The sequence below is a fragment of the Symsagittifera roscoffensis genome, chromosome 6 (assembly GCF_963678635.1).
Source record: "Symsagittifera roscoffensis chromosome 6, txSymRosc1.1, whole genome shotgun sequence".
Lineage (NCBI taxonomy): Eukaryota > Metazoa > Xenacoelomorpha > Acoela > Convolutidae > Symsagittifera > Symsagittifera roscoffensis.
In genome coordinates, this window is record NC_087067.1 from 37,539,984 (window position 1) to 37,602,989 (window position 63,006).

The window sequence follows — 63,006 nt, forward strand, 5'->3', positions numbered from 1 at the left end:
CCTCTGTTCCGCCTCTCTTGTCATTCGCGACAAGTTCCTCGTCATATGTTCGTCCGTTCTTTCTTTCAAGCGTTTTTCGCTTCTGCCAACTTCTTGTCTGTTGCGGTTTATTTCTTCCCGCAGACTTTCTCTTTCAATGTGAACTGCTCTTTCTAGTTCACTCATCCTTATCGACATCTGTTCATTTTGTTCTCCTAAACTGCCCACTATGTTGTTTAAGGCTTCCTCTAGTGCTGCCCCGTTATCCACGAGTGGCGTCACTAGTGGTGGTGTAACCCTGTCGGTCCCAGGTAACTTCGTGCTTGTCGAGATCCGGGCCTTGACTCTCTGCTTCAACGTCTTTTCATTATTCATTTCAGGATCCATTAACGCATTGCCGAGCCCTCTGGTTCTACTCTCTTCAGGTTGTGGCTCCGAACTTGTCCTAATCGCGAAGTCCTTTGACTGGCCCGGTGTGTTTGCCTCCTTGCTTATCGTTGTCACTACACCAAATTTGTCCATGGTTCCAGTCTCTCTTTCGACGTGTGCCTCACTCTCCTGGATCGAACTATTGAGGCTGACTTGAGATCCAAAGTCCCCTTGCTCTTCTTCATCTTCCCCATCCTCCTGGGACTCACCATCGTTTCCTGCTCCTCCTCCCATGCTGAATGGAAAGAAGTTTCCTAAGGTGTTCTTCATTCTTTCTGAGAACGATGACGACGTTGTTTGTCTCCCAGTTCCGCTTGCCATCATAGTGTTGTCTGTCGGAGATCTTCTAGTTGTCGCTACTTCAGTTGAGGTGTCGGACAGTTCCGACATCTCTTCCCGATCCAATGTCCCGGTGGAAGTGGCAAAATCGTGGCCTTGTTCTACCGGAGTAGATTCACTCGCCAGCCTTCTGCCTCTCCCTTCCTGTCCATTTACTCCCTGGTTGTCTTTCATGGTATGGTCCGTATTGACCTCCACTTCTAACAGTTCTCTTCGCTCTTCTGAGGTCTTCTGACTTCTCGTTTCAACCATTCTGCCTGAAACCGTCTCCTCTTTATCGGACCGGGATCGCTTGATCCAATCCACAAAAGGATCGGTCATCGTTTTTCTTTGCTTTTCAGGTATGAATTTCCTAGAGCTATTACCTCGTTTTGGTATCCTTGACTTGTCTAGACTCATTTTCTATTTGTCACTTTTTAATACCTATACTTAACTCGATTGCTAGAGACTTTATAGTTTTATTAACAATAATAATGACACAACACAATAAATTCCACAAGATTCTATTAAATAGTGACCAAGAACCCCTGTATGTTGTCAGAGTACAGTTTGTATAAAATTTATTCACACTAACCGATTATCGGTCCAAAGATTTTGAAATTAGCTCAATGTGATGTTATCAGTCAATTTAAAAGATAGTGTATTCACTACCCAATCAAGCACAGTTTACGTTGATTTAAAATCAAAAACAAAAATATATATTGACACAATATGAATGTATATATAAAAAAACGTATGTGTCTTGTACTCTTAGTCAGTCGCAGTACAATAGTCGAACCTGTCTTTTAAAGAAAAAGCTTTCCCTGCTTGGTGCTGCACCAAACAGACAAAACTTTGAAGGCAGTAATTTTCTCAAGTGGGCGTCTATTGCACCCACCGAGTACTGTGTTACCTATCTGCCTTCGGACTGCCCGAGCTAGACCTACTAAAATCCTCAGGGCAGTCACTTTTCCCAAAAACGTATTATGTTTCAATCCACACCAATGAGTCACGCTCTTTTTAATTTAGACTTAGTGTCGCGAATATCCGAGTTCGGACCTGTTTTGTATTAGTCTGGTTCTTTTTGAAAGGCAAGTTACCAGTGCAGTCACTGATACCTAGCCTGTGTATTAATAACCTAATACCTCTCGCTTTTTAGTCTTTCTTTCGTTTACCTAAGTCCTTAATAAAATAATACCCCTCCGGATTGGCACAAATAGGACCCTTCCGGACTGTCAGAATATAGACCCCTCCGGATTGGGACCCCTCCGAATTAGCAACTATAAGACCCCTCCGGATTCGGACCCCTCCGAATTAGCAACTATAAGACCCCTCCGGATTCGGACTCCTCCGGTTTTGTGGAAAGTAGACCCCTCCGGATTGGGAGCCCTTAGCTCTGTCAAAGTAGCTTTTCGTAGTTTTCTTAATTTCAGCTTATACCCCTTCGGATACGTTCTGCGTTGCTTTTATGCTGGTTGAATTAACTGGGAAGGGTATAGGGTCCTTTCCTAGACCCCTCCGGATTGAAGTTAAGGCACTTATTTGACAATTCACACTAACGGTGAAGGGTCTTATCACTTGCCTAATTTCGACTCTATTATGGTTGTCTTGTGCCTTCAGCCCTCCCTTTTTGTCTAGAACTGTCCTAAGTTACTTAGTTCAATCGCTATCAACTTTTGGTAGGGGTATAAGGGTTTTTCAGAAAAATTTATAAAACGTGAAGGGTGTACCCCTCCGGATTTGTGTAATTTGCTAAAAACAATCTCAAAAATTTTCTCACTCGTTTTTCCGGGAAATTTCCCGATCCTGTCAGTAAGCTCAGCTAATCTCTGATCTATTGGTACCAAGATCAACTCGATATAACCTGTAGTTCCAAAGTTATTAACCAAAACGTCTTTTTTGTAAACTCAAAAAATTTCTCACTTATAGGTTCCACCTAACTTTTTCCGCAATTCTGTTCCTTTCGACCTAAAAATTATTGATCCGAGCTCAGAAGGCCTATACTCTTCTAGTTCAATGCAAAAGACCCGATATAAAACGCTTTTGTAGAAAAAATTTGCGAAAAACTATGCCACCTGGACCCCTCCGGATTGATGAATCCACCAAATCAAACACGTTATGTTCGATTTCTCTGCAACCCGGAAGGCTTTCGGGTAGCGGATTTTAAAACTCGTAGATTCACTAGTGGACGTTGTCCGAACAACTATTTTTACTGTCCTAACTCAAAGATTTCAAAAAATTTTCTGATTTTATAGTGTTTCTTACTATCAAAAAATGGGAAAATTTGGTTTTTGGTACCAAACTAGTTCCAACCACTTCCAAACTAAAGTTAACCGGTTCTACTTATTACAGTAGTGCAGTTACTATGTAACACACTAACTTAGCGCTTTTTTCCGTTTCAAAAAATATCGATATCTCAAAAATCGCGACTTGTGGGGGGATCAAAATATCGCTATTTTGACCCTAAAAACCGGTCTGTTTTCGTTGTTTTTCACTGAAAAACGATATAAGACTATTAATATAGGCTATATAAGTAATAATATTAGTAATACTATACCCCTCCGGGTTTGTTTATTATCCGAATTAAGGTGCTTAACTCGGATATTCGCAGTTCGGTGAAGGGTCACTACAGTGCAGCACTGTCGAGCCCCCCACAGATTACTATCTTACTTTTTGCACCAAAAGGGATACAAAACTTGTTAACGATACCCAACAGTCGATTGTTGTTTTCGTTGAGCCCCTTCTTGTTGCTCCTTGTACTGCTTGCCGGATCGGTCTTCACCCAGGACCCTTCCGAATTGAGCGCAATTTATCATTAACGTGCTTAAATGCTCAAATAACCCTACAGTACAAGCCTCACAAACGGGCCACAAAATTGATCGTAACGATCCTGACTGATATAAATGCCTGTAACAACAATATATCTATCAACAACAAACGGGGGGGTTGAATCACATCTTGTCTGGGGGGATGATTTCTACTGATTTTTTACTTTTTTACTGTTTTTGGTTTTTTCGGTTATTTTTTTATGTTTTTTGTTTTTCTTGGGTACTATACTATTTTTTGTTTGGTTTTACTTATATCTTTAAGTGTTTTTGGTCACCAACCACTCAGGGGACGAGGAGACGGCCGATCCCCCCACCCTTCCTGGTTCGTGAATTTTCGGTCTTAACTAGGTTAAAAAACTAATCACGGCAATCCGGAAGGCCTCCGCGTTCCGAACTACCCTTCCGCCCCGGCGGTTTAGGCCTATTAAGGGCGTTAATGTGAGCATCCGCTCGGCGCGGAGTGCTCGTTAACGGTTCCGCCGGTCATGATGTTATAAAAGAATAACACCCAGGAGCGCCATAAAAACATACATGTAACATTCGCCCGGAAGATACATATCGACGGATAACAAAACTAAGTCTTAAGACGACTGGCCAGCGTCTAAACAGAGCTTTGCATGTTTTTCACCGTCTCTACCAAGCCAGTACTTTTTGGTGGTCTTTTCTAACATCGGGTCGACAAAAACGTTACTGTTCTCCGGCTTCGACCAGAACGCTCAAATTAACTGAATTACATGCAAAAATAGTGAGCTCATGGCTGGGTCTCAGTATCCCCAGACCACGAGGTCACTCCTAAAAATAGGGCTACTACTTATTATATTACTATTGTTTTTGTTCAGTAGATAAAAATCATCATCTCCATCGAACATGGATCAACCCTTTCCCCCCAACTCTTAGCACCTCATCCTTGTCAAAACTAATCCAAATATCAATTAAATTCAAGTCAGGACATGACAGGATGCTAAAAGTTCACACGAGTCAATAAAAGTTTTCCGTCCCGAGATCCTTCCGGATTCTTGAATCCGCTGAATCAAGCCCGTTGATCTCGATTTCTTCCCAATCCGGAAGGCTGGTTTCTTACCCTTCACCGATGTTCGCAACGGCCTTGCAACTATTGTAGCAGCACAATAGTTGCAACTCGGAACGTTCTCTGCAATCTGCTGCTGTTTTTCAATCACGATTGTCGTTGTTATCGTCAGCGCAATTAATGTTGTTGTGTTTTCTCTCTCGTTTTTTGTTAAAAATGGCCGTTTCAGCATTTCTCAGAAATGTTACGTCATCACTTCGAAAATTTAAAATTTTAAAATACGGGAATATCCTGACCTTCACCGTTCTGCTAATCATCCGAATAACGTCGTTAATCCTTCAAAATCATTAACTCGGAAGGTTCACTGCTAAAATTTCGAAGTCTGCAGAGATTGCATTTTGGCCATTCTGGTCGAATGTCACAAAGCTTGTATCATTGGTCGAGGATTGAGTTTACATTACTTTTGGGTAATTTTCGAATGTGCATGACCAATAATACTTTGACGTGTAATTCATCAAGCTTGATGGAAACTAGTATGATGCTTGCGGAGTATTCACTGTGCTTGCATGTTTCCACTGTGCTTGAGGTTTACTTTAAATTTTAGGTGTATTTTGAATATGCATGCCCATAAATACTGCGAGGTATCATTCATGAAATTTGAGTAAAATTGGTTATGATGCTTGCTGAGGTGTTCTTACTGTACTTGAGATTTATCTACAAAACATTTGGGTATGTTTTGATTGTGCATGACCATTATTTCTTCGACGTATCATTCATTGGGAAGGATGTTTGAGGTTGCTTGTAAATTTTGACTGTGCTTCAGATGATCTTTTTTGTGTAAGTTTTGAATGTGATTGACTTGTCTTACTTCGACATATCATTCATCAAATTTCACTGAAACTTGTATCATTGCTAGTGGATTATGTTTACATTACTTTTGGGTATATTTTGAATTTGCATGACCATCAATACTTCGACGTGTAATTCATCAAGTTTGACTGGAACTAGTATGATGCTTGAGGAGTATTCACTGTGCTTGTATGTTTCGACAGTGCTTGCGATTTTTTTACAATCAGTTTTGATTGCGATTGGGAATGATGATTGAGGTTGCTTGTATGTTTCGATTTTGCTTGAGATTTTTACGTGTATGTTTTGAATGTGAATGACTCATCTTGCTTCGATGTATCATTCATCAAATTGACTGAAACTTGTATCATTGCTAGGAGATTAAGTTTACATTATTTTTGAGTATCTTTCGAGTTTGCATGAGCAAAAATACTTCGACATGTATATAATCAACTTTGACGGAAACTAGTATGATGCTTGAGGAGTATTCACTGTGCTTGCATGTTTCCACTGTGCTTGAGGTTTACTTTAAATTTTTGGTGTGTTTTGAATATGGATACCCATAATTACTCCGACGTATCATTCATGAAATTTGATTAAAATTGGTTATGATGCTGAGGTGTTCTTACTGTGCTTGTATGTTTCGACTTTGCTTGAGATTTACTTACTTTAATTTAGGGTTTGTTTCGAATGTGAATGATCATAATTTCTCAGACGAATCATTCATCAATTTTGACTGCGATTGGAAATGATGTTTGAGGTTGCTTTTTTGTTTCGACTTTGCTTGATATTTTAATTATGTATGTTTTGAATGTGAATGACTTATCTTACTCCGACGTATCATTAATCAAATTTGACTGAAACTTGTATCATTGCTCGAGGATTAAGCTTACATTTTTTTGGGTATCTTTCGAATGTGCATGACAAAAATTTTTCGGCGTGTAATTCATCAAGTTTAACTGAACCTATTTTGATGCTTGAGGACTCTTCACTGTGTCCACTGTGCTTGAGGCTTTTTTAGAGTTTTTTTGGGTTTTGTTCTGATTGTGCATGACCAACGTTAACTCCCCAAGTTTAACTGAATGACCCCAAGTTTAACTGAAATTGGGTAAGATGCTTGGTGTGTATTTACTGTGCTTGTAATTTTTGGCTGTGAATGAGATTTATATACAAAATTTTTGGGTATGTTTCAAATGGGCTTGAACATTTTTACTTCGACGTTTCATTTCTCAAGTTTGACTGAAATTGGGTAAGATGCTTGAAGTGTTTTTACTGTTCTTGTTAGTTTTGACCAGGCTTGAGCTCTGTTTCCATTACTTTTTTGTATGTTTTGAAAACGCATGGCCAATCTTACTTTTAATTTCCAATTCTCAAGTTTGACTGAAATTGGATCTGACGCTTGTGGTGTTCTTTCTGTGCTTGTCTGTTTCGACTGTGCTCGATTTTTATTCACTTTAATTTGGGGTTCGTTTCGAATGTGAATGACCATAATTTCTCCGACGTATCATTCATAAGTTTTGACTGCGGTTGGGAATGATGTTTGAGGTTGCTTGTATGTTTCGATTTTGCTTGAGATTTTTGTTGTGTATGTTTTGAATGTGACTGACTTATCTTACTTCGACGTATTATTCGTCAAATTGGACTGAAAATTGTATCATTGCTCGAGGATTAAACTTACATAACTTTTGGGTACCTTTTGAATGTACCAATAATGCCTTGACGTGTAATTCATCAATTTTGACTGAAATTAGCATGTTGCTTAAGGGGTATTAATTGTACTTGCATTTTTCCAGTGTGCTTGAGGCTTACTTTATTTTTTGGTGTATTTCGAATGTGCATGCCCATAATTATCCGACGGATCATTCACTAAACTTGACTAAACTTGGGTATGATGCTTGAGGTGTTCTTACTGTGCTTGTCTGTTTCGACTGTGCTTGAGATTTATTTACTTTAATTTAGGGTTTGTTTCGAATGTGACTGACCAATATTTCTTCGATGTTTCATTCCTCAAGTTTGACTGAATCTGGGTAAAACTCTTGAGGTGTATTTACTGTTCTTGTATATTTCGGTGGTGATTGAGAGTTATTTACAAACATTTGGGTATGTATCAAATGTGCATGACCAATATTACTTCGACGTATCATTCATCAAGTTTGATTGAAACTATTATGATGCTTGAGGAGTATTCATTGTGCCTGTATGTTTCGACTGTGCTCCAGATTTACTTATATTATTTTAGGTGTGTTTCGTATGTGAATGATTAATGTTTCTTCGACGTATCATTTCTCAAAATTGGTTGCTATTGGCTAAATTTTTTGGGGGGTGAGTTTACTGATCTTGTATGTTTCAATTATGCTTGAGATTTTTTTCATTACCTTCGTGGTAAATTTCATATGAGCTTGACCAATTTTACTTCGACGTATCATTCATTAAATTCGATTGAACTTAGGTATGATGCTTGAGGTGTATACGCTGTGCTTGTGTGTTTCGACTGTGCTTGAAATTTATTTACATTATTTTGGGTATGTTTCAAATGTGAATGACCAATAATACTTCGACGTTTCATTCCTCAAGTTGGACTACAATTGGGTAAGATGCTTCAGATGTATTTACTGTTCTTGTATGTTTCGACTGTGCTTCAAATCTATCTACATTATTTTGGGTATGTTTCGAATGTGAATGGCCAATATTAATTCGACGTTTCATTTCTCAAGCTTGACTGAATTTGGGTGAGATGCTTGATGTTTAATTACTGTTCTTGTATATTTCGACTGTGCTTAAGATTTATTTACATTTTTTTGGGTATGTTTCAAATGTGAATGACCAATATTACTTCGACGTTTTTTTTTCTCAAGTTTTACTACAATTGGTTGGGTAAGATGCTTCACTTTTATTTACTTTTTATGAGCATGTTTCGATTGTACATGACCAATAAAGGTTCAACATATCGTTCATCAAGTTTGACTGAAATTGTGTATGATGCTTGAGATTTATTTACTGTACTTGTATGTTTCGACTGTGCGTAAGATTTATTTACCTTATTTTTGTATGTTTCAAATGTGAATGGCGAATTTTACTTCAACGTTTAATTTCAAGTTTGACTGACACTGGGTAAGATGCTTGAGTTGTAATTACTGTTGTTGTTGTTTTCGACTGTGCCTAAATTTTATTCACTTTTTTGCGTATGTTTCGATTTTACATGATCAATAAAATTCAGACGTTTCATTCATCAAATTTGACTGAAAGTGGTTATGGTGCTTGAAGCTTATTTGGTTTGCTTGTATGCTTCGAGGCGCTTGACATTTATTTACATTATTTTTGGGTATGTTTCGAATGTTCATGACCAATATTTTTTCGACGTTTTTTTTCTCAAGTTTTACTACAATTGGTTGGGTAAGATGCTTCACTTTTATTTACTTTTTATGAGCATGTTTCGATTGTACATGACCAATAAATGTTCAACGTATCGTTCATCAAGTTTGACTGAAATTGGGTATGATTCTTGAGATTTATTTACTGTACTTGTATGTTTCGTCTGTGCTTAAGATTTATTTACATTATTTTGGGTATAATTCAAATGTGAATGACGAATATTACTTCGACGTTTAATTTCAAGTTTAACTGACACTGGGTAAGATGCTTGAGGTGTAATTACTGTTCTTGTAGTTTTCGACTGTGCCTCAAATTTATTCACTTTTTTGCGTATGTTTCGATTTTACATGATCAATAAAATTCAGACGTTTCATTCATCAAATTTGACTGAAAGTGGTTATGGTGCTTGAGGCTTATTTAGTTTGCTTGTATGCTTCGAGGCGCTTGACAATTATTTACATTGTTTTTGGGTATGTTTCGAATGTTCATGACCAATATTTTTTCGACGTATTGTTCATCAAGTTTAGCTATATTTGGGCATGATGCTTTGAGGTGTATTTGCTGTTCTTGTACGTTTCGACTGTTGCACAGATATATTTACTTTTTTGATTATGTTTCGATTCTACATGACTAATAAAACTTCGACGTATCATTCATCAATTTGGACTGAAACTGAATATGATGCTTGAGGTGTGTTTACTGTGCTTGTAAATTTCGACTGTGCTTGAGATTTTTTCCCTTTACTTTTTGGTATGTTTCCATTGTGAATGACCATTATTACTTCGACGTTTCATTTCTCAAGTTTGACTGTTATTGGGTATGATGCTGGAGGTGTATTTACCTTCCTTGTTTGTTTCGACCAGGCTTCAGATCTGCTTACATTACTTTTGGGTATGCTTCAAATGTGAATGACCAATATTACTTCGGTGTTTCTTTTCTCAAGTTTGACTACAATTGGTTGGGTAAGATGCTTCATTTTTATTTGCTTTTTATGAGCATGTTCCGATTGTACACGATCAATAAATGTTCAACGTAGCGTTCATCAAGTTTGACTAAAATTGGGTATTATACTTGAGATTTATTTACTGTACTTGTATGTTTCGACTGTGCTTAAGATTTATTTACATTATTTTGGGTATGTTTCAAATGTGAATGACCAATATTACTTCAACGTTTCTTTTCTCAAGTTTGACTACAATTAGTTGGGTAAGATGCTTCGGGTGTATTTACTGTTCTTGTATGTTTCGACTGTGCTTCAGATCTATTTACATTGTTTTGGGTATGTTTCGAGTGTGAATGACCAATAAAATTTTGAGGTTTCATTTATCAAGTCTGACTGAAATTGGTTATGATGCTTGAGGTTTATTTAGTGTACCTGTATGTTTCGATTGTGCTTGAATTTTTTTACATCACTTTTAGTTTTGTTTCGATTTTGCATGACCAGAGATGTATTTACTGTGCTTGTAAGTTTTGACTGTGATTGAGATTTAGTTACAAAATTTTTGGGTTTGTTTTGAATGTGCATGACCAATAATACTTCGACCTATCATTCATCAGTTTGGCTGAAACTGGGTATGATGCTTGAGGTGTGTTTAATGTCATTGTATGTTTCGACTGTGCCTGAAACTTTTTTTACCTTGGTTTTGATTATGTTTCGCATTTGCATGACCAATAATACTACGACGTCACAATCATCAAGTTTGACTAAAATAAGTATGTTGCTTGAGGAGTATTCATTGTGCTTGTATGTTTCGACTGTGCTTGACATTTTTATACGTTACCTTTGGGTATATTTCAAATCTGCTTGACAAACATTACTTCGACGTGTCATTCATTAATTTTGACTGAAATTATGTATGATGCTTGAAGTGTATTTTTTGTGCGAAGGGTTTCAACTGTAGTTCAAATTATTTTAAATTAATTTTGCGTTTGTTGCAAATGTGAATCACCAAATTTACTTCGACTTGTAAATCATCAAGTTTGACTGAAACTAGTATGATGCTTGAGGAGTATTCACTATGATTGTATGTTTCGACTGTGCTTGAGATTTACTTACATTACTTTTGGGTTTGTTTTGATTGTGGATGACCATTATTTCTTCGATGTATCATTCATCAATTTTGACTGCGATTGGGAATGATGTTTGAGGTTGCTTGGATGTTTTGACTTTGCCTCAGATTTTTTTCGTGTCTGTTTTGAAGGTGAATGACTTATCTTACTTCGACGTAGCATTCATCAAATTTGACTGAAACTTGTATCATTTCTCGAGGATTAATTTTACTTTACTTTTGGGTATCTTTCGAATGTGCATGATCAATAATACTTTGACGTGTAATTCATCAAGTTTGACTGAAAGAAGTATGTTGCTTGAAGAGTATTCATTGTGCTTGTATGTTTCGACTGTGCTTGACCTTTTTATACGTTACCTTTGGGTATATTTCAAATGTGCATGACAAACATTACTTCAAAGCATCATTCAATAAATTTCACTCAAATTGGGTATGATACTTGAGGTGTTTTTACTGTGCTTGTATGTTTCGACAGTGCGTCAGATTTTTTTAATAGTTTTATGGGTATATTTTGATTGTACATGACTAAAGAAACTTCGACGTATCATTCATCAATTTTGACTGAAATTGGGTATTATGCTTGAAATGTATTTACTGTGCTTGTATGTTTCGACTTTGCTCATATTTGTTTATTTCTTATGGGTATAATTAGATTGTACATGACCAATAAAACTTAGAGGTATCTTTCCTCAAGTTTGACTGAAATTGGGTATGATGCTTGAGATTTATTTACTGTACTTGTATGTTTCGACTGTGCGTAAGATTTATTTACCTTATTTTGGGTATGTTTCAAATGTGAATGACGAATATTACTTCAACGTTTAATTTCAAGTTTGACTGACACTGGGTAAGATGCTTGAGGTGTAATTACTGTTGTTGTTGTTTTCGACTGTGCCTAAATTTTATTCACTTTTTTGCGTATGTTTCGATTTTACATGATCAATAAAATTCAGACGTTTCATTCATCAAATTTGACTGAAAGTGGTTATGGTGCTTGAAGCTTATTTGGTTTGCTTGTATGCTTCGAGGCGCTTGACATTTATTAACATTATTTTTGGGTATGTTTCGAATGTTCATGACCAATATTTTTTCGACGTTTTTTTTCTCAAGTTTTACTACAATTGGTTGGGTAAGATGCTTCACTTTTATTTACTTTTTATGAGCATGTTTCAATTGTACATGACCAATAAATGTTCAACGTATCGTTCATCAAGTTTGACTGAAATTGGGTATGATTCTTAGGATTTATTTACTGTACTTGTATGTTTCGACTGTGCTTAAGATTTATTTACATTATTTTGGGTATAATTCAAATGTGAATGACGAATATTACTTCGACGTTTAATTTCAAGTTTAACTGACACTGGGTAAGATGCTTGAGGTTTAATTACTGTTCTTGTAGTTTTCGACTGTGCCTCAAATTTATTCACTTTTTTGCGTATGTTTCGATTTTACATGATCAATAAAATTCAGACATTTCATTCATCAAATTTGACTGAAAGTGGTTATGGTGCTTGAAGCTTATTTGGTTTGCTTGTATGCTTCGAGGCGCTTGACATTTATTTACATTATTTTTGGGTATGTTTCGAATGTTCATGACCAATATTTTTTCGACGTTTTTTTTCTCAAGTTTTACTACAATTGGTTGGGTAAGATGCTTCACTTTTATTTACTTTTTATGAGCATGTTTCGATTGTACATGACCAATAAATGTTCAACGTATCGTTCATCAAGTTTGACTGAAATTGGGTATGATTCTTAGGATTTATTTACTGTACTTGTATGTTTCGACTGTGCTTAAGATTTATTTACATTATTTTGGGTATAATTCAAATGTGAATGACGAATATTACTTCGACGTTTAATTTCAAGTTTAACTGACACTGGGTAAGATGCTTGAGGTGTAATTACTGTTCTTGTAGTTTTCGACTGTGCCTCAAATTTATTCACTTTTTTGCGTATGTTTCGATTTTACATGATCAATAAAATTCAGACGTTTCATTCATCAAATTTGACTGAAAGTGGTTATTGTGCTTGAGGCTTATTTAGTTTGCTTGTATGCTTCGAGGCGCTTGACATTTATTTACATTGTTTTTGGTTATGTTTCGAATGTTCATGACTAATATTTTTTCGACGTATTGTTCATCAAGTTTGGCTATATTTGGGCATGATGCTTTGAGGTGTATTTGCTGTTCTTGTACGTTTCGACTGTTGCACAGATATATTTACTTTTTTGGTTATGTTTCGATTCTACATGACCAATAAAACTTCGACGTATCATTCATCAAGTTGGACTGAAACTGAATATGATGCTTGAGGTGTGTTTACTGTGCTTGTAAGTTTCGACTGTGCTTGAGATTTTTTCCTTTTACTTTTTGGTATGTTTCCATTGTGAATGACCATTATTACTTCGCGTTTCATTTCTCAAGTTTGACTGTTATTGGGTATGATGCTGGAGGTGTATTTACCTTCCTTGTTTGATTCGACCAGGCTTCAGATCTGCTTACATTACTTTTGGGTATGCTTCAAATGTGAATGGCCAATATTACTTCGGTGTTTCTTTTCCCAAGTTCGACTACAATTGGTTGGGTAAGATGCTTCATTTTTATTTGCTTTTTATGAGCATGTTCCGATTGTACACGATCAATAAATGTTCAACGTAGCGTTCATCAAGTTTGACTAAAATTGGGTATTATACTTGAGATTTTTTTACTGTACTTGTATGTTTCGACTGTGCTTAAGATTTATTTACCTTATTTTGGGTATGTTTCAAATGTGAATGACCAATTTTACTTCAACGTTTCTTTTCTCAAGTTTGACTACAATTAGTTGGGTAAGATGCTTCGGGTGTATTTACTGTTCTTGTATGTTTCGACTGTGCTTCAGATCTATTTACATTGTTTTGGGTATGTTTCGAGTGTGAATGACCAATAAAATTTTGAGGTTTCATTTATCAAGTCTGACTGAAATTGGGTATGATACTTGAAGTTTATTTAGTGTACCTGTATGTTTCGATTGTGCTTGAATTTTTTTACATCACTTTTAGATTTGTTTCGATTTTGCATGACCAGAAATGTATTTACTGTGCTTGTAAGTTTTGACTGTGCTTGAGATTTAGTTACAAAATTTTTGGGTATGTTTTGAATGTGCATGACCAATAATACTTCGACCTATCATTCATCAGTTTGGCTGAAACTGGGTATGATGCTTGAGGTGTGTTTAATGTCATTGTATGTTTCGACTGTGCCTGAAATTTTCTAACCTTGGTTTTGATTATGTTTCGCATTTGCATGACCAATAATACTTCGACGTCACAATCATCAAGTTTGACTAAAATAAGTATGTTGCTTGAGGAGTATTCATTGTACTTGTATGTTTCGACTGTGCTTGACATTTTTATACGTTACCTTTGGGTATATTTCAAATCTGCTTGACAAACATTACTTCGACGTGTCATTCATTAATTTTGACTGAAATTATGTATGATGCTTGAAGTGTATTTTTTGTGCTGGTAGGTTTCGACTGTAGTTCAAATTATTTTAAATTAATTTTGCGTTTGTTGCAAAGGTGAATCACCAAAATTACTTCGACTTGTAAATCATCAAGTTTGACTGAAACTAGTATGATGCTTGAGGAGTATTCACTGTGATTGTATGTTTCGACTGTGCTTGAGATTTATTTACATTACTTTTGGGTTTGTTTTGATTGTGGATGACCATTATTTCTTCGACGTATCATTCATCAATTTTGACTGCGATTGGGAATGATGTTTGAGGTTGCTTGGATGTTTTGGTTTTGCCTCAGATTTTTTTCGTGTCTGTTTTGAAGGTGAATGACTTATCTTATTTCGACGTATCATTCATCAAATTTGACTGAAACTTGTATCATTTCTCGAGGATTAATTTTACCTTACTTTTGGGTATCTTTCGAATGTGCATGATCAATAATACTTTGACGTGTAATTCATCAAGTTTGACTGAAAGAAGTATGTTGCTTGAAGAGTATTCATTGTGCTTGTATGTTTCGACTGTGCTTGACCTTTTTATACCTTACCTTTGGGTATATTTCAAATGTGCATGACAAACATTACTTCAAAGCATCATTCAATAAATTTCACTCAAATTGGGTATGATACTTGAGGTGTTTTTACTGTGCTTGTATGTTTCGACAGTGCGTCAGATTTTTTTTATAGTTTTATGGGTATGTTTTGATTGTACATGACTAAAGAAACTTCGACGTATCATTCATCAATTTTGACTGAAATTGGGTATTATGCTTGAAATGTATTTACTGTGCTTGTATGTTTCGACTTTGCTCATATTTGTTTGTTTCTTATGGGTATAATTAGATTGTACATGACCAATAAAACTTAGAGGTATCTTTCCTCAAGTTTGACTGAAATTGGGTATGATGCTTGAGGTGATTTTACTGTGCTTGTATGTTTTGACTTTGCTTCAGATTTTTTATATTGTTATTGGTTTGTTTTGATTGTAAATGACCAAAGAAACTTCGAGGTATCATTCATCAATTTTGATTGAAATTGGTTATGATGCTTGAGGTGTATTTACTGTGCTTGTTTGTTTCGACTGTGCTTGATTTTATTTCAAATTAATTTTGGTATATTTTGAATGTGCATGACCAATTTTATTTCGACATATCATACATCAGGTTTGACTAAATTTTGGTATGATGCTTGAGATGTGTTTACTGCTCCTGTATCATCTATCCAGAGAAATGGAGAAAAAAATATCTTTGTGTATTCAGGTCTGCATTAAGCATACAAAAAATTAAACCTGCTTGCAAATTTTTTTAATATTCGTTTTAATACAAAACTTAGTTTGCCGCTCAAAACAAATAGATGATTAGCAATTTTTTTGACACAATTTTTTTTGTTTTGTACGATAAACTGACTTTAAGGCCAAAATTTAAAAAAAAAGTATTTTGAAAAATCGGTGACTTCTTTTTAGCAAAATGTATGAAAATTGTAGGACTAGTATTTTTTCATAGACTTAGTTGATGGAATTGTTTGATTGACTTTTTTGTTCTATGGAGGTCAACACGGGAAAGAAGAAAAAAATACTAGCAAAAAGACATCAGTAGTTTATGCGTTCTTTTCTGAGCAATTTATTTTAAACAGAGGAGTAGCAAAGAAATTTTCATTTTTTTTACTATTAAAATTGAGTTTAATGTCCACCTATAAGGCTGCTATACTGGTTATTAGACATTGGTTGAGCTTCAAGTTAGCAGCAAAATTTGTTAAACATAGGATAGTGTTTGACGGTGCCTAGTTAATGAGCTATCAACTTGAAAATTACAATAAGGTATGAATTGATACAGGGGTGATCTAGGATTGGCTGTAACCATGGTCGGAACCTTAACCCGGCTTTGTCAGCCTCATGACTGTTAAACGTTTCTGAAAAAAATCAAGCACAGAAAACAGTTTACTTTAACCGAGTGACTATTACTTGTTTTTATTATCGTTTTCTTGCAGAAAATGATCGAATTTTCTTAAATGATTATCAGAATAATTTGGTTTCAATCAGTTAGAGAAATATACAAAGCTACACATAAAATACACTACTTAGAAGATACTCGTTGGTGCTTCAGGTCCTTTTTCAGGATTTTATAAAATCAAAAATCGACTTGATTTAGAAGGAGCTCAGAACAAAAATGCAGGACACTGTCAAGACCTTCAGATTTTCCAAAACTTGCATCAGAGCTCTGAGCGAGCACTCTATATTCAACCGATCCTAGATATGCCATTTTGACGTGTAACGTTCAATACAGGATTACAGAATACACTAACACTAATCTATTTAAGTTTATCTTGATCAAACACCACACATTTGAAACAATGAAGCTTGCTTCGTTTTACATTTTTGTTCTTTTCGTAGCAACTCATTTTGCTACAGCCGACAAAATTCACAAAAAAGAATACCGAAAGTCATACCGAGAAGCACTGAAGCCATATCTTCTTAACAGATGGGATGACTCTAACTTCTTGGAAAACTTTTGGGGTAAACTGGAAACTGTGATCAAAGATGACGCTGTACTTGATGTTCTGCGTCAAATGGGATCGTTTTTTGAGAAGTTTGTCCGAACAACAAAGCAAAGTTCAGATCTTGCCGAAGTGAAATTCACGACGATTCCGGTCCTAACTGGTTTTCACGAAGGTTTGCAATTTTCCTAAAACTCTAGATGGTACTGTTCGTTATAACTGGTCAATATCTCTAAAACGATTGCACAGGCAGAAGTTTTCCTTTTAGCGGTGTCCCAATAAACTACAACAGAAAAATTAAAGAAGACCAGGGAAGAAATTCAAAAACATAAAAAAACCTAAAAATCTTTCAAAAACAAAAAATCTAATGACTTGAAAACTTAAAAAATCCTGCCGACCCAAAGGGTCCCCCTTTGTACTGTTTTGAGATATCCATTTTTGGTGACGGACCCTAAATTTTTTCTAAAGGCGCCTTGGGCGCCAATATACACTAATTTTGAGGGGGAGCGCGTGCCTGAAAAACGCGATTTTTTGGTCAACATTTTCTTTTTTTGGGCTGTTTTTTCAAAACTTTTCCTGCGTCGCAGAAATTTTGGCCGAAACAGGGTCTTTGTAGTGCTTTGGAAGAGCTCAAAACTTCAATTTGGTCGATCTATAAAAAAAGGTCGACAAAATGTTCGCACTTTTTTTGAAAATCCGCCCCCCTTCGAGAAAATCCAAGATCCGCCCCTGATTCTAACCGATTCTAAGTTTAAAAAATTTCATATAATACACAAACGGAAGAGTATAACGGAAGAGTGTCTTAAGGCACTCCAAATGCTGGAAAAGAGAGAAAGCAGCCACTGGAAGGGTTGAAGAAGGAGACTGGCAATGGGAGTGGTAGTGTCCCGGTGGTGTTGTGGCATGGCATGGGCGACTGTTGCTGCAACCCTCTGAGCATGGGATCCATCAAGAGGCAGATTGAGAGACAAGTGCCTGGCATTTATGTCCACTCTTTGATGGTAAATAGTAAAAAAAGATTTTGAATGAATTTTCTGAAAATAGAAAAAAAACAGGTTTTTTAAAACTATTTTTGACAAATTGCCATTTTTTGTTTTTCATCCTTCAAACTTATGTAAAAAGTATATCAGACGCAAAAAATTGCGTCTTTTTTTAATTTCGCATCATTTTCAAAGAAAGTTTTTGATTAGCTTGACTTTAAGAGTTCCAATAGCAGTGTAATTGATTAAAAACTCAAAAAAGTCCTCGTTTCTTTGTAGATTCTTGTAAGACTTGGCCAGCAAAAGTAAACAAAAGACTATATATTTTCAGATTGGCAATAACATAATCGAGGATACTTTGAATGGTTTCATTATGAACGTCAACGACCAAGTGACACAAGTGTGTGAAAAGATAAAGAACGACTCTAACTTGGCCAACGGGTACCATGCCATGGGGTTCAGTCAGGGGGGCCAGTTCCTGAGAGCAGTGGCCCAGAGGTGTCCCGATCCCCCCATCAAGAATCTGATCACCTTTGGCGGACAGCATCAAGGCGTTTTTGGGTAAATTGGGGCACTTCAGAACCAATTTATTATTAAACTCATTTAATTCGTTTAATATCCTGTCTTCCAATATATATTTATGGTACAAACATATCTGTTTTAGAAGGCTGTTTATTAAGACAAACTGCGCTCGTCATTAAGTACTGCCACTCACCGACAGACTTAGGGGAGGGGGTGGCTTTGGGGGATCGGATGCCCCTTCTACCAAGGATTCGACCACCTGCCGAACCAAAGGGTCCCCCTTTGTACTATTTTGACATATCCTTTTTTGGTTGACGGACCCCAAAATTTTCCAAAGGCGCCTTTGGTGCCTATATTTAATAATTTCAAGTGGGAAGCGCGCGCCAAAAAAAAAACGATTTTTTTGGTCAAAATTTTCCAAAAGTGCCTAAAAACGCATTCTTTTGGCCTGTTTTTTTTTCAAAATTTTGTCTGCGGCGGAGAAAAATTGGCCAAAACAGGTTCTTTTTAGTGCTTTGGGATCGCTCGGAAAATCGTCGACAACGTTTTTAAACATTTTTTAAAAATCCGACCACAATCCCCCCTTAAAATCCTAGTTCCTTGCCTCGTTTTCCAAGAAGTTCATTTTCCGAGTTTTTTAAAATTCAATTCAGATATCTGAACGGAGTTTTTACGTGATGCACAATTTGGCCAGGGTTATAGAAAAATCCGAAAAACTTGAAACCATACCCACACCCAAACTAGAGCCGTCGGAGCAATAATAATTTTGAGTTATAATTTAGGTCTGTTTTAATTTACTGACATTATCATTTTTCTTTTAAAATGATAATTCGGAAAACTCCAATTTAAGGATTAACATTAATTTTTGAAAAATCGAGCAAAATTACAAACTACTTTTAATAGCTAAAAGTTGCACAATGTCAGAGATTTTGAACAAAAGCAGTGAGAAAAAAACTTTAAATAGTTTGAATTTTACGAATAAAAAGACGAACATACGAAAATAACAATCGCAAGTTCAACTTAATCTTAAACAAGAAATATTTTCCTGGAAAGATTTTGAAACCCAAATGATTTATTTGTATTTTGAGATGTATTTACTGTGCTTGTATGTTTCGACTTTGCTCATATTTGTTTATTTCTTATGGGTATAATTAGATTGTACATGACCAATAAAACTTAGAGGTATCTTTCCTCAAGTTTGACTGAAATTGGGTATGATGCTTGAGGTGTTTTTACTGTGCTTGTATGTTTTGACTTTGCTTCAGATTTTTTATACTGTTATTGGTTTGTTTTGATTGTAAATGACCAAAGAAACTTCGAGGTATCATTCATCAATTTTGACTGAAATTGGTTATGATGCTTGAGGTGTATTTACTGTGCTTGTTTGTTTCGACTGTGCTTGATTTTATTTCACATTACTTTTGGTATATTTTGAATGTGCATGACCAATTTTATTTCGACATATCATACATCAGGTTTGACTAAATTTGGGTATGATGCTTGAGATGTGTTTACTGCTCCTGTATCATCTATCCAGAGAAATGGAGAAAAAAATATCTTTGTGTATTCAGGTCTGCATTAAGCATACAAAAAATTAAACCTGCTTGCGAATTTTTTTAATATTCGTTTTAATACAAAACTTAGTTTGCCGCTCAAAACAAATAGATGATTAGCAATTTTTTTGACACAATTTTTTTTGTTTTGTACGATAAACTGACTTTAAGGCCAAAATTTAAAAAAAAAGTATTTTGAAAAATCGGTGACTTCTTTTTAGCAAAATGTATGAAAATTGTAGGACTAGTATTTTTTCATAGACTTAGTTGATGGAATTGTTTGATTGACTTTTTTGTTCTATGGAGGTCAACACGGGAAAGAAGAAAAAAATACTAGCAAAAAGACATCAGTAGTTTATGCGTTCTTTTCTGAGCAATTTATTTTAAACAGAGGAGTAGCAAAGAAATTTTCATTTTTTTTACTATTCAAATTGAGTTTAATGTCCACCTATAAGGCTGCTATACTGGTTATTAGACATTGGTTGAGCTTCAAATTAGCAGCAAAATTTGTTAAACATAGGATAGTGTTTGACGGTGCCTAGTTAATGAGCTATCAACTTGAAAATTACAATAAGGTATGAATTGATACAGGGGCGATCTAGGATTGGCTGTAACCATGGTCGGAACCTTAACCCGGCTTTGTCAGCCTCATGACTGTTAAACGTTTCTGAAAAAAATCAAGCACGGAAAACAGTTTACTTTAACCGAGTGACTATTACTTGTTTTTATTATCGTTTTCTTGCAGAAAATGATCGAATTTTCTTAAATGATTATCAGAATAATTTGGTTTCAATCAGTTAGAGAAATATACAAAGCTACACATAAAATACACTACTTAGAAGATACTCGTTGGTGCTTCAGGTCCTTTTTCAGGATTTTATAAAATCAAAAATCGACTTGATTTAGAAGGAGCTCAGAACAAAAATGCAGGACACTGTCAAGACCTTCAGATTTTCCAAAACTTGCATCAGAGCTCTGAGCGAGCACTCTATATTCAACCGATCCTAGATATGCCATTTTGACGTGTAACGTTCAATACAGGATTACAGAATACACTAACACTAATCTATTTAAGTTTATCTTGATCAAACACCACACATTTGAAACAATGAAGCTTGCTTCGTTTTACATTTTTGTTCTTTTCGTAGCAACTCATTTTGCTACAGCCGACAAAATTCACAAAAAAGAATACCGAAAGTCATACCGAGAAGCACTGAAGCCATATCTTCTTAACAGATGGGATGACTCTAACTTCTTGGAAAACTTTTGGGGTAAACTGGAAACTGTGATCAAAGATGACGCTGTACTTGATGTTCTGCGTCAAATGGGATCGTTTTTTGAGAAGTTTGTCCGAACAACAAAGCAAAGTTCAGATCTTGCCGAAGTGAAATTCACGACGATTCCGGTCCTAACTGGTTTTCACGAAGGTTTGCAATTTTCCTAAAACTCTAGATGGTACTGTTCGTTATAACTGGTCAATATCTCTAAAACGATTGCACAGGCAAAAATTAAAGAAGACCAGGGAAGAAATTCAAAAACATAAAAAACCTAAAAATCTTTCAAAAACAAAAAATCTAATGACTTGAAAACTTAAAAAATCCTGCCGACCCAAAGGGTCCCCCTTTGTACTGTTTTGAGATATCCATTTTTGGTGACGGACCCTAAATTTTTTCTAAAGGCGCCTTGGGCGCCAATATACACTAATTTTGAGGGGGAGCGCGTGCCTGAAAAACGCGATTTTTTGGTCAACATTTTCTTTTTTTGGGCTGTTTTTTCAAAACTTTTCCTGCGTCGCAGAAATTTTGGCCGAAACAGGGTCTTTGTAGTGCTTTGGAAGAGCTCAAAACTTCAATTTGGTCGATCTATAAAAAAAGGTCGACAAAATGTTCGCACTTTTTTTGAAAATCCGCCCCCCTTCGAGAAAATCCAAGATCCGCCCCTGATTCTAACCGATTCTAAGTTTAAAAAATTTCATATAATACACAAACGGAAGAGTATAACGGAAGAGTGTCTTAAGGCACTCCAAATGCTGGAAAAGAGAGAAAGCAGCCACTGGAAGGGTTGAAGAAGGAGACTGGCAATGGGAGTGGTAGTGTCCCGGTGGTGTTGTGGCATGGCATGGGCGACTGTTGCTGCAACCCTCTGAGCATGGGATCCATCAAGAGGCAGATTGAGAGACAAGTGCCTGGCATTTATGTCCACTCTTTGATGGTAAATAGTAAAAAAAGATTTTGAATGAATTTTTTGAAAATAGAAAAAAAAAACAGGTTTTTAAAACTGTTTTTGACAAATTGCCATTTTTTGTTTTTCATCCTTCAAACTTATGTAAAAAGTATATCAGACGCAAAAAATTGCGTCTTTTTTTTGATTTCGCATCATTTTCAAAGAAAGTTTTTGATTAGCTTGACTTTAAGAGTTCCAATAGCAGTGTAATTGATTAAAAACTCAAAAAAGTCCCTCGTTTCTTTGTAGATTCTTGTAAGACCTTGGCCAGCAAAAGTAAACAAAAGACTATATATTTTCAGATTGGCAATAACATAATCGAGGATACTTTGAATGGTTTCATTATGAACGTCAACGACCAAGTGACACAAGTGTGTGAAAAGATAAAGAACGACTCTAACTTGGCCAACGGGTACCATGCATGGGGTTTAGTCAGGGGGGCCAGTTCCTGAGAGCAGTGGCCCAGAGGTGTCCCGATCCCCCCATCAAGAATCTGATCACCTTTGGCGGACAGCATCAAGGCGTTTTTTGGGTAAATTGGGCACTTCAGAACCAAATTATTATTAAACTCATTTAATTCGTTTAATATCTTCCAATATATATTTATGGTACAACCATATCTGTTTTAGAAGGCTGTTTATTAAGACAAACTGCGCTCGTCATTAAGTACTGCCACTCACCGACAAACTTAGGGGAGGGGGTGGCTTTGGGGGATCGGATGCCCCTTCTACCAAGGATTCGACCACCTGCCGAACCAAAGGGTCCCCCTTTGTACTATTTTGAGATATCCTTTTTTGGTTGACGGACCCCAAAATTTTCCAAAGGCGCCTTTGGTGCCTATATTTAATAATTTTAAGTGGGAAGCGCGCGCCAAAAAAAAACGATTTTTTTTGGTCAAAATTTTCCAAAAGTGCCTAAAAACGCATTCTTTTGGCCTGTTTTTTTTTTCAAAGTTTTGTCTGCGGCGCAGAAAAATTGGCCAAAACAGGTTCTTTTTAGTGCTTTGGGATCGCTCGGAAAATCGTCGACAAAATTTTTAAACATTTTTTAAGAATCCGCCCACAACCCCCCCTTAAAATCCTAGATCCGCCTCTGCTGCCACTAATCAAATTCTATGACAAATCAATAATGACAAATCAATACTGTAAAATCACAGTTATGGGTTTGGTGAAAGAGCTGATACATTAGTGGATGGTATAGAAAACAAAGATTAACCAATTTTTGACAAAATCAAACAGCAAAATGTTCAGTGTCTGAAGTTTCTAAATTGTTTCCTTATTTCCTCATTCTAGAAATATCTTAGAACGTTTTGTTACTCATGAAAGAAGAGCTTAATAGCCATAAATTAGATCTAGTATACATACTTTACAAGTTTAATATGATTTCGATATTTTTCCAGCCTCCCCAACTGTGACCCGGACAAGGAGGTGTGTGACATCCTGCGGGATGAAGTGACGGGACTCCTCTACTCCTCTCCAGTGCAGGACCACATTGTCCAGGCAGAGTACTGGCACGACCCCAGAAACCCACGACAGTAAGCAAGGGTTTCATACATTTCAAAACGGATAGAGCGACTAAACAGTGGCGAGCGCATGATTTTTTTTTTGAGTGGGGAGGCGGTTTCGATTTCATACAAAGAAAACAGTTCCATATTGCCTCGTTGTCCAAGAAGTTCATTTTCCGAGTTTTTTAAAATTCAAATCAGAAATCTGAACGGAGTTTTTACGTGATGCACAATTTGGCCATGGTTATAGAAAAATCCGAAAAACTTAAAACCATGCCCACACCCAAACTAGAGCCGTCGGAGCAAAAATAATTTTGAGTTGTAATTTACGTCTGTTTTAATTTACTGACATTATCTTTTTTCTTTTAAAATGATAGTCCGGAAAACTCCAATTTAAGGATTAACTTTCATTTTTGAAAAATCGAGCAAAATTACAAACTACTCTTAATAACTAAAAGTTGCACAATGTCCGAGATTTTGAACAAAAGCAGTGATAACAAAACTTTAAATAGTTTGAATTTTACGAATAAAAAGACGAACATACGAAAATAACAATCGCAAGTTCAACTTAATCTTAAACAAGAAATATTTCCTAGAAAAACATTGAAACCCAAATGATTTATTTGTATTTTGAGAGCAAAAATTAGGGGAAATGTTTTGGTTCTTTTTTTTCTCTCTTTTATTACAGCTACCAGAATGCGAGTGTGTTCATTGCGGAAATCAACAATGAGAACAGGGTGAATTCAGAGTATAAGAAGAACCTTCTGCAAGTGTCCAACTTCGTGATGGTGCAATTTACAGAAGACACTGAAGTAGTGCCACGGGAGAGCGAGTGGTTCGGCTTCTACCAGGATGGTAAGAAATAAACTTTCAGACCTTTTCAGACTTTTCTCTAAATCAATGAAGCTGAATTACCGAGGTCCGTACAAGCTATAATAAACTTCAAAAAAAAAACTATAAATTACCGCTTTATTGTTGAAAAAATTGTGTCGAAGGCTAGTTATGGGAAAAAAAGTGCCAAAATTTCAGTTTTCAAGCAGTGTTTTGGAGAAAAATTGGCAAACATTTTAGTTAGAGTTTATTACTAATTATTTATTAGCGTTTATTAGAGCCACGGGTTTAGCCAGGTAAAACAGATCGTGAAATAGCACCAACTGGGGTCATTGCGTTCCCTAGTATCGACACGCTTATGAGAACGACGTTGTCGCGCTTTTCTTTCTGCGTGGAAAGAAAACACAACTGAATCAAATTTTTCTTCACACGAGTTGGGCTGAGACATCGTTTTTTTCAATTGAATAATAATGTTTTTTACTTACAGTTAAAAATATCATTTTGTTATTGAAAAAGATAGATGAAAGGCAAAGTTCATGCCCAATAGGTTACCTTAAAAATTAGAAACAGTCGCGCTCCCATAGTAAAATGTTTATCTCAAAAGTTGTTAAGTTGATAGAAAAATTATCTTTGAAAGTTCTTTTTTTTGCCAATTATAGTATTGAGGGGTAAAATCAATGAAGCTGTAATCACTCTACTGTTCTGATCATAAATAACATGTTGATTATGTAACCTTTATATTCGACAGGTCAGACGAAGACAGTGGTTGCCCTTGAGAACACAACTCTGTACTCTGAAGACAGACTGGGACTGAAACAGATGGACGAAGAGGGCAGACTGATCAGGTACCCGATCAAGGGCAACCACCTCCAGATAGACAGAGAAGACCTAGATGACATCATTGACAAGTACATCAAATGAAGGAGTAGAGAGAACGGTCCATTTTCATAGATTAAATTTATGTACGCGGGATTCTCAATTGAAAAAATCTGTTTTTTCATTATTAACCTATTATAAAGAATAGTCTTAAATGTTATTTAGAAGGAATAAAATACTAAACTTTGTCAGTTTTGTTGTTCTCAGAATGTTATTTAGATGAGCGTGGGATAAAAAATGAATGTACGATCAAACTCATAACTATTTACCGGTAACGTTATTTCTTATTAGAAGTGAACTTTTACGAATGTGATTTTTCAACATCCTATCATATTCAGAATCCTATTAATTTGGCTTTTTTATCTGCAAGCAATGCTGCGAAGGAGTTTCGAAAAATTTTGGCTACATAAGAGCCGCCTTCCAGTAGTGGATCCGACGCGCTGCGCAAACACACAAACAGCACAAATCGCTCCCTAAACAACACGAATGCTCGGTCTGGGTTTTTAGTTACGAGCTTCCAAAGCCGGCGGGGTTGCTCCGTTAGATAATCCTAACACTTCTCCCTCGCCCGGCTGAAACCGCAACCCCGGACATGACGCTGCTAAGAGTGTAATATCAAAAACCTCCATTCCCAAGCAAGCGTGCGGTACCATGTTTGTGGATAGACTCATTTTAATTGCAGTGACGTAACAACACTGAAACAACACCACAAAAACTTTTACTGTGCACAACAAGCTCTACTTTGCCACTTCCAGTAGCTGAGAGAATAGTTTCTGCAACTATTCCCCGACCAACCTCTATCCCTTCTTCAAATATAAGCCCATCAGCAACTATCCTTCCTTGATTTTCAACTCCGATACAGTTTAAACACCTGCGGCAACCCCCCCCCCCCCCCAAGTTAGCAAAAAAATCTACTCTCCTCGTCAACTAGTCGCTGAATATTCTGCAGTTAATATCTCTGGGAAAGCAACGGAAATGCCAATTTTGCTGTGCGAGTACCACATCCACATTAAGATTTGTACATGAAACCAAATTGTACTACAAAAACACACTCCTTTGATAGGGACAAAATACACATTACTTGGAAACGACCGACCGCGAGAAGAAGGGACATTCTTACTTCAACTCATTTTTTTTTCTTCTCTATGAAGAACAGGAAATAGTGGATGACAAAAAAGCGCTGAGCCAAAGACCAACAATCATTATCACAAATTACTACATCCTTCTCCACAGTAGTTGAACAAAAGACAGGAAATATTAGTTTTTACTATTCTCCTTCTAAAATTACAAACACTTACAAAACAATTTTCCATTAAAAAAAACTAACTTTCCATTAAGCAGGCAAATGCAGACGCAACTCTATGAAAACACTTGGAATCAAGACACCGATGTCTCCCTCTTTAAGCAATCTTGTTCCAAATAATCGTTTCCAAATGAGAGTTCGGTTACAGTTTGGTTAAATGAGAGAAGTCAAAGGTGGCACCCCTCCAAAAACTTTAAGCACACACCTCCACAAAGCCAAACATCAGTTTGGTTTTTACCCGAAGCACCCAGCCACTTCGGCACGTCCTCAAATTTGGTTATTTACGATGAAAGCCACCCACTAGGATCAATTTGGCCACGATAGAATTATTTTGAGTTTTCGACATGGTCTGCTGTTGGGCACTTTTGGTTCTTTCCATGGCACACCAAGCCGGGTAGCTTAACCAGATGGTTATCAAGTTATCTGATTGGTAGCCATTCGAGAAAATTTCAGAGATACTCTTTCAAAATAATACGCACGGGTCGCCAGTCGAGAACATTTTTAGAGATGCTCTCTCAAAATCTAGAAAAACAAACTTCTCAAATGAGTGTCAGTTATAGCCACTTTTTGAACACCCATCTAAGCAGCATCCTTGCTGTATTTCCCTGATTGTTGAGATAAAAGATTTGAAAAATTTGCAAAGAAAGGAAAACTTTGTTGTAATAAATTTATGGAGCAGTTATTGTTCCGACCATTTGAAAATGGGGAGAAGTTTTGTATTCGGGTGTATTTAATTTTTTTTTTTTGATTTCCACGCAAAATCAGCAAAATCAGAAGTTTTGTATTCGGGTGTATTTAATTTTTTTTCTTTTTGTTTTCCACGCAAAATGCAGAAACCCCCCCCCCCCCCCCCAAGTTAGCAAAAAAATCTACTCTCCTCGTCAACTAGTCGCTGAATATTCTGCAGTTAATATCTCTGGGAAAGCAACGGAAATGCCAATTTTGCTGTGCGAGTACCACATCCACATTAAGATTTGTACATGAAACCAAATTGTACTACAAAAACACACTCCTTTGATAGGGACAAAATACACATTACTTGGAAACGACCGACCGCGAGAAGAAGGGACATTCTTACTTCAACTCATTTTTTTTTCTTCTCTATGAAGAACAGGAAATAGTGGATGACAAAAAAGCGCTGAGCCAAAGACCAACAATCATTATCACAAATTACTACATCCTTCTCCACAGTAGTTGAACAAAAGACAGGAAATATTAGTTTTTACTATTCTCCTTCTAAAATTACAAACACTTACAAAACAATTTTCCATTAAAAAAAACTAACTTTCCATTAAGCAGGCAAATGCAGACGCAACTCTATGAAAACACTTGGAATCAAGACACCGATGTCTCCCTCTTTAAGCAATCTTGTTCCAAATAATCGTTTCCAAATGAGAGTTCGGTTACAGTTTGGTTAAATGAGAGAAGTCAAAGGTGGCACCCCTCCAAAAACTTTAAGCACACACCTCCACAAAGCCAAACATCAGTTTGGTTTTTACCCGAAGCACCCAGCCACTTCGGCACGTCCTCAAATTTGGTTATTTACGATGAAAGCCACCCACTAGGATCAATTTGGCCACGATAGAATTATTTTGAGTTTTCAACATGGTCTGCTGTTGGGCACTTTTGGTTCTTTCCATGGCACACCAAGCCGGGTAGCTTAACCAGATGGTTATCAAGTTATCTGATTGGTAGCCATTCGAGAAAATTTCAGAGATGCTCTTTCAAAATAATACGCACAGGTCGCCAGTCGAGAACATTTTTAGAGATGCTCTCTCAAAATCTAGAAAAACAAACTTCTCAAATGAGTGTCAGTTATAGCCACTTTTTGAACACCATCTAAGCAGCATCCTTGCTGTATTTCCCTGATTGTTGAGATAAAATATTTGAAAAATTTGCAAAGAAAGGAAAACTTTGTTGTAATAAATTTATGGAGCAGTTATTGTTCCGACCATTTGAAAATGAGGAGAAGTTTTGTATTCGGGTGTATTTAATTTTTTTTTTTGATTTCCACGCAAAATCAGCAAAATCAGAAGTTTTGTATTCGGTTGTATTTAATTTTTTTTTCTTTTTGTTTTCCACGCAAAATGCAGAAACCCCCCCCCCCCCCCCAAAGTTAGCAAAAAAATCTACTCTCCTCGTCAACTAGTCGCTGAATATTCTGCAGTTAATATCTCTGGGAAAGCAACGGAAATGCCAATTTTGCTGTGCGAGTACCACATCCACATTAAGATTTGTACATGAAACCAAATTGTACTACAAAAACACACTACTTTGATAGGGACAAAATACACATTACTTGGAAACGACCGACCGCGAGAAGAAGGGACATTCTTACTTCAACTCATTTTTTTTTCTTCTCTATGAAGAACAGGAAATAGTGGATGACAAAAAAGCGCTGAGCCAAAGACCAACAATCATTATCACAAATTACTACATCCTTCTCCACAGTAGTTGAACAAAAGACAGGAAATATTAGTTTTTACTATTCTCTTTTTAAAATTACAAACACTTACAAAACAAATTTCCATTAAAAAACTCTAACTTTCCGTTAAGCAGGCAAATTCAGATGCAACTCTATGAAAACACTTGGAATCAAGACACCGATGTCTCCCTCTTTAAGCAATCTTGTTCCAAATAATCGTTTCCAAATGAGAGTTCAATTACAGTTCGGTTACATGAGAGAAGTCAAAGGTGGCACTCCTCCAAAAACTTTAAGCACACACCTCCATAAAGCCAAACATCAATTTGGTTTTTGCCCGAAGCACCCAGCCACTTCGGCACGTCCTCAAATTTGGTTATTTACGATGAAAGCCACCCACTAGGATCGCTTTGGCCACGATAGGATTATTTTGAGTTTTCGACATGGTCTGCTGTTGGGCACTTTTGGTTCTTTCCATGGCACATCAAGCCGGGTAGCTTAACCAGATGGTTATCAAGTTATCTGATTGGTAGCCAATCGAGAAAATTTCAGAGATGCTCTTTCAAAATAATACGCACAGGTCGCCAGTCGAGAACATTTTTAGAGATGCTCTCTCAAAATCTAGAAAAACAAACTTCTCAAATGAGTGTCAGTTATAGCCACTTTTTGAACACCCATCTAAGCAGCATCCTTGCTGTATTTCCCTGATTGTTGAGATAAAAGATTTGAAAAATTTGCAAAAAAAAAAAGAAAAATTTTGTTGTAATAAATTTATGGAGTAGTTATTGTTCCGACCATTTGAAAATGGGGAGAAGTTTTGTATTCGGGTGTATTTAATTTTTTTTCTTTTTGTTTTTCACGCATAATCAGGTTAGAATTAAATATCGGATTGGCTTGAGTGATTTATCATTTTGAAGCCCTTTCAATTGTATTTTTAACGACTTTCGAAAACTCCAATTTTTGTTTTTCACAATGTCGAGAAAAACCGGTTTGAAATTTTTGATTTTTGGTATTTTTTCGAACAGATGTGTTGTGAGCGTTTAAGACTTACAATAGATTATTTAACCCTATTTTAAGCCGTAAAAACTTAGTTGCACTCAAACAAAAATGGTTTTTGGAGGTTTCCAGCGTCACTATGAAAACAAATGTTAAAATACTAAACTTTTCTGCAGAAAAGTTCGAAAGAAGGCTTAAAAGTTTTTAAAAATTGTTTCACAATTTTTTTTAGTTTTTCAAGTCAGTTTTCTTCCATAACTGTTTTCTGAATGGCTTTTTCACTATGACTAAAAAACAAGCCAAAGTGGTTTTTGAATTTTGGATATTTTTATCACACCAGGTGAAAAAAAAACGACATTCTTTTTTTTTTTTTCTAAGACTGTGGTCGGAACATTTTGTGTTACTTGCTCAGTAACCGGCTTTCCTTGTTGAAAACTGAAAAATTTTGGATTCCTTATTCTTCTTCGAAACCTGTGTGTGTTTGCAAGCTCAAGTTTGCAATCAATATCTTAAACACTCGAAAGCCTAAATGAGACTATAGAATCTACCAACGAAAAGTATCAGAGATACTCGTCCTAAAAATGTTGAGAAGTTTGAAAAGTCACAATCAATTTTTTTTTCAAACTTTAAATTAATCAACGATTGCAAGATTTCAAAGAATTTGTATTAAAATATATCATGGAAGCAACAGAGATAGCGACGAGGAAAAACTTTATGGAAAAATTTCAGAAAAAAAAAATGGAATTGAATATAATAGGCAAAAAATTTGCGGTTTATTGGAATAAAAAATGCAAAAAAACTATAATAAAGCTGAAAAAATGGAAGCGCTGTTGAACAGCGGATGTCGCAATTACGCATAGGTTACCCGTGAAAACTCAAAAGCACATTCAAGGAATGTGCGTTCTAGTAGGCAAGTATCTGAAGTAGTGTGTCTTGGAAAAAAAATTTTTTTGATTCGATCTCAATTGATATGCTCAGTCGCAATCTTTGAAGAAATTTTCAACCTAATGATAAAAACAGTACCTTCAAAACAACTTTGACATAAGAAGTTTTTTTCTGAATTTTCACAGAATCAAAAATTAACGTTCAATGGACCGTGATTGAAGACTGTATAAAGAAGGAATGAGTCTGCAATGCAAAATCAATCTGAATTTGAATGTAAGACACCCTGATGAAGCAGTTGTCAATACCCTTGAGTAACCACCTGAGATTGTTTGCCTTGCAAAACTTGGTTTCATGAATCTGACGACGACCGAAACTATACTTCAAAAAAAATATCATGATAATATTAGTAAGTCAAGAACAAGTCTCAAGAACGAGCCTCATTTTGGCATGAGTTTACAATCAACTACCGATGGTGAAAAGGAAATTGTTCTTTTTGCGCTACAAAACGAAATATTTTCTGGAATAGATGGAATGAGCAATCTAATCGCCAAAGCTAGTTCATACGGAATTGCTTCCTTTTTGAAAAAAAAATTGAAATAACCTCAAAATTAGCATATTTTGCAACCGCTCTGACGCAAGTGGTAGTAAAATCTCTATGTAAAGCCGCATCAAAATTGGATGTCAGTAACTATTGACCAATATCGTTTCATGTAACCTGGAGTAAGGTGTTTGAAAAAGCAATATTCATCCGATTGTACAATTTCCTTGAAAGAAACTCAATCATATATGTCAATTTTTTGTATTTCGCGCAAAACCATTTGCAGTTAAAAATCAGAAGTGATAGAAAATTTTACTTACTTTTGAATTCTGGTTCGACGTGCTAAAGAAAAATTCCAACAATTTTTCATTCAGTCTCAAAAAAAACTATTTCTAATTTTTTGGCGTTTCTTTTTGGTGCTCGGACAATTCTGTGTAATTTAACCAGCCATCGGCTAATCGAAGTAAAACTTATCCATGACATGGATAGCGTTTTTTCCAACCAAATTTCAGGCACATCAGAGATTGCTTGTTTGTAGAAATTCAATTATGGTAAAAAAGACTGCAAACCTATCAATCGTGATTCCAATTTCGAAAGTAGAAATAAAACAACGTCTCAACATTTTTGACTGTCCAGACTCAAATTTAGCCAAGCGCAGAATATTTTCTTATGAATTATAGTTTGAACTATTCATTTTTGTATGGCTTAATTTTAAGGAAATACATGACAATAATAAATCCTCATTTTGCGATAACGTTTTGATTTAATTTAGAGCCAGTTCTCCCAAAACTCGAAATTGTTTTTTGGATCAAAAAACGATTTTTTTTCAGCAAAAATTAGTATTATGAAAACCAGCAAAATTTAGCATTCATTTGCGTTTGAAGCCGCATCGTAGAAATTTTGTAGCAAAATAATTGGAGCAGTATGTTGAAAATTCATTTGGAGAGAACGCTGCGAGGAAATGAAAAAGACTTTTTGAACATAATTTTGTAGTTGTTTTATGTTTTTCCGGTAGCTTTTTACAGCTAACTTTTTTTTCAAAAAATCGAAAAGCTAAAACAGTGCTCAATTTAGGGGAAATCGTGAAAAGTTTGAGGGCAAATGGAGGAAAAATTCTGACATCTTAGGGAATTCGCCCTGCAATTTGCAGTTTTTTGTTGGATTTTTCAACTGATGTTTTCAAAAAAACATGAGATGCAAATTTTCACTTTGTCTGTGTCTTAAAAAATCATCATAATGACAATATAATAAAAACAATTTAATCAATTTCCTGCCTATTTATAGTAAATTTAATTGTTGATTTGATTTATGGATTGAATCAGGAAATGAAATCAAATGAAAGACAGGTGATTGAAGTAATAAAATGTTGAAATTGATGCGCAGTTTAAGCCCATAGTAGAAACTTAAAGAGCCTTAGAAAATTATTGAGCCAATGAAGCGTGATCAGATTCAGCTAATGAAACTTTAGAAGACTTAGAAGATTGGGTAAGATCAAATAAAGTTGAAAAGAATGGACTAAAATTCGCTAAACATCTGTTTGAAAATGACTATGAAAGAGCATCTATCAACTATTTTAAGACTAAACTCAAAGTAAAGGTAAGCTCAAAATAAAGTAATCACAAAAAACTCATTTTAACCTTTAACAAGAAAAAGACAAGTCTTCAAAAGGACACTTCCCCTCATCGCATTAAATTTTGGGAACCATCATGCTACCACGTGATACGGTTGACATACGTTATACAAATAACGCACCCATCCACGTTTCGGCTTTTAAAACACAGTAAAAGTGTTAGGGCAGATTTAAAGCCCCCTCAGGTAATCAACCTCAAGCCCCTTAAAGTATATCTCCCCGAGTTGGCGCCAATACAAGAAACAAACTTATCATCTAATTTCAAATATAGGGTCTATGGAAAAAATTGCTTAAGAAACAGTTTTCATAGAAGAAAATTGTAGGATAAACATTTTTTCAATCGGAAGATTTTTTCGGAAATAATTGTATCTCAAATTGGTTAAGAACAGAAACAATAAAAATAAGAGACAGTTTTGGTTACATGAGAGCAAATTTGGCATTAAAAAAATTTGAACAAAAAATGTTCGTCATACAATTTTACATATGAAGAAAAAAATTTTACCGAAGAAAAAAATTAAGTTTGAGCTCAAAAACTTTTTTGATATCTTTTTTGAAGCTAAAGCCGCTTTTATGCTCAAATAAACATATTGCGAGAAAAATTGCACGCAAAATTTTTTTATTTTGCGGTGATTTTCCCAACCACCGAAATTTTCAAAGTAAACATTGTCTAGCCTTATGCAAAAAGTTACGTTAATAATAAATAACTCTGAGTAAAAATGTCACATAATGTCACACCTAGCTAAAATCACCAAATGATGTTTCTCTGCGAGGTAACTGCCACTTACACTTTGGGTTTTCTATAATAAAAAACCTTTTTTTTGTGTTTTTCTTTATAACTCAAATTTTTGAAACACTTTTTTTCGCATTTTCGTCATAGAAAAATTGCTTGTCTTACAATTTCGTAGAGTATGGAAAAAATGATTATCATACAATTTCATAAAATAAAAAATTGCTTTTGCGGTTTTCACACAGTTTTTTTAATCAAATTATGGCAGAGGAACTTGTTTTTCAGCTCCAGTTGGCGGCAAAAAATGCTTGTTTCATTGCATGGAACAAAGCTTATTATGCAATTTTCATTCATTTTCTCTTGGTCTATGAAATTGTTTGACAAGCTGTTTTTTCATGAAATTCTATAAAAATCCTTTTTTGTCAACCCGGGTCCCATGAAACTATTTTAGGACATCAATTTTTGCCCGTGTTACCGTCAAAATAAAATTAGGGAATAATTGTTCGATTAGTCTAGTCGACAGTTTAGTTGACGTTTAATTTTTGTTCGATAAATAAATATATCTGATTAGCATGTGATATAATATTCTCTTTGAAATTATCTTTTGAAAAACTTGTATTTCCTCCCCACCGTTTTATAATTAAATCACGCATCCACGTTTCGGCTATTCAAACACAGTAAAAGTGTTCAGGCTGATTTAAAGCCCCCTCAGGTAATCAACCCTAATCCCCTTAAATCCTTAGCGGGGAAATTGTACGGATGATCCAAAAACTTTCCTCGATTATTTTTTTCAGAGTAGTTTTTATTATAGTTTTATTAGCTTATGTATATTTGTCAAGAATGTATTTTCGAAAGGTAAATTATCGCTGCTTTTACTCATGAATAGGAAAAAGCACACTACTTGTTCTGAAATTTTTTGTCCGTCAACCGGAGAAAAACAAAATTTTGCGAGGTCGTAGAATCGTATGCGCTCGCATTTAACTATCGTTCGACGTGCTTTAATATTGATGAAAGCTCCTTGCAGCTCAAAAAATGATATTTTGGTAAGCTGCTTACTTCTTACAGTTTTCAGAGCATCGTTGTTTTTGACCAAGCAATGATGAAAGGTAATAGCTGACTTTATGATTTTTCTTCAACTTTTCCCGCACTGAAATTCAATTATTTGCAGTTGTTAGTTAAAAGTGTGTTCAATTCAAAGCTCCTGTTTTTTCCTTTGCACATGAGTTTCAAGTTTTTTTGAGGTGTTGAAACCTTGCGCAGAAAAATAAAAATTGATTTGAAGTACAAAGTTTACTTTTATTCAAAGTTATTTTGTTTTTGAGAGCCATCTAGAAAAAAGATCGTTTTAATCACACTAATGCTTGATTCCTACAAATAATTTAAATTAGTGAGTAATATGTTTTTGAACAAATTTTGGGTAGCAAAAAAATCAAACTGAAATAGTTTTATCGAAAAATCAAAAACTTACAGACACATGGCTCCGTTCGAGGTAAACGAAAAAATAGAAAAGATAATGTTACGCTGCAAAAAGTTGAACTTACGCTGCCATTCCTGTTAGAAAATTTGTCTTACACTTGTTGATAAATTCAAACACAAACCTAGATTTTCATTGAAAACTGAAATGCCAGTTATTGACGACTGTTTCAGACAAAATTTACTAATAGAAAACAAAGCTTTTATATCGACCGAGAACAAATGAAGCAACCCGCCCTCTATGATTTTATCAAACCTTAGAATGCCATGGAATTATTAGTTTTCATTGTCTGAGAACGCCATTTCCTACCACCCTTTGTGCGTCAACACTGTGTGACAATTTTCTCGTTTGAGAGAAGAAAAATAGGCTACTTAAACGATGTGAAAGACTATCGCCGGGAATGAGTTTGTTAAATCTGTCATTATGTACCGTCGGAAAAACTTACTACTGATGGTAAAAATTGGACTTTTTTGACACGCCAGTCCTTTGTTTAGTCATTGAAATCGATAAATATGACGCTTTTATAGAGTTTTTGTGATCAATTGCTCTCGGTTGTTTTAAGCATTTTACTTTAGACTCAAGTAAACTGTTTTCGAAGTAGGACATGTGATCGAAGGGGGGAGTAGAGAGATCAAATCTACGTTAAATCCTACTAGAAAGGTTACGACTGCACTAAAATTAATCAGCCTTAGTGCAGTCATAACTGATGCCCTATTAACCTCCTATGGTACCAAGCTGTTAGCCTACTATTCCTAAGTATTTAGTAGGTTTTTTGAGTACCAATCAGGTACATATCGTTACAACACTCGAACGTGTATATGAATAGTTTCTCACTATCGTTTGGTTTACCAAACCAAACGGTTTTTTTTATAAATTTGTTTAGATTTTCTATATAATATATTCTATATGGTTCCTTGGTTTAGATATTCTATATGGTTCCTTGATTTTGTGCAGTTTTAACTTTTTGAGTTTACCGCCGCAATCAATCAATCATCAGCGCATATGACTTCTCATTCGCACAGTCTGCCCCCAACTTTTGGGTATCCAAAAATTAAGAAGGAAATGGCGTTTGTGTCGTATTGCATCAATTAAGTGTTATCTTTGTGTCGTGTCCTCAATCATTTCATCTTGTGTTTGTTGTCATTTTCCGAACGCAAGAGCTGCTCTGGTTGTATATATTTTGTATCTATTTGTATTTGTTTTTCGTAAATGCAATCAGATCTTATTCTTTTTCAGCTTGTTGCCTTCAACCTCACCAACCTGTACCACCGTACAAAAATCTTAACAATACCAAGTCATCCAATCGAAACCATTTTTTTGTTTCCAAATCATTTTTCCAAGTTTACAGAATCAACTTGTTCAAAGAACCCTTCTAATGTTAAATAAAATTTCAAATATTGAAACCAAAAAATAAAATGTTTCCAAGGTAGTACTTGTTTTGAGGGGAAGTAGAGAGCTCAACTTTAAGTTAAATCAAACTAGAAAGGTTATGAGGATACTAAAATTGAACATTTTTATTGCAAGCATAAGCAACGCCCTATTAGCCTCCTATGACGACCAGTTATTTGCCCATTTTTTCTAATTAATTTTATAATTTTTTTGAGTACACATCAGGTATTTTGCGTCTCAATACTCGAACGTGTATCAATAGGTTCTCATTTTCTTTGCACTAACCGAACGGATCTCGTCCATGAGTCTGTTCAGATTTTCTATATTTTTCAATCAAATGTATAAAGGCAAGAAGTTGAGCAATTGCATATCACTGAAATACAAAATTTAACCGTTGCATGGTTTTCTGCAGTTGTGCTTACTGCCGCAACCAGTCAATCATCAGCACGTTTGATTTCTAATCTGCACAAGTCGCACCCCATTTGGAAATAGCCAAAACTTAAGAAGAAAATGTCGGTTCTGTCGTATTGTCATCGTCGTATTGCATTCATCAAGTGTTAATTTTGTGTGGCTTCCGTAATCGTTGCATCTTGTGTTTGTAGTTATTTTCCGAGCGCTGCTGCTGAACTGGATGTATCTGTTTTGTCTCTGTTTGTAATTGATTGCTGTACATGCAATCAGATGCTCTCGCTCCTTGTTGGGCTTGTAGTCTTCTAACCCACTAACCTATACCACCCTACAACCATTTGTAACCATATCCAATTCTCCAAAGTAAATTTTTCTTTGTGTTCAAGTGATCTTATCAAGTTTACAGAATCAATTTTTTCAAACTACCCCTCTAATATTGAGTAAATTTTCAAATTTTTAGTTGGCAAAATTGAAACAAGATCTCTGTTATCAATGTTTTAACCAAAACTTCTGATTGCATTGATTATCTGTGGTGTGCGCTGTCCGATAGTCGTTATTTTGTCTGAAGCTACCAGTTGAGCCCAATAATTACAATTTTTATACCGTTGTATCCCAAAACGATTGTAGTTCCTGTCATAAGTACCATTTTATTATCATAATTTGCAGATCGTTATGTAAAACTTTAATGTGACCCTTCATCGCTCAACTTTACCACTTTGGGATTTCTCCAAACTGTTGAAATCTCTGATATATTTTACCATGATTGCCAATGTATTGTTGCGTTGCATTTTAATTTTAAGAGTTTTTCCTACCTGTACCGTTGTTCCTCCCCGCATGATTGAACCAATGGTTGCTGGTTTTGTAACTTTGCTCCACAGTCAGATTTTTAATGGTTTCAATTTGATGATATCGTCTTCCTTAGCTTTTAACCTATGCTAATTATTCTCTTGCTTTTTTAAATCAAACAATCAGGTACATTGCATTGCGTATGAAAGTTCAAACGGGTATCAATAGTTTCTCATTTTCTATGAGTTTACTGAACGGGTTTCTTCAATGGGTTTGTTCAGATTTTCTATCTTTTTCGATCAAGAGTAAAAAAGTTTCGAACAATTGCATATCACTTAATTAAAAAATAAATGGTTGGTTGGTTTTCTGCAGTTTTGACTTTTGAGTTTACCGCTGCAACAATCAATCAATTATCGGGACATATGACTTCTCATCTGCTCAGTCCGCTCCCAACTTTGGGTTTTCAGAAATTAGGGAAAAAATGTCGTTTCTAACCTAATGTGATCATCGTATTCCATTAATCAACTAACCTGTCCTCAATCGTTCCATCTTGGGTTTTTAATGTTCTTCCAAACACAAGACCTGTTCTGGTTGTATCTGTTTTGTATCTATTCGTATTTGCGTTTTGTATCTGCAATCAATCTCGCTCTTTTTCAGATGTTTGCCCTCTGTCCCACCAACCGGTACCGCCCTTAAATTAAGTTAAACCATAACAAGCCACCCAAATCAAACCATCTTTTTTTCAAATCAATTTTCCAGTTTTACAGAAGAAGTTTGTTCAAAGAACCCCTCTAATGTTAACTAAATTTTATAGTTGCCAAAAACCATACACCAACCTTAAGCAAACTTTCCAACTGCCTTATTTATGCTGTCCGATAGCCGCTATCTTGTCTGAAGTTACCCGTTGAGCCCAATAACAACGTTGTTTATACCGTTGTACCTCAAAATGATTGTAGTTTTCTGTCATGCTTACTAATTTGTACCAAAAAGAATGTAGGTTCGTTCACATATAAGAAACTTTTTCAAGCAATTATCAGTTCGTTCTATAAGATTTCTAGTGTCACCTTTTCCCCCTAAACTTTTACAATTTTGGGATTTCTCCAAACTGTTCAAATCTCTGATGATTCTTATCATGATTGCCAATGTTTTGTTGCATTGCATTTTATTTTTTGCAGTTTTTCCTACCTGAACCTTTGTTCCTCCACGTATTATTGAATCAATGGTTACTGTTTTTTTTTTATAATTTTGCTCCCATTTTGGTTTGTTTATGATTTCAAATTAGTGATACCGTCTTTCTCAGTTGCTCACCCAAAAATAATTTTCCTTGCATTTTTGTGTTTGTATAACTTAAACCTTTCTCTCCATTGTTTATCATTCTTTGCTCTTAGCGTTTGAGAAAAGATACATATTTTTGTTACTATTGTTTATTGTTTTCTCTTTAAGTGTTAATTCAAGACATCTTTTAAGATTTTTTTGAGTCCTTTATCCGATCATAGCCATTCTACTGCATAACTCGCAAATTGCTTAGATGAGACAGCATTTTTTTTCGATTTTCGAAACAAAAACGGATTTTCTTTGCTTGGGGCCGGTTTTTTATTGAGTCAACTTTCGGCAATCAAAATAATAAATTTTGACACAAAAAAAAATCTACTCCACTTGCTAAAATCAAATAATAAAAGAAGTTTTCTTTCCAATCGTTTTTTGGTAGTTCTGGGAGTTTGAAAAACGCCAATTTGGCTATGCTCTGGACTTACTTAATCGCGCTTTGAAAAAATTTTGCTCATAATAACTAAAGCGTAACGCGAATCATTTATGCGTGGCAAATTTACCCGCACAACAAAATTTTTATAAATTATGAAATGCGAGGAACAGTTTCTTCGCCTCACCGTCTTTTTGATGATGTTATTCTCGTGCCAATGTAGTATTTCCTATTACGTCATTTTACCAGTTTTTCTTCCAGAGTTCTCAAACGCCGACGTTTTTGCTAGCCTATAAACCGTGTTAACTTGCGTAAAAACAAACGTATTGTTCAGTTCTGAAGTTTGAGGAGGTAATTCTTCTGGGTCCCTAGATAAATAATCAACCAATCTCATGAATTTCCCCGGTATATGTCCTATGTTGTAGTCAAATGGCAACAAACTGTCCACCCAACGTACCAGGAGTGTTTGTGTTGTTTCGGTATTTTTGTATTCAGAAAAACAGGACAACAAAGCTTCATGGTCCTGAATTATCTTGACCGGAGCCACAAACAATTAATTTTGCTAATGAGTCACTGCCCAAACCACTGCTAACAATTTCAGTTCATTTAAACTGTTTTTCAATTCGGCCTCGTTCAAAGTCTTAGAAGCGTAACTAATAGGTTTCCAATCATCAAAATGTAGTTGTTTCATTTCGGCCCTATGACCCTGTTTAGAAGCGTCACCTTGCAGCCTAGTTTGTTTGTTGACGTCAAAGTGGTTGATTTTTGAAAAAAACTCAATTTTTTTTTTCATTTTGACAAATGTTGCGCCTCATTTGAAACGGGAATGTTTTTTTTTCATTAAATTTGGGTATCTTTCCGTCGTAAGGACCCATTTTGGAATATGACATAAAAACTGAATAAATGATCCAATCAATGATCTTACAACTGAAATGTTTTCAGGACGTTTCATTTTTATTATCGATTCAATTTTCCGTTCTACCTGCAGAGTAATTTTTTTTCCAAAAACCAGAGCCCCAGCCATTTTGTTTCTTTTGCAAAAAACGTTAAGTTACTCAAATTAACCCCAGCTTGATTCTGATTTAGTATTTTTAAGACATTCGAACATTGTACCAATGGCGTTCTTATGATCCCTGGGTTGCGGTTAAATTATCATCCAAGTGCACAGATCAATCTTCAAAATGTCTCTCGCCATTTAATCCATCGTTCCTTGGAATTCATTGGCCATCTCCTTCGAATGAGCCGGTTATAAACAGGTAAGTTCCAGTGATGCTTCCGCCTAACTTGCTGAAATTATTTTGGCGACTTGTTGCTTCACTAGGCTACATCTGTGTTTTTGAGTCCTTCAGATCAATATTTGAGAACCATATTGGATCTTGAGTGTTTCCACTAATGGCTAACGCCACGTTATCTACCAACTCAGTCATATTTGGTATTTGAAATCTAATCCTGTAAATTTCCATGTTAATCAACTTTGATTTAATTCTAATTTCACCGACTCACCTAGTTTCAAAGTTATAACTGTGGGTAACATCAAACAGTCTTCTCTTCTTTTTCCCAAGTTCACATTATGTTCTTCTTTCAGCAAACCGTTGGTTGTTTCTTCTTCTTTTGGAAGGACGCGAATGAGGGATTGATTACCCTTGACTTGAATCAGATATAATTGCTTATAAAAATGTCTTGATGCTTCACAATTTTTTCGGAATCACTTCCTTTTAATTAAATGTTTGAAGTTTTTCACCATACATGTTTGATATACTTACGTTAGATTGGCGAATACTAAACTTCTGATTTGCCTTAATTGTCTCCAACAGCTTTAACATTTCTGACATACTTCTATGCTCAACAGTGATAAGATGTTGTTTTCAATGATGTCTGTCTCCACCCTCGGTGATGAATAAATCCGCCCTGGCAAACCAACCTTCACATTCCATATTCAACAGGATTTTACCAATTTTATAACGTCGTATGACGCAGTTTAAAAATCCTTTCAGTCTTCTTTCGTGACTGATCTTACGGCTAGAAATTGGTCTCGAAGTTGCAGTTCATGCCTCTTTTCTTGAGATATAATTGATGCCGGTCTTGCGCAATCAATCTGAAAGTCAATTTGCAAGTGGTATTTGCCAACCTTAAGGTCTAATAGCTTTCAATTTTCACTTTCCGAATGAACCTTTACCAATCTAATAGCAAAAATCCGAACTCATCTTCGTCTTTATTAAAAACAGAATTTTTCAAAAAAATTTGTAAAAATTGGAGTTTAGACGAAAAAAACTGCAAGACGCTGCATGCTTTTTTGAAATTTTTTGCGCTCTTTAGAACTTTGGAAAATTTTTGATTTTTTTCTTCAATCAATGATGTCAAATAATTATGGTTTCTAATCATATCAAATAACTCTGATACTGCAACTCGCAATGCTTGTTATAAATATTAACTGGTGCAAACTCTTTAGGGTGTTTTTGTTTGCTCTGAAGGCGGTCACTTGATTCGCACAATCTTTTTATCCAGAAAAATCGGGACATTCGTTGAATTTATCGTAATTAGTAGAGCTCTTCATTTTTAGTGAAAAATCGATGCTCCCTGATTGATTCAACGGAGGAAGTTTTTAACTACCGTGAATGACATGTCAACTTGCGAAAAATTCAGGTCGACAGTGATATCAATGAATCAAGTTCTACTCAATTTGATTGAATCGACTTACTCAATTGATTATATTCCATTAAGTTTTATTTCAAGACTCTGTAATGAGTCCATTCTCTGCTGATAGCCGTTTTACTGCCTAACACGTTGTTTATTTGGATGAGACAGCAACTATTCTTTCGAATTTCGAAGAAAACTGATTAATTTGGCTTGGGGTCGTTTTTTTTCAGTCATCTTTCGGTAACCAAAATATTAGTTTTGGACAACGAAAAAACCTACCCTATTGCAGATATTGACTTCTGAAATTAACTAAAAAGAGATGTTTTCTCTCCGATCATTTTTTGCCAATTCTGGTCGTCTGAAAAATGCCAATTCAGCCCTGCTCTGGACCTACTCACTCGCGTTTTGAAATTTTTTTTTACTGATAATGATTAAAGCGTAACGCGAATCAGTTTTGCGTACCAAATTAACACGCACAACAAAATTGTTTTAAATTATGAAATGCGAGGATCAGTTTCTTCGCTTCATCTTCTTTTCGATGATGTAATTCTCTTGCCGATAGAGTGTTTCCTATAACATCATCTGGCCAGCTGTTCCCTCCCGCGTTCTCAAACGCCGACCGTTTTAACAGACTATGAACTGCATTCAATTAGGCATATAAAAAACGTTTTGTCCAGCTTTGAAAATTGAAAAGCTAATCCTACTGAGGGCCTAGTTAACTAATTCACCAATTACATGTTTTTCCGCTGTCGATGCTCTGTCTCGTAGTAAAATGGCAACATATTGTCTCCCCATCGTACCAGCAAAGAGTTTTTGTGTTATTTCGGTTCTCTTTTCTTCAAAAAAAAGAGGACAATATTATCTTCAACGGAGCCACAAACAAAAAATTTTGGTATCGAGTCACTGCCCAAACCACAGCTAACATTTCAACTTCATTTAATTGTATTTAATTTAGTTGTACAACTTCGTTTCAATTCGGTATCGTTCAAAATCCAAAACGCGTAAATAAAAGTTTTCCAAGCATCAAAATGTAGTTGATCCAATTCGGCCCCAAGACACTGTTTAGAAGCACCACCTTGCAATCTAGTTTGTTTCATGACGTCAAAATGATGATTTTCGACAAAATAACTACTTATTTCTTTAATTTTGACAAAAGCTGCTTCATGCGACAATCCCCATTGGAAACGTGAATGTTTATTCCTTAAATTTTGGAATTTATCTATCTTAGTGGCAAAATTTTGAACAAAATGTAGAAACTGATCTTTTGACCGCATCAAGAATTTTAGATCTGAAATGTTTTCAGGACGTTTAAATTTTGTTACCGAATCAATTTTCCGTTTTACTGACACTGTAACTTCGTTCCAAAAGCCGGAACCACGGCCATCCTTGCAAAAACGTACATTTACTTCATCCAACCGCTGTTTGACTTTCATTAAAAGATACTAATAAAACATTCCGAACACACTCCGAACCCATCTGATTGCACAGTTAGTCACAGTCTCGTTTCGCAGTCTTCTCTACGTTTTACCAACTTCGCAATATGTTCATCTTTCAGCAAATCACTGATTGTTTCTTCTTGTGGTAAGACATGAATAGGGATTTGTTTAATTCCACTTGAAGAAAACGTAGTGGCTCTTGAAAATGTGTTCTTACTTCACAATTTTATAGGAATCCCGCCCTTTCAAATAATTGCTTGAAATATTTCACCTCGTATTTTTGATGCACATATGTAGGATTGGTGAATACTGAAGTTCCAATTCGCCTTTCTTGTCTCCAACAGAATTTACTGATTTTGACACTTGTTTTTGACGATTTTTTATGCCCAACAGTGGTAGTGTATTTTTTCCATTGATTTGTTTCTGTCAATCCTCGATGATCAATAAATCTTTGTCAAACCATCTCTCAGATTCCATTTTCAAAAGGATCTTACTTTTTTCAAAAGGATCTGTCCTTAAAACCTCGTCCGTAGCACTGTAAACAATCTTTCTAATTTCTTTCGGGACTGATCTTACGGCTGATATTTGCTCTCGACATTTCCGTTCGTGCAACTAACTTATTGTGGGAATAAAATGGTACCGGACTTGCGCAATCAATCTGAAAGTCCATTTGCCAGTGGCTTTTACCTGCCTTAACGTCTAATACTTTAGGTTTTTTTCGCGCATAATCTTTTACCGTTCTAATCACAAACACTCCGAACTCGTCTTTCTCCTTATCTTTTTCAAATTTCCGAATTAAGTTCGTTTCATGTTGGGTGAACTGAACTCATACGAACCATCCATCAGACTCACTGCCGTTTTTTACAGAGTCTAGTAAAAACACCTTTGCCCACTGCAATTATTACAGGCAACCAGTTACCGGAATTGTGACACTTGTCCATTCTTTGTCCTTTCGCTTATTTTTTATTTACTGTTTTACTGCTTCTGTCTTGACATATCCCGACTGATTACGGCTTTTAGCGTTCTGTCGCCCTGGATTAAACTGGTTCCGTCCGAACTTAGGTTACTCCACCACTTTCCGGTCTATACAACATTCCTCCCCTCTCTCTCGCCTCTGCGAATTGCAAAGCGTACACCGCATTTAGTGTCACCAGTCACAATTTCCTCATTTGCATTTTAAAAATGATAATATCTCAGACTACCAAATCTTTTTTGACCCGAAATCGCACTTTTGGTATAAATCACATGGAGCTCCAAAGATCTGCTCCCTTCCCTCATTATCCCGTTGTATTTGTCCAAAACTTTGATTCAGTGATGGGTAACAGTTGGTTCGCGTTGAAATTCTTCGACCGGCATTTTCCAAAGCTCTACAAAAATAATGTCAATTATTCCCTTAGCTGGGTTTTTCTGAAAGAATTACCGTTGTCACTGTTACTCCAATGATAACAACATTTTCAAAATTAGTCTCATATCTGCTACGCCTGATCTTCATCTTTTCTTTGGGTTTCTTCTTCTCTCCATACTCGAATTGCATCGTTTTTGAAGCCTTCTCTTTCCGTCCTTGCCTGTGCGGGACACCGGCGGTTCTTGAGAAGGTCCATGCCAGAGTACGTCCAGCCCTCGGTAGCTTGAATCTAATTGTGACTGCGCCATGTAGAAAATATACATTGGACGTAGAGTGAACTCGGACAACACGTAAGAGAGCCATTTTAATTCTAATCGGTCACTGTCGCCAATGGCGATACAGAAAATTACAGCTAATTACCACATTGGCCTTGGTGGTAGTGATAGATAATACATAATAAGCATAATACATTGTAACATAGTCTACATAAATAGGTTACGTCACAGTCTCAACCACAGTGATGTGATATTAATCATTTAAAAAATTTTACATGATTCAACATGTTTTCTTTTAGTTTTTGAAATTTTTCGAGCTGTCTGTTGGTGAAAATGTGAGATTGTTTGTAAGAAGCATGTTGTATACCTAGCCTACATAATTATTTCAATTATCAGAATTACTCTTGTTAAACAGTTATAGAGCCCCTGCTGAGCCTGTCTCCGCAATAAACTTTACCGAATGTCAGTTTTGAGTTCGTTCACAACTTTTGTTTTTTAATAGCTTCAGTATTTATTCGACGTTTTATTGCTTAATGTCAGAAGTTGTGAGAAATAGTTTCTAAAAAAAACAATATGCTTAAAGACATATTTTCAAAACTTTAAGGGATATCATAAGAAAAAATTTGAAACAAACATTATTTGAACAGACAGTTTCTTGCGTCATAATAACGAAAATTTTACAGTTTGCTTCCTCCTATTATAAAAAATGCTTGAAAAAATTACATCTCCGCCCATTTTGTATATAAATGGAAGCCTGTAACGTACTGCACCGTTCATATAGCAATTAACATCTGAACGTTGTTTAAAAAATTTTATCGTTTTCTTACGAGCTAATCAACTTAAAAATGACTAAGGGATGAAGTCACTTTGAGACTTAAGAAAAAGGCAAAATTGAAGAAAGCTACTGAGTTAGGACCGAAGTGTAACTCATAGAGTAATTTCGGATAGGGTACACCGTCTGCTCGTCACGCTATCTTATTTTCGGCCGGATAGATTCGTGCAACTTCTTAGTCTAATACCGATCCTAATCTTACTCTTATACTATCTAGTCTCAGGTTGTTTAACTAGTCTCTGCTAGGCTCAATAGATCTAGGGTATACTGGTTTATTGCGGCTGCTGAAGTGCTCGGGAGAGTCCAACTAATTTCTAAGTTAAATTCAAATCTCTCTGGTGCTGAAATTACAAGTAACTTCAGCACTTACAAATAAGTGGGTTGTTAGTTAGATGGATCATGATTGGTTAATATTAAATACTTTACATTGGTAAAACATTTAATTTATCCAACCATAAAATGTAGTTTAGATCAGGTTCCACCCATCCGGGTTTTACAGAGTTTTTTAGAATAGTTCTTCTGCAATTTGAAGGATGGATGATGGACGTTTGTTTTTGGCGAACATCATAATTTTCTTCCGTTTCCTCTTTTGTTAGGGAAGTTCCAGGAAGCTGGAGTTAGAGACTTAAGACGTTGTGTTCTTTTTGTGACAACGACTGAGTTCTCTTCAACAAAATCAATTCTGATTTCAGAATGGTTTGCTATGTCAGGTTTTTCTGTTCTGCGTGGAGAACTTCTTTTGTGTATGGTCTAGTTTGGGAATGGCGTGGAGATGGTGCGTGGAGGGGATGCCTGGTTACTCGGATCTGTACGTATACTTGAACATCGAGGTGGTCATTGGTCTAGTTCAATGAAGTCCTTTTCTGCGAGGTCAAGTCGTACTCTAAATCCTTTGAGTTGTGATTGTGAGCGGCATATCGATTGTAGTTGGTCATTCTCTCTCGAGTGTAGTGGGGTCGTCTTGTCTTTTGATGTTCGTCCTTGGTGTTGTATTCTGATCTATATATTGCATCATGTGATTTTACATTTTATAAAACTTTTATTAGTTTAATATTTTTTAATAATGATTTTAGTTAGTTGTTTTCACAAAAGCTTTTTGTTTTAGTTCGGTTATTTTGAAGAGTTACTCACACTTGAGTAGCTCTTATTAAAAATAGTGGTGTGGTCACAAAGCGTGGATGTAGCGCGGTGGGTTAGGCCGGCTATAGAGCATGCTCAGGACGTCCTTCCTGGTGGGTTAGGCCAGGAGTGGGAGTATGATTTCATGCGGTTTTTGTGAGGGGTCCTGTTATGTGACAACGTTTTATGTTGGGTTTGTTGTGGTCTTACTTATGTTTTGTTGGTTGTGTCCTTTTTTCAAAAATCAAATTGTTTGTGGTATGGGTTTGTCTTTCGACTTTTTTGTGTTTTATTATTTCTTTCTTAGACTTTATAATAGTCTTCAAAAGAATAAATTATCCAGTTTTAAACTGGGTTAATCCGGTTTGGGTACCGTTGGTTTCCTTTTCTTAGTCATGCTGTTATTCTATGATTTGTGGTATTTAGTAAGCTGCGTTGGTTAGTTTTGTTTAGTATATGATTCCTTTCCAACCGGGTTAAAGGAAAGTTTGAAACATGTTATTATATGTTAGAGTTTTTGAGTGTGAAAACTTGAAACTGAAATTCATTATTTTAAACAATTCTTCGTGGGCGAGCTGTGCGAGTGTGGATAGAATTTCTGTGCGAATGAATGAAAATATCAAAAGGTTAGTACTGCATTTGCATTTATTTAATTTACTACATAGAATTTAGAAATTTACTGCTAGTCATGGGGGAATATTAAGATACAAATTTTCATCATAATTAGATTTACTGCTTGTGGGGGAAAATTTTAGAAATGAATTTACTGCATTGGTATTAAATTTATAAATTTATAAGTGTAAGAGATTAATAGAAATTTTGAAATTTGTTTGATGAAATTTGCGATTTTTATTTGTCTTTTGTGGTTTTTGTAGGTGATCGTCGGATGAAGGCTAAAAATCTAAAGAAAACATGAATAAAGTATGGTGAGTTTTTTAATATCTTAATTAGTTAGTAATATTCATTTAATTCATACTTACCTGTTAGTCGTCGGGGAAAAAACCGTGGGGGAAGATGTCGTGAATTAGTTCTGAAGTTGTTAGTAGTTTAGCTAAGATGCGGATGATATTTTTAGTTTGAAGCAGTGGCCAAAGCAATTGAAGTGCCTTAATAGTGGTTAGTTCTTCAGTGCCAACTGCAAACTCATAAGGTGTGTTTTGGATTAGATTATATAATTTGTGATTGAATTTAGTGTTGTGGATGAATTCTAAAATTGGGATTTCTATGGGTTGTACAAACTCGTGCGGGATAAGGAAGGGTCGGGATTCTTGGGCGTTGAAGGTCTTGGTGATTGGACAAAAAATATACATTTGGGTTATGGGATCATAGTTTCGAAGAATACCATGAAGGTTAGTGTCTTTAATACAATATGTGAAATTTAGGAAAAATGGTGAAGTGTATTTGGAATTAATGAATTGAAAACGATGGTGTGGTTGTCTAGAAGGTGTGTGTAGATCAAAGTGATTTTGGATGAAGCGATAATAACTATATGTGTGGGTTTGTTTAGTGCGCAACATAATATCGTGTGAGCAGTGTAAATCTCTTTCGTGTGGTGCAAGGAAATGAAAGGTTAGTGAAAATATTTGGAAGCGTTCTTTAAAACTTTCGTAAGCTTGTGTGTCTGTTAGTGCTTCTGAAATAATGTGATCAAACTTTCGGTCGAAGATGTTTAGTGTGAATGTATATGGTGTCTTGATGAAAAATTTCTCGGTAATTTGTGGATTAGCGAAGCGATCGTCGTCTAAGAATTGATCTTGGTTAGCTCTGATGATGTTGTGATCATAGTATTCGAGTGTATATTCGTTAGCTCTAGGTGCAGTGTGTGTTTTTAGTGATTTTTTATATCCAACGTAAGTAAATTGTCTTGGTGTTAGTGGTGTAGTGAGTCGATATAGCATGTCCGTATTTCGCTCTATATCGATGTGAGTGTTAGATAAAGGTAAGCAAAGAGGGTTAGTGAAATGATAATATGAGGTCCAAGAGAGAGTGGGCATTAAAACGTATTCATCTACGAAGTTGCGTGTTTCGTTAGTGTCGTGGGGGGTGTTTAAGGTGTATTGTGGGAATGAGGGTAAGGTGATGGCTAAAAATTCTTTTGTGTTAGTATGCTTGGGGTGGTTGATGTATTCACGGGCTGTTCCTGGTTTTGCTGGGAAAGGATGGTTGGGGAACTTTCTTTTAAAAGTGCGGTAAGCTCTATTAGTGTTGAGTGAAGATTCAGTTGATGTGGATGATGGTGCTAATGATTCAGTATAATTTGAAGAGGGTGTAGGGGTAGGGGGGTTGGATGAATTTATTGTGGAGGAGATTTGGTTTATGGTTGGGGTATTAAGGTGGTAGGGTTGTTGTTGAAGGGTAATAAAATTATCTAGCCCTGGGGAGATTCGGGGGGTGTCTGGAGAATGAGATGATTGGTCAGAATGGTATGAGGAATAGGTTGGGGTAACTTGGGAAGCATAAGAGGGTGTGGGGGTGATTGGGTCAGGGTTATTGGATAATATGGGTTGAAAAGGGGGTTGAGAAAAATTAGAAGAGTTATGAAAATTATTGGATGGGGATGGTTCTGAGTCGGCGAATTCATCGGGGGTTTCAATATTCGGGTTATTTAGCTGTGAGATGGAGTATAAAACTGAGATGTGTGAATTAGTGTCGGAATTCATGCCTGATGTTACATTACTAGATGGAAAATCGGGTGGCGGAAAAGCAAAAAGTGATATTATTGGGATTGGAGAGGTAAGATTGGTTGGGTGGGAATTTGATCGGTGTAGTGATCCAAGTTGGCGGCTCATCGTGGGCTAAAAAAATGATTATTTTGAGACTGAAAAGCGGTGGTATGGGGTTGTTCAATAATTTGTTCATAAGTATTATCATCTTGTGACTGGTGTGTCATTATATGTTGAATGGGACTTTGTGATGTGGTGAGTCGAAAATTTGGATTATGTGTGATGGCTAAGTTTCGAAAATTTCGTGGGACTAGGGATAGTGGATGGTTATTTGGTAGGGCTGGTAATTGTGGTGCCGTTGGCGTTATGTCTACATTGTTATGTTCTTCGTCGTATGTATTTTGTCGTGTTGTTATTTTTGTGTTATATTCTTTTATTTGTGCGTCTAAAAGAATTTTGTTTATAGATGTAGAAAAGATTCCAAAAAATCCTGCAAATAGTATGCGTGCTACACTTGCTTGTCTGTTTACTTGTGTGTGTATAGCACATGTGTTGTAGATTCCTTTTAAAAGTGAGAAAAGAAATCCAATAAAGTTAAACATTGCGTATAAAATAGTCAATTTTTCTAAGATGTAGTAGGGCCATCCTAGAAAATCGAGGATCTCATTTTTGAGTGTAACAAAGCTAAAAATGTTAATTGGTGATATATCTTGGGGACGGTATTTTTCACCGTTTAGATATATGTAATCTTTAATGTCTTTAAAATATCCGCTATAGTCTTGCGTGTAGATATCGGCAAATCCTGCGGTTTCTGCAAGTTTGCGTAAATTTTGGTCTATTGATTGTCTTTGTATAGTGTCCATTTGTGTTAATAATTCTTGGAATTGTTGTGTTCTAATGTGATGTTGAATATCTGATTTTGAATAGATTCCTATTGATTGTAAGTCTATATTTGGGTTTCGAGCAATAGCGCGAATGCTTTCTGGTGAAAATTTTTTGAGTGATTGCATTAATGTGGGATATGGAGTGAGAAGATAATATTTATTTTCATCAGGGTTTAGTTGTACTACATTGTGGCTGTTTTCTGATCCACATGGGACTGCGGTATCCCAGAAATAGGTTCTTCGTGAAAGTGTATCCACGAAATGTACTTTATTCTTATAAAAGATAGGGATTCTTTTATAACATCGTTTATCTTCAAAAACGTATAGTGGTGATACTTTTTTAGTACAAGTATAAAACCATAAGATGTTTCCTTCATAGTCTAAAAAATTTGATCTATTTCCAGATAATAAGTATCCTGCATAGGGTATTTTTAATACTGCTAGTGCAAGTGATTGTAATATTTGTGTTCGTTCTAATTCGCATAATTGGTGTAGTGTTTCTAATTCGGAGAGTGACATTTCTTGAAAAATTCGGCTAATTGTATAATCTAGTTTCATATCTAAATGAATATCATAGTGGATATTACCGAAATATGTAGTGTTCATTAGTGATAATTCTTGTAAGCGTGTGCTTCTGGTGTCCTGAGGTTTTAGATGTCCACCAGGTTGTCCGTTGCTTTTTTGAAAATTAACTGGTATATAGGATGTTCCTTCGTTTAAAGGATGACCTGTGGCATATGGGTCGATTTTTATTTTTCCAGTGGTCATGTCGAATCCTTTTTCGTATTCAACTAATATTTCAGAGTATTGTGTTCTGTGAAGTGGATTCCTGTATTTGCATGCAAGTTCTGTTTCTTGATATATTTGAAAACGTGTCAATTTGTTTTCTATATTGTCTATGTTTCTAAAATTAGAACTTAGTTTTCGTGATGGATGGACTTGTTCATATGGAATGGATTGTATAAAATATTTTTCGTGAAATTTTATCATACGAGCGTGTATTTTTGCTACTTGAAATGTTGTACATGTATCTTCGGGGAACCAAACAATTGTTGCTTGTGTTCTCGTTGTAGGGTCGCAATAACCTTGATCATTTTTACAAGGTAATCGGATTCCTTGATAGATCATTGTATTATCTGATAAATCTCGTGTTAGTTGTACTTTTTCGAGTTGTATTTTCCAATCGAAAAACATTATTTCTTGGTATCCTTTATTTTTTGTGTCTGCTTTGCAGTTTGATGGGTCATTTATACCAATGTGTGGTATCCAGTGTTTATCGTGTATGTCATAGGTTAATCGTCCGTGTGCGCCGTTATACGGGTATTTTTCGTCTAGTTTTATATGTCCTTGGTGTCTTTCAAGTTGTGATTGATGTACAGAGTCTGGAAAAACTTGAAAATTAACTAACTTTCTAGCGGAGTTTTTATTTTGTGTGATGTTTAGTCTAAGTAATTCATTTTTACAATCGTCGGGATTGAGATGTAAAAGACGTTCTATATTACTTTGATAGAATGATTCATGGTCAAGTCGGTTTTTGTTTCCGTTCGAGACTTGTGAACAATGTACTTTCTTTTCGGAAAATGTTGCTGTGAATTTATAACCTGTAACTGTTGTTGCTCGGGCTTTTGAATAGAGCGTTGCTATTATATCTGTGGTTTCTATAGCTTGTGGTTCTGTTTCACATTGTGATACTTGATTTATTGCATATTTGTGTAGTGTTTTTTGTTCATTTTCTTCACAATCGTAATGTGTTACTAATAAATCTTGTGGTCCTGTACGAGGAGAAGGGTTTATGTTTTGATTTGAGATTACTAGAAAAAGGAGTTGGAGAAAAATTAATAATTTTAGAATATACATGTGTATGATAATCCTGAGTATGGATTATAAAATGTAATGTAGCCAATTGTGTTTTTGGTATATCTGTCGTATTTGTATATTACTTCAGTAGTTATAAACGGTGGTGGTAGTGATTGAGCTGTTATGTTAGGTGGATTTAATGGGTAGGGATGTTGGGTAATATTATTTAACTTAACTGTGATTTCAAACTTTAATTGTAAACTGTTTTGTTGGAGTATTTGAATATTGTGATCACGGATATCGTTGTGAATATCTTGGCGATATTGTAATCTATTAAGTGCCCAGTTATGAAGGCGGTTACTTTCTTGATGTTGTCCAAATAGTGGTGGAGGTGCTGTGAATGTATTCCAATCTAGTCTTAAAGGAATATTTATTGATGATTGTTCTCGATATCTGGCGTCGAGATTATTTGGAAAGTTTAAGTTAAAGGGTGGTGGTGAAAACTGGCTTATTGATGGTGTTGATGGTAGTGATAATGTTTCTGGTAGTGATGAGGATGTTGTTGTATCCGTAGAAATATCTATGGGGTCATTGACTAAATTTGGTTCACCTTGTGTAAATGAATGTGTAGTCCAATATGGTAGTCGTGATGCCTGGTTTGGGGGGTTAAAGGGATTTTCACGTATTTGCTCAGATGTTGGTGTTGAACCTAAGTAATCTGATGGTAGGCTTGAGGTGCTACGTTGTGAAAGAAGCGTAGGGGTTTCAGGTAATATACCAATGGGGTTTTCTGGAGTGTGTTGTGATGGGGATTGAGGTATATCAAAATGAACTCGGGGAGTTTGAAAATTTCTGTTTCGTCGAGGATGTATAATTTGTCTATTTATTTCGACTGTATTTTGGTTTTGACTAGAATTTCTTATTCTACTTAGTTCTTGTGGTGGTGTTGGGTATAGGTTATATGTTGGTTCGCTTAAAGGTGCTTGTCGTTGAACTGGTTCTAGTGGTTCTGATAAACGAGCATGTCGTTCTTCAAAAGTGTATGGATTGTCTTGAAAAGAAATTCGTGTAGATGTTTGAGGATTTTGAGTAGTTAAAGGTGGTGTTTGGTTATCTTGGGATGATGTCGGTGAAGACTGATTCTGTGACTGTTGGGTAGCAATTTTTGATGGTATTTTGAATTATTACTTTAGTGAGAAATTTTGTGTTTATTATAATATTCTTCCAAAAAAAAGAATTAGAAGGACTGTTGCTAGGGCAAATGTGAGGATTGCTTTCTTTATACATTTACAGATGGTCAAAATGAGGGATGATAAAAATGTTATGAAAATTACAAACAATAAAAAAATATCGGTTCTACTGAAAATTGTTCGTATCATTTAGATAAGTTGTATAAATCGTACCTGTGGATATAATCAAGGGTTTTGGAAAGTTGGAGGAATAGTTCGAGAATAGTGTAGAAAATTAAAAAAATGTTACAAAAAATGATTAGGATTATTAGAAAAGATTCAAGTATATCAAAAAGAAATATTATAAAGGCTTCAAGTATTGAAAAAAAATGTTTAAAATTTATAAGTATTTGAGCAACTGTTTGAGAGAAGAGCATTTAAGAAATGATCTCTTGGTCGAATATTTTTTGCTGTTTGAGGCGATTTTCTAGTGTGGTCGAATTATTTATTAGTTTTTTGACAAGTGGGTTGAGTTTTGTAAAAAATTGTTGGGGGCAATTTTCATGGTGACTGGGAGGTCGTCTTTTTCTTTATTTTTGTTTGTCAAATGATCCGGGGTATGGTGAGATTTTTATACTTTAGGCTAATTAAAATCTTCATTTTGTTACTTTAGGCTAAGTTATCAAATTTGTTTTGGGGGTATTCGTGGTCTGAGTTGGGGAAATATTGTTGATCTTTGGGTTATTAGATAAGGGAGGGGTACGGTATTATGGTGATATTTATTTTAACTGTCAAGTTGGAGTGATTTGCTTATTTTTGACCTGGAGGTTGTAAAGTTATAGTTAGAGATGTGCCTGGAGTTCTAGATTATTCGTCTAATTGATCTTAGTTTGAGTTAGAGAAAGTGGCGGATTGGATGAATCCTATTGGTCTATTTTGAACTAGAATTATTGCGTACTTGTGAGCATGTTATTTTGAAAAATTGAAATGAAAAATGTTACGGAGGTTTCAAGATTGTGAAGTATGAAATCTTAAAATTACTTTTTAAATTCTACTTTCTTTAATATTTTAGATTGGGGGATGAACATTTTGTAGTTTTTACGTGGTTGATTTCGGAGTCTTGTTGTTTTTCTATGTTCAGATTTGTCTATTTCTTCTTGGGGTATTATTTGTTCTGTCATTTTTCTATTTTTTCTTTGTTTTGGAGATTCTTTATGGTTTTTTGTATTGTTTTTGGTGGCGGTTGGTTTTGTGTTTTGATTTTCGGTGGGGTTATCATTTTGTTCTGTGGTTTTCAGATGTGGTTCATTTTGAATGATTTTTAATCCTGTGAAAGAATATAATTGAGTTAATTCGCGGAGTGCGTATTCTTTTGGGTAATAAGGTAATAGGTTGTTTCGATGTTGAACGATTTCTTTTTTGTTTGAGTCGGTAATTTTATATGTGATATCAGTGGGTTTTGCAATTATTTGGTATGGTCCTTTTCGAAGGGGTTGTAATTTTTTAGAAATTCCTTTTTGAGTATTAAAATTAGGTATTAAAACAAATGTTCCAATTTTTAAATCGGAGGCTGGTGTAAAACGTGAATTGATTTGTTCATTAATGTTTTGTCTTTGTAATAACTTTTTTGTTATTTTTTGATAAATTTCATTGTGTTTTTTATCTCTATTTAGAATCCATTCGGTGTGTGTACCGGAGGCTAGTTTAAGAATTTGTGGGTGATGAAAATGATCTTCATCGTGTGTATGTAAAGGTAGGTTATAACAAATTGAGTCTTTATTTGGTTGACAATAACCTTGTGCGTTTTTATGAGAATTTGCTGTAAACATTATTGGTTTGCGTGGCTTTTGGTTAAAAACCATTTCGTATGGTGACATTTCTAAAGTTGTCGTAATTTGTGAATTATATGCTAAGGGAAATAATTTTACATCTGCTGACCATTCGGTATATTTTGTATCATTTCCGTTGATGATACATCTAAGATATTCTTGTAATGAACGGTTCATACCTTCGACTAAGCCGTTTGTCCAAGGTGCATGAGATGTACGTGGTTTGTGTTTAATGTTATATAAATGACATAGTGTGATAATTTCATTATTTATGAATTCTGTACCGTTGTCTGTGACTAAAATTTCTGGTAGTCCGAATTTTGCTATCCAGTGTTCATAGAGTGTTGTGTAAGCGTAATAAGCGTTACAATGTGGTACTGGGTTAAGTGCTACATAATGTGTAAATGCGTCAACAATTACCATAATGTAGGAGTTTCCTTCTGATGAGGGTGAAATTGGTCCCTTAGTATCAAATGAGATACGATGGTTAAAGTACAAGCTTTGTCCTTTAAAATCTTGTTTTTGTGCTATTTGTTTTTGATTTGGGTAAGGTTTATTTAGTTGGCATACTATACAATCATTGCATAGTACTTTTATCCAAATTGGTGCATTTGGGAAATAAAAGTTTTGTATAAAATTTGAATATGTTTTTTCTGATCCAGAGTGTCCTTTAATATTTTGTGTATGTGAAATATTAAAAGCTATAAGAATCATACTTATAGGGAGACATGGAACTGTAGATTCATTTAGGTTATACTCTAAAAGGTCTGTATTTTCGTTAATTGTTGTGTTGTTAAATTTGCGAAAGTATCGGAGGAGTGTTTTGTTTCCTAGAATGGTTGAATCTGCTTTGACAGGTTTAGTTTTATATTTGTGCCATGATTTCAGTTGTCTAATTATCGGGTCAAGATTTTGATATTGTTTCAGTGTTGAAATTTTAATTATTTCTGTTGGGGGGAGAAAAATGTTTTCGATTTCTAATTTAGATAAGGGTATTGTATCAAGTGGGTCGTGAAGGTCAAAAACTTGATTTATTGTGTATTTTGAATCATTTGTTTGTGGTCCTGATAAATTTATTTTATCAGTTAAATCTTCTTTTTCAATTAGTGGAAAATGGTCTTTTTTAGGCGGGTGTTGTTTTGTTCGTTTTTGTTGGGTGTTATTTTTTATCCATTGAGAATATGGGATTGGTTTGAAAGTTGATGTTCCAAGTAGATCAACTTCATAATGATTATTTTGACAATCTAAATAAAGTGGGAAATGTTGTAAATTATTTATTTGTGATTGTTCAATATCAGTTTTTACTGCATATTTGCATTCCAATCGGGGTGATGTTTCGTTTTCTGCAAGGTAGAATTTTATGTTTTTAGGTATTTCAACTGTTGTTTTTCGTGTAAGTAATTCAGGTGGTGTATTTCGACTTAAGGTGTCTGGTAATGCAAGATTTTTTCCTGCAGTCCAAACTATATGTAAGTTTGGAAATTTCATTAGAATTAGTTGAAATCTGTAAACTCGGTGGTTTGGATTAGACTTTTGTGTAAAAAGAAAAATGATTGGTTTATGGTCTGTGAATAGAACTGTTGGATGTTTTGATCCAAGTATCAGAAATTCATATTCTGTCAGTGTATATATTATGGCTGTACATTCTCTCATTAGAGTTGAGAGTCGTAGCTCTGCTTGAGTGAATAATCGAGAATTTGCTGATATGATGTTCATTTTATTTGTACCATTATGTGATTGTAATAGTGCTGCACCGATGCCAAAGTTCGAAGCATCGCACATTGCATAAAATGGTTGATTTGAGTCTGGAATTGTGTTTGAAATTTGTTCAGTTAAAAGTTTCTTTATTTCTTCAAATCGTGTTTGATGTTCTGTGTTCCATTCAAAATTATTTTGTTGTCTAAGGATGTTATAAAATGGTCGTAGATATAATTGCATTTTATAAACATATTTACTTAAAAAGTTTAACATTCCAAGAAATTCTTGGATTTTCTTTTTATTTGTTGGTGGTTGAAGTTTTTGAATAGCGTCAATGCGTGATTTCAATGGAGTGATTGTTTTTCTTTCTATATTATGTCCTAAGAATTTAACTCTTGTCAAAAAGAAGTGTGATTTATCGGGGGCGGCCTTCAGATTTTCGTTCTGAAGTATTTGGTGATATTTTTCTAAAACATTGAACATTTCGTCTTTTGTTTGTGATTGCATAAAAACATCGTCTAAATAGGTGATTGCGTTTTTCTTGAGTATTAGTGGTCTAAAAATTTTGCTCATAAAAGCTGAAAATGCTGCTGGTCCTATGGATATTCCATAGAATAAGCGGTTGAATTCATATTGTTGGTTTCCTATAACAAATTGTGTTAAACGTCGTGATTGTTCATCTAGTGGCATTTGATTGTATGCACTATTCATATCGGCGGTTGTAAAGTATTTGCCGTTTATTTTTGTTAAAATAACTTGTATTGGTTCAATGGGCCAATTACATTTTGATTCATCTATAAGTGAATTGAGGTATCTAGCATCGAGAACGATTTTTAATGATTCTCCTTTAGCTAGAATGATAACAGGGTTGATAAATGTGTTGCCTTTTGGTTGTTCTTCTTTGTTTACTGGTGATATAATGTTGTATTGTTCTAAAATATCGAGTAATCTGTTCACTTTATCATGTAAGTGAATTGGTACTTTACTTGCTCTCTGTTTTTTGAAAACTGCGTCTGGTTTTAACGGGAGATGTAGTGATGAACTGATTTTTCCAACATCGAATTTTGATGTTGCATAGACTGATGAATATTTAATTAGCTGTTTGGCTAATTTTTCGAATTCGTCTTGTGTTATTTGTGAATGTTGGAAATTAAACATTGTTAAAAATTTTTGTTGGTCCTCTGTGTAGTTACTTATGTTGAATGTAGGTTTGAAATATGGAGTTTTTGTGAAATAATCCGTATTTCTGTTTTCGTTACTTATTATATTATTTATAGATAATTCTTCATTAAGAATTGTAGATTGGCAAATATCTAGTAATTGGAGTATATTATTTACGCGATAGGCTTTTTCGTGTATTGGTGATATTGTAGCGTTGGTTTCGCAGTATTTTAAAAGTCCTAAAGGTAATGTTACTTGGTAAGGTGTGTTGTTATAGACATGTAAGGAAATGATATCGGAATTCGAATTTTTCAAATATTTTATGGATGAGATTGTGATTTTGAAAAATTTATGAATAGGTTTGAATTCAAATTCTGACATATAAAATTTTTGTTTGTTTTGTTCTTTATCATATTGGTGAACTTGTTTGATTGAAAAATTATAGATATTTCCTGATAGTGGTTTTAGGTGTTTCCTTTGTTTGTTAAATATCGGGTAGAATTTTGAAAAGAATGGTGGTTGTTTATTTAATCTTTGAAAAAATGTTAAGGATGTTTCTTTTGTTTTTGTATATTTATCTTTGATTAATATTTTACTATTTAGGATGTTAATTGTTGGTATATACTTCGAAATAAATGGTATTCCAATGATATTATATTTAATGTCAGTGATATGGAATATTTGTTTAAATGGCTTATTTAAAATTTTGCTTTGTTCCATTGTTCTGGTGGGGAGGAGAAATAATTGGATTTTTCCGTAGTTTATCAATGTTGATCCTTGTGCTGTTGCTAACTTACTGGAGGTTTCAAGAGGTGTTAGCTTTGGGTGTAAGGTTTTTATTTCATTCCATGTGGGGATGTTTATTATGTTTGATTCTGCTCCTGAATCAATTAAAAAATCTATTTCAAGGTCTGGTGGTTGAAATTCTTTATTTCTTGGGCTTTCTAAGAGAAATGGTATTGTCCAAATTTTTTCTTTGGGTTGTTCTTTTTGTATATTTTGATAAATGTGATTTGTATTCAAGCATTTTGTTTTGGTATTTTTATTGGTTTGATCTGTAGTGTTAATCTCGTTTGTTTCTTGCGTCGTTGGTGTGGAATTTATGGGTGTAGTGTAATAATTTTGAAGAAATTCTGATTGATTTTCATATATGTGTGATGAAAAAGGTTCTTCATATATAACAGATTCATAGTCATTTTCGACTTTTATCATATTGATAGAAAGAGTGTTTTCAGTATCACTTTCTGAATCTGATGATGTACAGTTTATTTGATTGAGTTGTAACGTATCAGTTACTGTGTCATCAATACCTGGAGGGTCTGATGTTGTTTCTGGATTTGACTGTACTTGATTGATTTGTCTTTGATGTTTAGGTGTACTACTTCTGTGGCGATTATTAGAATTATTATAGTTATTATTATTCCGGTGTGGTGATTGGGAATAATTTCTATAACGATTATTATAACTTGAGTGTCGATTTTGTGAATTATTTCGTGATCTATTTTGGTAATTATTGTTTGGTCTGTTATAGTTCGATCTATTATATGAGTTATTCCTTGATCGATTGTTCGGGTAATTCTGGTTTCGGTTGTTTGAATAACTTCTATTTCGATTATAGGAGTAGTTTTTATTCCTATTGTATGATGAATTTCGTGATTGGTTGTTTGGATAGTAGTTATTTCTTGGTTGGGAATTAGATCTAGAAACAAATCATTGTGTATTTGAATGTGATCTGGAGTAGTTATTTCGACTATTTGGTCTATTGTAGTGATTTTGTGATGAATTATACGTGTTTCTTCGTTCTGGTGATCTTCCTCTATAACTTGAGTTATATGGTGATTGATTTTTTGTATAATTTGTATTGTTCGGGAGTGGTTTTCCTGAACTGTTGTTGCTGTGGACTGTTTTGTTCGGTAGATTTTGATCTTTTTTCATGTATTGATAGAATGATTTATTTGGTTCTTTATATTTTTGAGGTTTATTTTGATTGTCTTGCTGTTTTTGTCTACATTCGGAAATACTGTGTCCGTATCGTCGGCAATAATTACACCATTTTTTGAAAGATGGTTTGCCTTTAAAGTTTGGGTTCTTTTCGTAAATATTGAGTATTTCAGTGATTTTTTCAACGAGGTCTGTCTCTGATTCCTGTATATTATTAATATTAGTGGGAGTCGTTTCAATTCTGTTAACGTATTGTAATTTCAGATTTTCCGTTTCTTCTAGTTTCATCGTGATTTCTCCTTGTTCTAATTTGTCTACTAGTTTTCGAAAATCTAAATCGGGTTCGCGAATTGAAGAAGGATGGGATGCTCTCTTTTTTATTGCTATTTTCCTTAATTGTGGTGTTAAGGTCATCATTAAGATTTCTGTCATCTTTGTGTTTTTATAGTCATGTGTATTTAATGAATATGCTTTTCGAACTAGTGTTTCGATTCGTACTGCTATTTGCTTGATGGTTTCGTTTGGTAGTCTGCGAATTTCATTACATAAAACTCTTTGTTGTTGTTTGTTTCTTTCGGAGTCAAACATTTTTGAAAATTCTTGTGTAAACCTTTTCCAGTTTGATTTTATTTCTAGAGGTAGTACTGAAAACCATTTTTGGGCTGCGCCATCTAAGGTTGTTTGTATTAACGCTGTGCGTCGATGTATCCAATTTTGATGTAGTGGCGTATTAATTGGTTCAGGTCCAATATTTAAAATCAGGTTTGCTGTTACTGCATTTAAATAATCTTCTACAGAGTATTCAGGGTCTGTTCCTGTGAAAACCATTAAAGGTTTGTTTGATGTTATTGATGATCCACCCATAAGGTATGGATTCATTGTCATTTGTAATGATTCTGCTGCATTTGGCATTTGAGAAAAATTTGAAAGTTGGTTTCTTGTTATCTCATGTTGTTGGAGATAATATGGGAGTGGTATTTCATTTTGCATTTGTGATGGTTGATACGAGTGTGCAGTCATTGGATTTTGTTGTTGAATTGGTTGAAAAGATTGTGTATGAATTGGATTTTGTTGTTGAAATGGTTGTTGATTTTGTGCATCTATTGGTTGTGGAGAAAAATTTCTATAATTTGTACGTGTTCTCTGTGTTCCTTGTTTACGATATTCTTGAGTATTTTGTGCAAATATATCTGGTTGTAAGAAATCATCATCTGAGGATAAATAATCCATTTGATAAGATGTCTGTTTTTTATTTTTATTTTGTTGAAAAAATGGGTAATTTTCACTGTGATCCCGTGGAGGATTTGTTTGGAAATTTGTTGAATTAGGTTGGGCCATTGGGTTATCCCAATTTCGAGATCTTGTATATTGGTTAAAATTTCTTTGTGGTTGATTATATGTTTTTAATGGATGTGTATAATTATAATTATGGTCTGCAAAGTTGTTTCTAGTGAATGTTTTGCGTGTTTTTGATGGTATTGTCATGGGTCTGTATGTTTGGTAATCCATATGTGAATATTTAGGGGCAACCGAAGGTTTAACGGTTGATTGTAAGGTTACCTGTGTTTGTGAAGGATTTGTATTTCTTGGTGTTGTTAAATTTGGGCGTATTGGTGAAATACTTTGTTGTGTAGTTGTTGTGTGTACAATTTCTTCATTTATGAAGTGTGATGGTGTCTGGATATCTTGTTGAGTAAGATTCCTAGTTCCATTGAGGTTTTCATTGTGTATAACTGTAGAGTTTAAACTATTATTTTGTGTATCGGGTAAAAATGTATTATAGTTTAATGGTGTTGCATCAATTGTTAATGGTATTACTCTTACATAATCTCTTATGTAAGATATTGTACCTATTGCTTGACTTGAGATTGATTGTGGAAAGCTTATAAATGCGGGATGAGACCATTCGGGGTCCCAAACATAATCTGATTGTTCTGTGATAGCGGTATCATCGTTCGAATTTTGGGGTCTAAAATTTTTTCTTGCTTGTGCAATTAAATCAATATTGTGTGTGAAATAATCTATTATGAACCATGCCAAAATTTTTTGTAGATCGTGTTTTGTATGTTGTGAAACGTCGTCTTTCGTGAAATTTTCTTTAATGATGTTTAAATAACTAGAGAGTAGTGTGATTTCATGTCGTACTTTCAAATGTTTAGATGTTTCTGTCGGTGAGACATTTGTTATTGGGATTTCGTTTTCTAATATCGAAATATAACTATATATTATTGCGAAAACTTCATTGGTGAATATGGAGTTTGCTCTTTGTGAGTTATGATATTGGATGCCTTTTATATATTCTGAAAAAACTTTTGAAAATTCTAAATCAAGATCGTCTGTTTGAATTGTATATTTTCTATTATTATGGTTTGGTGAGGTGAATTCTATGGAGTAGATTCCATACTGTTGTGTTATGTTGCATATATCTTTTAGATAGTGATCTATGATTTGTCTTTTGATTTTTACATCGGGGAACTCTGTTTTACATGGACTGATTCCGGGTTCAAATAAATTTACGAGTAAATTTTGACAAAATATGTGTTGTCCTCTATCAGTATCTGCATCTACTATAAAAGGAAAGATTTCATCATCATCTGGAGTTTCGTCA

At 35.0% G+C, this 63,006-nt stretch overlaps 2 protein-coding genes across 2 annotated transcripts; both read left to right on the forward strand.

Moving 5' to 3' along the window:
• Positions 1–16,659: 16,659 nt before the first annotated feature.
• Positions 16,660–25,544, forward strand: LOC134848168 (palmitoyl-protein thioesterase 1-like). The gene is made up of 6 exons (XM_063865530.1): positions 16,660–17,041; positions 17,674–17,867; positions 18,178–18,407; positions 23,544–23,678; positions 24,337–24,503; positions 25,228–25,544. Exons 1-6 carry the CDS (start codon positions 16,723–16,725, stop codon positions 25,398–25,400), a joined length of 1,218 nt encoding a protein of 405 aa, XP_063721600.1. The 5' UTR covers positions 16,660–16,722; the 3' UTR covers positions 25,401–25,544.
• On the forward strand, positions 20,968–22,667 carry LOC134848169 (uncharacterized). Its single transcript, XM_063865531.1, has 3 exons — positions 20,968–21,348; positions 21,939–22,132; positions 22,447–22,667. The coding sequence occupies exons 1-3, from the start codon at positions 21,030–21,032 to the stop codon at positions 22,594–22,596; spliced, it is 663 nt and encodes a 220-aa protein (XP_063721601.1). The 5' UTR covers positions 20,968–21,029; the 3' UTR covers positions 22,597–22,667.
• Positions 25,545–63,006: the final 37,462 nt, after the last annotated feature.

Bases quoted from the DNA above. Each gene is read 5' to 3' on its own strand.
- LOC134848168 (XM_063865530.1), top strand. From the start codon at position 16,723: ATGAAGCTTGCTTCGTTTTACATTTTTGTTCTTTTCGTAGCAACTCAT. The intron at 18,408-23,543 runs GTAAATTGGGGC...ATATTTTTCCAG, and splicing joins CAGCATCAAGGCGTTTTTGG to CCTCCCCAACTGTGACCCGG. The intron at 24,504-25,227 runs GTAAGAAATAAA...TATATTCGACAG, and splicing joins GTTCGGCTTCTACCAGGATG to GTCAGACGAAGACAGTGGTT.
- LOC134848169 (XM_063865531.1), top strand. From the start codon at position 21,030: ATGAAGCTTGCTTCGTTTTACATTTTTGTTCTTTTCGTAGCAACTCAT. The intron at 21,349-21,938 runs GTTTGCAATTTT...GAGTGTCTTAAG, and splicing joins CCTAACTGGTTTTCACGAAG to GCACTCCAAATGCTGGAAAA. The intron at 22,133-22,446 runs GTAAATAGTAAA...ATATATTTTCAG, and splicing joins TTTATGTCCACTCTTTGATG to ATTGGCAATAACATAATCGA.